Consider the following 72089-nt stretch of genomic DNA (forward strand, 5'->3'; position numbering starts at 1 on the left):
CACGGGCCATATACCCAGGTCGATGTTCGAGGCCCACTACGGGTCATGATGTGGGGGCCGTACATATATATATATATATATAAAGAGTAAAAAGAAATTACAATGAGATACAATACAACAAGCTCCATCTCTCTCCTGGTTCTCGAGACAAAAATTAGGGATGGAGCATAGTTGTTGCACATTTTACTTCTAGATTTCGTGAATCCAATGATCAATAATTCAATTCTATAGTTTTAGTGTTTTGTTGTTAACTATCTTTCATCTATGTATTCATAAGGGTAAATTATATATTTGATCTCTATACTTTATACCATTTTTTTTATTTGGTCTCTAACCTTTCAGTTGTGTCAATTTGGTTCTAACTTTCCATTGTCATATCAATTTAGTCACTGCCGTTATCTCTTGAATAGAAATTGTTGATGTGACTACCAGCCAAAATAAAAAATTACTTTCCATTGATATGACAATAAATTAATTTTTTATTTTGGCCATTTGTCATGTCATCAATTTCCATCCAAGAGATAATGGTAGAGACTAAATTGACACACTTGAAAGGTTAAGAATCAAATTGAAATATGGTGTAAATGATAGTGACTAAATACGTAGTTTATACTATTCATAATTTAAGTCAAACTACTGTGATATCAATAGTATTATCAATTATGCAACAGTTTCGTAAAAATGAATAAATAAATATGATATTTACATTAGACATAATACATGTTCCAATAGTGCCTTACACTCACTTGAAAAATAAAAATAAAAATTGTAACAACTAATCATCTATTTTTACTACATAATTAAGAGTAATGCTACATTCATAAACTATTTAAAAATATTTTTACAAACTGTTAATATGACTAATTCTTACAAGTTCTTGTTTGAATCTACCACTAACATTGCTTCTTCACTTACTAATAAACACTAACTACATTAGTAATTTGCTAATGACTTTTAGACCGAATGGCATTTCATAGTGTTTTTAATAGAGACGTTTGCAAAGTTATAAAAAAAAATAAAAAAAATAATTGAGACGTCCATGATTGGAATCTCTTTCCTCCATTTAAAAATATATTTAAAAAAATAATAAAAAAAATTCAGCGACCAAATGCATGCTATCTGCCACTTTAGATTTTGGCCGTGGCACTTTATAATTATATTCCTTTCCCACCATAAATAAATAAATAAAAATAAAAATAAAAATAAAAACTCTTTTTTTTTTAATACAAGATAGAATTCATACTCTAATCTAATCTAAGTGTATATGTGTGTGAAACTCCCTTCTAGAGACTTAAACTCCGGTCCTTACCCTCCACACCCCACAAACACTTATACTTGTGGAGTAACCACCACACCAAGGGTGCGCAGTGATAAAATAAAAACTCATTTAATTAGCACCAATATGATTTTGTTTTTTGCTAAATAATTAGGAGAAAGTATACCATGTTTCGGTAATACCAACTCAGCATCTGTTTTGGTATTTCTTACCCAATAAATGAGTGAAACATGTTTCAAAAAACCTAAGGTTTAATTAATTTTCCTACGTTCATTCAAGTCCCTGTGAGTTCAACCTTGTTCTTGTCAAACTATACTTCGGTATGGTTCGTACACATGCAACTACTTTAAAATTTCACAACACCTTTCACTAAACATTGGCAATTTTCAGAGTTACTAGAACTAATCCACTTAGTTATTTGTGGACCTTTGAGAACCAAAACACACAAAGGAATGAAATGGTTTATTACCTTTATTAACGATTATTCTCGATATGGATATGTATATCTACTCAAACATAAATCTGAAGCACTCGAAAAATTTAAAAATTATAAAACTGTAGTAGAAAAACAATTAGGATGATCCATTAAAAGTATAAATAATGATAGAGGTGGTGAATATGAAGCTTTTGATGAGTTCTATAAGAGGGAAGGAATTAGGCGTATTTAGCCTCATAAACCTCAACAAAATGGTATTGTTGAAAGATACAATAAAACTCTAATGGAGATGTCAAGATCAATGATGACACATTCACAACTTTCGCGCACTTTTTGGGGAAGCTTACCACTGCCAATTATTTAATAAACAGAATTCTTACACCTTATGAATATTGGACTAGTCACAAACTAGATTTATCAAACTTAAGGGATGCAAAGCCCATCTATTAATACCAAAACCATTAAGAGATACATTAAAAGGGACGACATAGCAGTGCAGATTTATTAGATATGTTCATAAGGGTAGTGGGTATAGATTTTATAATTAAGAAAAGGGATTAATAGAAAGCAGAGATGCTATTTTCCTTGAAAGCACCAATCAAACTACCCTACTTGAAGATAACGATACAAGAAGACCTTGATAATGAAAATCAAGATCACTACAGGGATGCTTCTAAAAGTGGGAGCAAAAGAAAATGAAAATCAAGATCACTATAGGGATGCTTCTGAAAGTGGGAGCAAAAGAAAATCAGCTAAATTGGCACTTGATCAACAAACCTTTGATCTTGAGAACAGTGGGGGTAAAAGGATTAGATGGATGCCAACAATGCTTAAAGATTATCATTTGTTTAACATATGGGAAAATTTAAGTGAGGACCCAACTAATTATAGACAAGCAATGGCACGCAATGATTCAAAACAATGGCAAGATGATATGATAGATGAATTAAAATCCATCAAGAAAAATGATGTTTGGGAATTAACATCTTCACCAAATGAAAGAAAGGTCATTTGGCTGTAAATGGGTTCTAAGAAAGAAATTTAAGGTTGACGGTAGTTCAGATAAATATAAGGCAAGATTGGTGGTTAAAGGGTTTACTCAAAAACTTGGTGTAGATTTGGTTGATACATATTCACCAGTAGCTAAATTTACTTCAAATAGAATAAATATGTCTGTTGTGGCAAGAATGGATTTAGAGTTGTATCAATTGGATGTCAAGACAACTTTTTTTAATGGTGAATTAAAAGAAGACATAGTCATGCTACAACTAGAAGGTTTTGAAATAAAAGGACATGAAGATAAAGTTTACAAACTAAAAGATCCCCGTATGGACTCAAACAATCTTCTAGACTATGGTATTTAAAGTTCCACCAAGCAATATTAGAGATTGGTTTTGAGATGAGTCCACTAGATCACTGTGTTTACATATGGAGATGCTACGATGAGTTAACAATATTATCGTTATATGTTGATGATATATTATTAGCTGGAAATAGTCTAGATATGATGTCAAAGACAAAATCTTTCCTATCATCAAGATTTGAAATGAAAGATATGGGTCCTGCTACATATGTATTAGGAATTAAAATAACTAGAGATAGAAATACAAAATTATTATATCTAGATCAAGAGAACTATTTGGAGAAAGTACTTAAGAAATTTAATATGACAGAATCTAAAGCCTTGAGTACGCCTATAAGTAAAGGAACTATATTAAGTGAGAATATGCACCCTAAGGATAAAGAAGAACAAGAATTTATGAAAAATGTCCCCTATGCCTAAGCTGTGGGCAGTTTAATGTATGCAATGACAAGCACAAGGCTAGACATTTGTCATCCAGTAAGATTAGTAAGTAGATATCAATCTAATCCTGGAAAGGCACATTGGCAAGCAGTTAAAAGAATTTTTAGATATCTCCAAGGCAACAAGGTATGAAATTAGGTTTTGGAAATAGTGATCTAGAAGTAATAGAATATACAGATGCTAATTTTGCAGGAGATGTAGATGGTAGAAAATCTATTAGTGGTCATGTATTCCTATTTGTTGGACCAGCTGTCTTTTGGTTAAATAAGAAGCAAAGTTGTGTTGCAAAATATACCATGGAGGCAGAATACATATCATGTAGCACAGTGGTAAGTGAAGCTGTCTGGATTAAGCGGTTTATCGATAGTTTAAAATTAGGTATATCATATAGACCAGTCAATGTGTTTTGTGACAATAAGTTCGCTATCTCGTTAATAAAAAGTGGAGCAAATAGCTCTAAAAGCAAACACATCGAAACAAATTTTCACTATATTCAATATATAGTGGAAATGGGTGAAATACGAGTCTGATTTATCTCCTTAAGCAAGATGGTGGCCAATCCTATGACCAAAGGATTGACTCTAGATAAATTTAGCGTACATGTAGGAAATATGGGACTCGTGAATCCAAAAACCTAGGTGAGATACTACATTTATTTGCATAGATGGAAGAACTGGGGACGCCCAGAGAACATGACTATGCAACTTATGCTTTGGGGACACAATTGGTTAGTATTAAGCAGAATAGCATTGTATAAGAAGTTAGTGTATGAATGTAAAATACACTAACGTGCATCATACATAACACAACTTGTACAATGAAAAGTTGTTGAAGTCGTATGAGAAAACCTTCAGGATACTAGCTTAGAGGAAGTATTAAGCGATTCGGTGTAGGTCAACATATGTTTGATATGTGTGGCTGAAGGATGTCGATCGGCAATATAGGTGTGGACTAAGATTCCCAGTTGTGTGTGGTAACAAATGTTTCACATGTTTGATGCCATTTATTTGAAATATTAATGAATGATAAGACATTCGGAGTATACTACAAGAGTGGTATATAATGAAGTATGGGGTTGGTGGTGCGTGACAAGATGTGTACACAGTTTTGCTAGAGTCAAACATTGACACCGATTTATGAAAAGCACAAATGAGAATCAACATTGGGCAATACCGCAATGACATCATAGTATATGTTGATTGTAGCTAACACCATTTATTATGGCGCGATCAAGTGGGAGATGTTAGTATACTATAGTGATAGACACCATAATATGGTACACCCTCACCTATATAATAACACCCACTTAGTGGATGGTGTTGCTTCACCAACCTTAATTAAGCGTTAAAGTTAGTTATTTACAGAAGTAATGTGTCTTTTAGATAAGATACAACTCTTAGTAAATAGACATATATCTTCTCAAGAGACATGAGTAGTCTATAAATATTGGGACCCCTCATTCATTGTCACGTTACATAATTTTATTCTCTCTGTTTATGTTGGTGATTCCCAGTCTAACAACATCACCATACAAAATAAAGGACTAACAAGCTCACCATCACTAGTGCAAAGAGATATGAACATTTATGCCAAGTTGCTAATAAGTGATGCAAACATATAGTAATAGGAAACTCACTTGTGATGCTTCTAATGACATTTCAAAAATCTCATGGACCAATAGTATAGTAGATTGGGATGCACGGACGCGACTTTATAGGAGCCGCACCTGCGTTCGACGCGACGCCACACAACGATGCGCGAGGGACGCTGCTGCCCGTGCGTCAGTGCCTCGTCGGGCCGCGTCCTGCCATGTGTTTTTTTTTCCCCGACTCACACCAACGCGGCTCAGACTCGGGCTAATTTGAGCTGAATTGGGCTGATTCGCGCCGACTCGAGCTGTATCGGGTGAAACCAGTGAAATCGCCGAAACGGTCGATTCTGGCCGAAATTCAAAAAAAAAAAAAAAAGGGTGCAAAACGCACCGTTTGAACTTAATAACAAACCCTAAAACTCTCTCATGCATTCTCACTTCATCCAATTACCAAACTTTAGCTCTCTCTCACTCGTCTCTCTGTGCTCTCTGCAGTGTGCTCGGCTTTTCTTTGCCTTCATTGAATTACTCTCTACCTTTCTGTCTCTGCTCTCCATCTCCCCTGTGAGACACTTAGCCATTCGACACTTCATTCAAACTTTAGGTCTCTCTCACGCATTCTCAACTCAGGTATTGATATAAAGCTTTCAATCTTAATGCACTTAGATATAGTTCATTCAAGATTTTATAGCAAAAGTTTAAACTTGTAGTTGAAAAATAGCCAATCATAGATATCTTAAGCTTTGCTTTATTCAGATAAGCATAAAAATATTCAACTAATGGTAAAGCTCAGCTAAATATAAAGATAATGGTGAAGTAGTACTGAAATTCTTAGTTTGATTTGTGATTTGTGATTTGTGAATCTGTGATTTGTGAATCTTAGTTTCTTTTCAATCTTAATTTTATTTAGTTAATAGTTATTACTTATTACTCATTGTGATTTGTGAAACTATGAACTTGAGTTTGATTTATTATTAATTAATTTAGTTAATAGTTATTATTTGTAGGTTAAATTGAGTCTATTGAATTTGTAATGGACGAAGTTGCTAGCATAGAAACTTCACCTTCATCTAATCAAGAAGTGCCAAATGATGAATCTCTTCTTTGGCAGTATGTGAATAAAATAGAAAAACCACATGCTTCTGTTAAATCAGGTGGAAACACATACTTTAAGTGCAACTATTGTGGTGTAGTTTATATGGGATCCTATTATAGGGTTAAGGCTCATTTATTAAAAATTCCTAGCAAAGGTATTAAAGCATGTCCTAAGGTGACACCGAGCCATAGGCTGGAAATGCAGCAAATGCATGATCAAGTTGAGAATGATAAGTTAGAGAGAGAATGGAGAAGTCAAATTCCCTTACCCCCACCTCCCCCAAGCCGTGGGCCTATACCTATTTCTCCATTTCGGAGACAGGAAGGGAGTGATAGTACAATCCGGTTGATGGTAAGAGGAGGAAGGTGACTATGAATTCTCCTTTGGAGAAAGCATTCCAGAATAATGCTAGACATAATTTGGATAGCAGAATTGCTAAGATGTTTTGCACCAGTGAGCTTCCGTTTAACTTTGCAAGGAACCCATATTATCGTAGTTCCTATGCATATGCTGCTACCCATAGCATTCTAGGTTATCTTTCTCCTGGATATAATGCATTGAGAACAATACTTTTGCAAAAAGAAAGAGCTCATGTTGAAAGACTTTTGAAACCAATTAAGGACTCTTGGCTTGAAAATGGTGTAAATATAGTTTCTGATGGATGGTCAGATCCACAAAGGAGGCCTCTTATTAATATTATGGTTGTATCAGATGGGGGTTCAATGTTTATAAAGGCAATTGATGGGTCAGGTGAGTTCAAAGACAAACATTATATTGCTGGGGTGTTAAAGGATGTTATAAAAGAGATTGGACATGAAAAAGTTGTCTAAGTCATTACTAATAATGCTAGTGTGATAAAGTCTGCTGGAGCTCTTATTGAAGGTGAGTATCCTAAAATATTTTGGAAACCCTGTGTTGTCCACACTCTCAATCTAGCTTTAAAGAATATTTGTGCAATAAAAAACACTGAAAAGAATGAAGTTTCATATAAGAAATGTAGTTGGATTACATGTATTACTGATGATGCATCCTTTATACATGTTTTTATCATGAACCATTCAATGAGGTTGGCAATGTTTAATGAATTTTGTCCATTAAAACTGCTCCAAGTTGCTGATACTAGATTTGCTTCGGTTGTTGTAATGCTGAAAAGGTTGAAGTTAATAAAAAGATGCCTTCAAGCCATGGCTATTAGTGACCAATGGGCTTCTTATAGGGAGGATGATGTTGGAAAAGCTCAAAAGGTGAAAGATATGATTCTAAGTGATCATTGGTGGGATAATATTGATTATATCCTTAAATTCACAGCACCTATTTATGATATGCTACGAATAGCCGACATAGATAAGCCTTGTCTTCATCTTGTGTATGAAATGTGGGATTCAATGATAGAGAAGGTGAAGGCAGTGATATATCGACACAAAGGCTTGGAAGATGATTAGTATAGCTCATTTTGGGGTGTGGTGTATGATATACTCATTGATCGATGGACTAAAAATTGTACACTACTACATTGCTTGGCTCATTCCTTAAATCCTAAGTAAGTACATTTATTTTCTATTTTCCTTAGTTCACCCTTCTAGTAAAACACACGTTTCATCTATATTTGTTTTTTAATCTTTAATTAGGTATTACTCCATTGAATGGCTTTCGAGGAATCCAAAACGCATCCCTCCACATCGGGATCATGAAATTTCTATGGAAAGGAGCAAGTGTTTGGATCGATACTTTAAAGATGAGAATGAATTAAATGTGGTGAAGTTTGAGTTTGCTACATTTTCAAGAGGGGGGGTTTCTTTCACCAGATGCCTTGACAGATATGTGGGCTTACAACCTTTGGTTTGGTGGCAATACCATGGCTTCGCATTTTTAACTCTTCAAACCTTTGTCTTTTAACTTCTTGGACAACCTTGTTCATCCTCATGCGCTAAGAGGAATTGGAGCATATACAAATTCATTCATTTCTTAAAAAGAAACAAAATGGCTCCTTCACGCTCTGAGAATTTGGTATATGTGCATTCTAATCTTCGACTCTTGTCAAGGTGCAGTGAGGAGTACGTACATACAGCAACAAAGGTGTGGGATATTGCAGGAGACTCTTGGAATGAGAGCGACATACATGGAGGAGTTGGAATTCTTGAGAATGCAGCCTTTACACTTGATGAGCCAAAGTTTGAGGCCATGGTTATTGGGAATACTAGCACTAGTGCTACTACTAGTGAAAGTGAAGTTCGAAGTGAAGCTATTGATCTTGAGGATGATGATGTTGGTGTTTGATTGTCTTGTTGATTATTTTTTTTTTATTTTGTTTTAGTTTCAAACTTGTGAGTTGTATTCTATTTTCCGAACATCATGGAATGTTTTAGTTTCAATCTTGTGGGTTGTATTTTAATTTATGAACATAATGTTTTAGTTATTATCTACTATTACTCTTAAATTTGGTATATGTTTATATAATGTGAAAAAGTATGCTTAGCAATATATTAAAATTTTAAATAAAAATATTTTTAATAATTTTTTAATTGCCAAGTCCCGCTGCACCCGCACTTGCCTTTTTCAAAAATTGCCGAGTCTCACACCCGCACCCGCACCCGAGTCTCAGAACGCACCCGTGCTTCATAGATAATAGATTGAACTTAGAGTTTCTGTATTTATGTTACATCTAGATCAATAAACCCATTACCTAAGTCCTAGTACCATTTTTTTTTATTCCAAAAGAATATAACCATTTTTTTTGGAGAAGGAAGTATATAACCAATTTAATTTGTTAAGGACATATTTTATGTAATTGGCTAATCATTTAACAAAATGCACTTTACTTGTAATTTGGTAGATCTAAGATGAGTTTAGTATCTCAAGAAACAAGAGTTCAAGTCAAGTATTAAAGCCATAAAGATTGGACCAAGAAACAAGTGAAGAAAAGCTGTTCATTAAAACTCAACATATACCTCGATAGAAATAGTATCTACTGAGATTTAAGAAAAAAGCTCGATAGAAGCTCGACAGAAGCTGAATTTGTCGAGACTTATGAAATCATAATTTATAGATCTGATTTTCGGCCTATGCTTGTATATTTGTGTAGGGTTTCTTTTCTCACAACCCTTGACATATATAAGGCTTATTTCAAAGGCCATCACATATAAAGAACACATGCAAAAAGTGACCTAGTGCCATATTCTCTTTGCAAGAAGTTACTACATCTTTTACGCTTTAGGGTTTTGTAACCAAGTACTTCTTGATCTTCATTACTAATGAAGCGAAGAACTTTGTAGCCAACAACATCTTCAAGTTGCTGAAATTAGTCACCTACTGGGATTCATGCAAAGGAGTTAGTCACGTACTGGGATCTATACATTATTGTTTAGTCACGTATTGGGATCCGTGCAAAGGAGTGGCATTCATATATTGAAGAGTTCAAAGGTTCTGAAGCAGTAAAAGGTTTCTGCTATAAGTTCATTTACGGGATTGTAAAGTCTAGGGAAAAAAGTTTTGTACTAAATCTGAAACTTCTTTTTACTATAGTGAATTGCTTTTCGGGAAGGTTTCTCCTCAAGTTTTTTACTGTGAAATAAGTTTGTTTCATTGAATTTCCTGGATCATTATATCTTGTCTTATTTACTTTTCTGCTTTGCATAATATTGACATGATATTAATGCTTGTGTGTTTGAACAAGGTTTATTTATAATAAATCTAATTAACAACTTGGATTTAAAACTTGTTAATTCTGTCAACCGGGATCTAAATTTCCCAATATAATTCTCTAATGCACTCTTAAAAAAATAATAATCATCTAATGTTTGAACCTACGTTTGTGTTAATGATATATGTGTGTCATGTCAATGATATATCAATACAAAAGTGATGTTACTATACTCATAATTTATCAGTATTCATAAAAAAAAAAAAAAAATTATGAGTAGAAAGTAGAAACGAAAGGATTTTTTTTTTTTTTTTTGAAAATAACACTAAAACTCAAACTATTTTGTTAGTTAGCAAGTTTTCAAAACTATCTAGCTATCTAACAACTCGAGACCAAGAGACTCGATTATGGAGTTATAAATCAATTTTCCTACTACAGAAGCAGCTGAGGTGGACATTTGGTCCACGTAGGCACAGAACTCGAGTTCTTTGGACTCAATTTAGTTTAAATGGAAACCAAGTCTTCTGAACTCGATTTCACTTCAACCCTCCAAGTGTAATGTGGGTCCCAAATCACTCAAAACACTCATAGATCACTCAAACACTCAAACTTCACCGTCTCTCCCTCTCGCTTTTCAAACTGGGTTTTCCCTCTCATTCTTACTCTTCAAACTGGGTTTTCCCTCTCACTCTTCAAACTTCACGGTCTATCTTAGTCTTATTCACTCACCCACACTTCAAACTTCATTCTCACTCTTCAAACTTCAAAGACTCTTCGCTCTGAGGCCTCTCTCTATCACTCTGCCTTGCTTTGTCGCTCCGCCTCTCACCATCACTCCATCGCTTTCTCCCTCAGACACTTTACACTGTCATCTCTCTATTTTGGGTGGCTCTGCTAGTAGGGACTCCATGTCTATCAGAAGTAAGGACTCTCTTTCTCTCTCTCCATAGTGTTGCTTGGTGTTTAGGTTCTAAGAAAATATGGCAAAACCGACAAATTTTTATTATACTATTGTCCCATATTGATTATTTGTGATAATGTTTATTAATAGCATTTTAAAGGTTGCGCCTTTTTCCTGTTTCTCTGCTTATTTGTGATACTTGAGCTAATATGGTTTATGGGGTTTCTTCCTTTTATTATTATTATCATTGTCATTTGAGACAATGGAGCATGTATTTGTGCTACCAAAACTAAGCAATAAATCATTGGGAATTTTTTCATGACAAAAAAAGAAAAGAAAAAAACATTGAGTACATTTAATCACCAACCCCTCATCAACCAGAAGATTCAACAGCCTATGATCAAAACCAAGTCATAAATTTGAAAGGTGCTCACGTGAATTGTAAACACGAAAATCAGTTTTTTTTTTTTTTTTTAAATTGATTTTGTTGTTTTTCATTGTTAGCCTCAATCTAAACCTCAAAATCAGTTTTTTAATGTTTGTTTCTTGTTTGGTTGCTAAAAAACTTAATCTTCTTCTTCTTCTTCTTTTTTTTTTTTTTTTTTTTTTTTTTTTTTTTTTTGTATTTGATTGCTTTGGTCATTGGTTGTTTAAAGTAAAGACTTTGAGTTATAATCTCACTGAACAAACAAAAAAAAAAAAGAGTACAAAATGTCAATATTTGAATTATTTCATTATTCGTTATTTCCGGGTCTTTTCGTTGCACTTACAACAAGAATCAATCACCAGTGTTTGGAGAAGCACCTGCATTGGGGAATAGAATGTGAAACAAAATTTTTGAGTTTAAAGTTAGTTTGCTTTCCCGAAATCAATGAATGGCTCTCAAGTACTAAATATTCCCAATAATTAATCACAATATTAATTTTTTTTAAAACCTAGCAAATAATTAATCACAATATTTACACCAACAAAAAAGATAAACAAATATTTCCAATATGTTGTAATAACATTAATCGAATTAGCCTTAGTACTACATATTCCCAATACTTAATCACAATATTATTATTTTTTTTAAAACCTAGCAAATAATTAATCACAATATTCACACTAACAAAAATAAAAATAAAAATTCCCAATATGTTGTAATAACATTAATCGAATTAGCATTAGCACTAAATATTCCCAATAATTAATCACAATATTAATTTTTTTAAACCTAGCAAATAATCATAAACTAACAAAAAAAAATTCCCAATATATAACATAACACAATAAATATATAACATAACTCAAGTACAAATTTATATAAAATATTACCTGTGAGAGAGTGTTGTGAGATTGGATTAATTTTGTTGAAGTGATTGTTGTGTGAGAGAGTGTGAGAGATGAGGAGAGTTGTGAAGGAGAGTGTGAGAGCTGTTGAAGCTGAAGGAGAGAGTGTGTGAGTGTGATTGAGTGAGAGGGACAGCTAAGGGGGGGGGGGGAGAGGCACCGCTAGGACCCACATGTTACACGTAGAGGGGTTGGTCACCATTCATAGAAATCGAGTTCTTTAGACTCGGTTTCCATTAAATAGAAATTGAGTCTAAAGGGCTCGAGTTCAGTATGCATGTGGCCAAAAAGCATGAAAAAGGCACCAGTGGGACCCACATATAAATCAAGTTTGTTAGGCTCGGATTTCATTTAATCAAACTCGAGTCCAAAAGACTCGATTTCAGTAAACCAGAAATCAAAGCTAAAGGGCTCGATTTGCATGCCGACGTGGACGATTTGTCCATCTCAGTTGCTTCTGCGATGGAAAAATCGAGACTCTCTCTCTCTCTCGTTGTTAGATAGCTAAATAGTTTTAAAAGTGTGCTAACTAACAAAATAGTTTGAGTTTTAGTATTATTTTCTTAAAAAAAAAAACCCGAAACGAAACGTTCCAAACGGCTCATTTTTAAAACGTTCCATATGCAATTTGTAAGAATTTATGTTCATTTTGTCTCGTTGCACACAACAGTACGACATTACTGTAGTCACTCCAAAGTCCAAAGTCCAAAGTCCAAAGTATATAATGTCTTTTTTTGGGTACACGCCCACTACTACTGAATAGAATACTCTGTGTCTAATCAGAGACAGTCAGCACAGTTCGCAGATTTTATACAATCCTACCATTCCAACCATCTCCGATCGCAGGTTTCACTCCTAAAAAACTTAAAATTTATGCTCTACACGTTTGCTTTCTTTCTCTAATCTTTGCTCCATTTCTGAAAGCTTAGTTTAGTTTTATCGTTGTTATTATTATCACTGTTATTTGTGGATATATATTTCCGAACATTCACTGCTCAAATTTACACAAGGGTTCATTGAAGAAGAACAACAACAAACAAAAAGGGGTTCTGGGTTTTGTTTTGATTGATCAATGGCATCTCATGTGCCTCCTGGGGCACCTAGACCTGCCAGCAATGCCAATAATCCTCCATCATCACAACCACCCCTAATTTTCGGGCTAATCCCAATTCATTAGCCGATAATATGCACAATTTGAATTTCAATTCTGCTGCCCCTAGAGCTCCCTCCCCTTTGCCCGGGACGCCATTTCCTAGACAGGCCACCCAACCACGACCTCCATCAGGACCCCCAGTTCCACTTACTTTTAGTCACCCTACGCCTAGAGCTCCCTCCCCTTCGATTGTTCCACCACCGGGTGCACGCCCACCTCCTTTTGTTTCGAGTGCATCAGGTGGTTTGGCGAGTAACGGGCAGCCGGTGTTTGCCTCAGGGGCATTGCCGGGTGGACAGTGGTTTCCTCCACTTGGCAGTGCACCACAACCCCCTGTCAGGCCTCCACCAACAATGGCAATGGCAATGGCAATGGCTCGAGCTCAGCCTCAGCCTCCAGCCACAACTTCTCGTCCCCTTATGGGCAGTTCACGGATCAGAGCTCCTCCAGTGCACCCAGCATCACCATTTTCAGCAGCACCACAAGCCAGACAGCCACCTACTGCTGGTTATCCTTATGGCCAGCCCACATGGCCCTTGCAACCTGGGCAGGTGAGCTTAGAAGTTTATTATTGTTGATGTCTTATAGTTTTTTTTTTTTTTGGATTGGTAATAAGAATTTTATTAAAAGAAAAGAAGGGCAAAGCCCAAGAAGGCATGCAATGCCAAAATTGATTTTTTAATTTTCATTGATGGAGAAATTTTTTATGGCTAGGATTTCATTTTCAGGTGCTATTTTACTGCTTATTATTAATTAGGGAAGCAGGAGTTCGTTTTTCATGTAAGATTGAACTTAAATGTACATTCAAGATAGTGCTATCTACTTAAAAGGCCTGCAATGCTAAAATTGTTAACTTTTGCTTATATTTGCTCTGTCAGGTGATTTGTGAGTTGGGTATATGGCTTGAGGCCCTTTTTCCTTGGCATAGGTAGTAAAAGGCTTAGGGTTCAATTTTGTAGGCTTTAGGTTCAAAAATTATGGTTCTATTGAAGTAATATTTCATGAGATTCTATGCTTCTCAATAAACCTAATGATCTCGATTTAATTTTTTTTTTTAATTGCTTTAGGGGGCTCCACCTCAACCAATTACTGGTTCTCCACAACCACCTAGAATGTTTGGAATGCCCCCACCACTACCAAATTGGTCTATGACCTCTGTATCACCTGCTGTGGGTCAAACTGGATCACCTGTGGCGGGGGCTTCAAAGATTGATCCCAACCAAATTCCTCGGCCCATTCCAGGTTCCTCAGTGATCTTGCATGAAACTCGTCAAGGCAATCAGGCCAATCCTCCTCCGGTAATATTTTTGTTGGAGCATGAACTCTATTTCCTTCTTGCTTTTTGTATTTCATAGTTTTTTTTGTTCCCGTTATTTAACTTGTGTTGCTTCTATACATTCATCTTATAAGGTCATTTAAACTGACATCTATAGGACTATACATTGTTGATTTTTTCTTTTCTTCTGACTTTTTGTTTCTATTCTAATTTCATGTTTTTCTTTTTGCCTTTTTGTAAAGCCTGCTACAAGTGATTACATTGTTAGAGACACTGGGAATTGCAGTCCACGATACATGAGGTGTACCATCAATCAGGTTGTTATCAATCAATTAACGAGATAGATTGGCAATTGTGTTTTTTTTCATGAATAAATATTTTAGCAGACTATAGGATGTCTATCTCATGGGCATTATCATTATTTTGTACTATTATTGATTTTTTTCTTGACATTTCAGATTCCATGCACTGATGATCTTTTGACAACATCAGGGATGCAGTTGGCTCTGATGGTCCAACCATTGGCCATTCCTCATCCATCTGAGGAGACTGTCCAAGTAATGAATGATTATTTCTATGTTAAACTTTCTGTACTTTTATCTTCTTCTTCTTCTTCGATAGGTACTTTTTTAACTAAGTAATACAAATAAAATGGTGTATCCCTAGTAGACAGTAAGTATACAAGAAATTTCTTGGTAAGTACTTTTGTTGTATTTTTATGCATTTACTTTAGGTTTAATTGTTTGTGGAAAGCAGTTACTAAGGGACAAAGGAAGCCTGACTTGTTTGATGAAGCTTGTGAATATTTTATACATTCTGTTGATGTAATCTCTTGCACAAATTAATTATCAGGTGGTTCTTGTAGGTTTGTGATGTCCATTGCTGTAGAGAAAATGTTGACCTGGTTCACTGTTTGCCATCATGTTTTGAAATGTAGATCTGAGAACTTTGATGTAGGATAAAAGTGGACCTGACTACTTTACACAAATGTGTGTGCGCGCTAAGTGTTTCATATTTTCTTTCTATTCCACTAAATTATTCTGTTTTCATACAAGGGAAATGAACATCATAATATTTTTCAAGTATCTGGAATCTCTCATATCTATGTAGTAGCGTTTGTAAACTATGCCACACTTCTATCTAATTTGGGTATCATTAAATTCCAGCAAATAAAAGTCTAAACATTTATCTAGTTTTCAATAACATGAAACTTTTATAGGTTGTGGATTTTGGGGAAAGTGGTCCTGTTCGATGTTCTCGTTGCAAAGGCTATATAAATCCTTTCATGAAGTTCATTGATCAGGGAAGGCGGTTCATCTGCAATTTTTGTGGTCAGTATAAATTATTACTGTATTGTTTTGTTTTTCGTAGAATGATAATTATTATTCTGTTTGCTTGTTTATATCTTATATAATCTAGAATCTATCCTCAACACTGGGGAACATCTTCACCTTCTCCCCCTATTACCAGCTTCTGGAAAAGGAAAATGAGAACTCTTATGTTTTGTTTTTCTTTTTTTAGTCAGTTTTTTTTCTTCCTGACATAGCTCACATTCTTCCATGGAGAAACTGTCCTTTGCTTGTTTTATTCTCTGTTAAAACTATGTGGAAGTTATTGGAATTGATAGACATTATTTATATTATGAGTTATCAAAATGTAACAGAGTCTTAGTTATGGTCTATGCTAACCATGATAGCCTCATGGGTGTTCAGCAATTTGACATTGATTTAGTCTTTGATTTATTGAAAAAAAAAAAACATTGATGTAGTCTTTAGCATCCAGAAAGACCCTATATAATCAAGTCAATCTCATTATTCATTGCTGTCAATGTCGTATGATTTTGGCTGTAGTTTGCCTTTATCACATGATCAACAGTCAATATGGTCATATCTTTATGGCATGTCACATGTGCCCTTTCTTTTGTAGGATTTACTGATGAAACTCCCCGTGAGTACCACTGCAATCTAGGTCCAGATGGTAGGCGTAGAGATGCTGATGAAAGGCCTGAACTGTGTAGAGGAACAGTTGAGTTTGTTGCTTCAAGGGAATACATGGTTAGTTAATATTTATGATCTGCTGAATTAACATGAAGAAGTAGCTGATTTTAACTTTCTCTATCCAGTTTATTTTTCTTCTTGTTGAACATTCTGATCAGCATGTCAGGTGCTTGTAACTTGTAAGTGTGCCTTTTTTATGTTTCAATTGCACACCACCTTAGTTTATAGTAAAAGGAAGATTTTATAAAAGTTGATCTATCATGGTTCTCTTCTCTTCCCTTTATATATTGTTTTTCTTGGTATTGCACAATTTTTATCCACTGAGTCTTTTGTACATGCAAAAAGAACACTGGTTTATGTGTTCAAAACATCATATTAAAGAACACATGTAACAGATGTCAAATAATATGTGTAACAGTGCCTGTGTCTAGACCTTGGGGAATTTACATTATAACTTTTTTTTTTTTTTTAATTACAAGTAATTTCCATTAGAACTTTATTTTTCCTTTTATTTGATTCCAGGTGCGTGATCCAATGCCAGCTGTGTATTTTTTCCTCATCGATGTATCCATGAATGCCATTCAAACTGGTGCAACTGCTGCCGCTTGTGGTGCAATCAATCAAGTTATTGCTGACCTTCCTGTGAGTTTTATGTCTATTTTATTTTTCAAAGGAAAAAAAATCTGGGTTAAAAGTTTTTTGTCTGTTTTCTGAATGTGCATTTGATTATAATAATGCAATCAACCAATTCATTTTTAACATAATATCCTTTCACATACACCTTACGTTTAGCGCAGACCACTCTGGAACCACTTCAATATATTTTTTTGATAAGTAAATATTTCATTAATTAAATGCAAAAGGGACGGCACCTATGTACACAGGATGTATACAAAAGTGACACCAACATTAAGAACTAAAAGTAAAACTCCCAAGCATCTCAGGAAGAATAGCAAAAAAGAACAAACCCGAAGCATTTTTCCACTCAAATAAAGTATTGAGGAATAAAAGCTTCAGATCATGTACACATATTTCACATCCTTCATATTCCTGGAATTCCTCTGCTGCCACATACCCCACATGAAACAATTGGGATCTAGCTCCAAATCACTACATTTCTTTATCTACCAAACTTATCTTGCTAACTTGCTAAGAAATCCACTTCAATTTATTCAAAGCATGTTCACAATGGCACTGTTGAAGCGAAGATAATGCTATCAAATTGTGATTTCGTATGCCAGGTCCTGTTTGAACTCCAATTCCCTAAAGCAATTGGGTCGTGAAAGCAGTGAATGTTCTCTTTTATAGACTTTTGAACTTCTTTTAACTCCCATTGTGCATGGTTGTCCAACATATAGTTTCCAAATCTCTATTTTGTAGTGGTACTTTGGGTTAAGTAATGTGTTTGAGCTTGGTGAACGAGTGTAATTAAAGTGTGTGTGTTTAGCAATTAGTTTGTTTCTCCCCCCACCCCCCCCCCCCCCCAAAAAAAAGAAAAGAAAACTTGATACAAAACATTGGCGTAAAATTAATTGACAACAATAAGTCTTGATGATTGACACTTATTATAAAATGAACCAACAGATTTTGCAGTTCTTTTATTTTTTACTTCAGATCTTCAATTATATGTTCGATAAATTTTCAATGTTAACAGTTATTTCATTTTAATTTCTCCAGCTGCAAAAAGTTGGCAAACCTACAAGCGTAAATTATAGAACAACTTTTGGAATTGACATGAAAGACAGAAAAACTTGGTTCATAGATAAAGTATGAAAAATGAAGTAAAGTATATCATATACTTTACAAAGTCAATCTAGAAAATAACAAGGCAGTATATAGTGGTACTGTGGTACCAAACCATAAGTTTTAAAGATAAACATATAAACAAGGAAAGAATGCTTCTGAGATTGAAAGTTTTAGGGCATTGGTTATTTTGGTTTGCATAGGGAAAGGATGCTATTTGCTAACATCCTCCTCCATTACCATCAGCTGCAACCACAGTCTTGTGATTGGGAGCAGCATCAAGTTGATCCTTTAGTGCATGGGCACATGATTAATGCACACGAGCTGATTAAATCTGAGACAGGTCTATAATGTGAGAGAAAGGGAGAGAACCAAATGTAGGAATTTTTTTTTATTTGTAATTTGTAAAAGAAATGGCTCCTACTGGGTCTGCATTCACTGCCAACGGGTTCCTACTGGCTACAAAATGGGAAACTAAAATGGAAGAAGCACATGTCATGAACAATGAAGTATAATATATAATTGAGAATCCCAAACAATGAAGGGAAGTATATAGCTGGGAATTTTAAATGATGCAAATAAAAAGTGTTTAATTCAATATAAAATAGTTTAAAAGTATTTGAAAATTAAGATGTTAACATGGAGAAGCTAGTTATTCGAAAGCTTCTGTGGTGGTAGTCATATAAAGAAAGTCCAAAATAAGCCTATTGCTGGAGAAATTATAAGATACACATGGTGGACAAGTGATGTGGTCCACCATTCCACTAAAAAACTTTCACTTGTTTAGAATTGTTAGTTAGAAAATTTTTTTAAACAGAAATTAATTACTGACTCAGCAATTTTAAACAAGTGAAAGTTTTTTAGCGGAATGGTGGACCACATCACTTGTCCACTAGAGGACTCTATAATTTCTCCTATTGCTGCCATTTTACCATTTCCAATAGGTCATTCTTGTCTTTCCAGACATTATAAGAATACGAGTACTTCTATCTTTTTTCTTGAGCTGAATACTTACCCTGCTTAAACTCAATAAAATCATTGCTTGCTTTTAGCCTTAAAATAATGTAATGTGGAATTTCTCTATGAATTTTCACTTGCTAAAATTAGATCAGACTGTATATATCTTTTCTTAGTTGTCTTAGAGGTCCAAAATGATTTTAGAGGTGTATCAAGTCATTATTGTGGTGCTTCCATGTAGTGAGGGTCCAGATGGATTGTGATGGTGTTTGAGAGGCATTTGGGTGTTTGATGTTCTGTCTTCTATGGTTTGTTGTGAGGCGGCCCAAGGGAGATTTCTTTTCCCTGAATAGGAATTTGGTGTACCAAAACACTATAGCGAGTAGCTCCTTTTTTTTTTTTTTTTTTTTTTTTTTTTTTTTTTTTTTTTGTGTGTGTGTGTGTGGACTGTAGCACAGGGGACAATTCTAACCAATGATAACCTCAAAAAAAAGTGTATCACTTTGGTTGATTGGTGCTACATGTGTAGATGTAGTGGAGAGTTGGTGGATTTCTGTTACTGCACTGTGATTTTGCTTATGTACTGTGGGGCTATGTTTTTGGCATCTTTGGAGAAAACTGGGTGATGTTGCATAGAGTGATTGATCTGCAAGTTCGTTGGTGGAATTGGTTTGAGAAGCATTCTTCTGTTGTGTGGAATTTAGCTCCTTTGTGTCTGATGTGGCTTTTGTGAAGGGGGAAAAACTTTTGCCCTTATGAAGATGTGGAAATCTCAGAAGTGCAGTTGTAGCTTTCTTTTCTCAGATTACCCTGTTGATGGTCCACTGTCATGGGTCTCAATGACAGTGGTATCCTAATAGAATTTGCTAATTCAATTTCATTCTGCTTGTAATTCTTTGATAGCAATTCTTTTGGCTATTTTGTGCTTTGTGTTGATCATGATGGGTTTCATTGCAATGAAGTCTGTTTCTTATAAAAACAAAAGTCTTGGGGGAAGATTTTGACTAATGATATTCTTAGAAAGAGAGGAATCACACTAGTAGATTGATGCTGTTTATGTGTAATGTGTAATGGGCAGTCGGTGGATCATTCGTTGCTTCCTTGTAATTTTGCCTGTGTTGTGGGCTGTGTATTTTGTTTTTTTGGAGTTAATTGGGTGTTGCAACATAGAGTATTTGATTTACCGGTTGGGAGAATGAATTGTTTTGGTAAACAGTTGTCTGCCCTGTGGAAATTAGCTCTTTTGTGCCTGATGTAGCTTTTGTGGCGTGAGAGGAATTCTTGCACCTTCAAAGATGTGGAATGTTTAGAAGCACAGTTGAGGCTTTCATTTCTTAGATTACTTAGTGAATCGTAGGTTGTTCTGGGTTTTAGCAACAATGGTTCCACACTGAGTTCACTAATTCAGTATCCCTTAATTGTAATTCTTAGGATATAATTCTTTAGACTATCTTGTGCTTTGTATGGTTCATGAGATAATTTTTTTGAAATAAAACCATTTTACTTATATATATATATATTTGTTGAAGGGTCGTCTTTGCCTTAGTTGTATGTCTGTCGACTTTTTTTTATGTTCAATCAATTCTTGCACCACATTTTGATTGTCTGATTGATACAGTCAATAAGGAAAATAATGGGAGCTTATCCCTCTAGCTTGTAATGTTCTCATGTTACTATATAATATCATATACTATTGAAAATGTATCTTCTTGCTTGTGAGACTTTTCTACCCCTTATTGGTGAAGTCTTGGCAGATATCGTTGAGTGTTATTTGTAGTCGTTCCAAGAATCTATCATTCTCTTTTGGTTTGCTTTAATTGAAGTTTATTCATACAATTGTAAAATAGAAGAAAATTTTTCTGACTACTGTATTTGTTCATTTATTTATTGATTGATAATTGGTGTATTGATGATTTTGTTGTTGCAGGAAGGTCCTCGAACAATGGTGGGAATTGCAACATTTGACTCAACAATCCATTTTTACAATTTGAAGCGTGCATTACAGCAGGTTAATAATGTAGTTGCAAGCCTTCCAAAACTTCAGTTAATGGGTTGCAAATTAATATTTTTGTTTCATTTTTGTGATAAAAAATTATTTCTTTTGTACTTATAAAAAAGGCTTTATCTTTGTATTGAACTTAAATGATTTTATGAAGAGAAGACGGCACACCCATTATATCTGCTTGGTATATTAAAAAAAAAAAAATTGTGGTTGCAATCAACTATATATCCATGCATACTGCAATGAATAATTATTTTGCACCATAATCTGTATGCATTTATTTTGATTTTTGGGACTGCATTAGGGGGGGGGGGGATGATACAAGATAGAAGCTTTAATGGGCTCTAATACCAATTTTGATATAGGATCTTTAGAAATTCAGCGCTAAATTAGGATTCTTGATGACATGTTGAAGGGTTCTCAAATGGGGTTTGATTTTTAAGGGGGTTAGGTTGGTATAGGCAATAAAGGGATTGGATTTTGATTGAATTTGATGGCTGTTGGTGTCAAACAGTAAATAGAATGAAAAGCAAAGAAAGATAAACCCTAGGCAATCACACCTAGTTTCCCTAGGCAATCACATTAAGGAAGTAGAAGGCAGTTGAATGTGGATGTGGTTCCAAATATAGGGGAGTTGGTTGATGTTCTAGGGTGTAAGCAAGGTTTGCTCCCAATCAAATATTTAGGTTTCCCTTTGGGTGCTAAATTCAAAGAGAAGACGATTTAGAATCCAATTCTTGAGAAGGTAGAGAGGAGGTTAGCTGGATGGAATCATTTATATCTCTCTCTAAATTAGAGAGAGATATAAATGATTACACTCTATACAATTTACTGACTTATTGCTTGTCATTATTTCCTATCCCTGTTAGGGCTTCAACAGAGCTTTCTTTGGAGTGGTTTGGGGATGAGTCCAAATTTCATTTGGTCAAGTGGTCTAAATATTTGTGCTCCTTTACAGTATGGGGGTTTGGCTATTAGGAGTTTGTGATGTTTTAATGAAGTTTTGTTGGGAAAATGGTTGTGGAGATTTGGAATTGAGAAAGAGGCATTGTGGACGAGGGTGATAGGGGTTAAGTATGGCTGTGAGGGAGCTGGCTGGTGCTCTAATTCTGTTACAGGTCCACATGGAGTGAGTCTGTGGAAGACTATAAGATGTGGTTGGCCTAATTTTTCACAATACATTTAGTTTGAGGTTAGGGATGGGTCTGGACTGAAGTTTTGGCATGACCTGTGGTGTAGGGAGAGCCCCTTAAAGATGTATTTTCTAGAGTTATTCAGAATCAATCGTGATAAGAAGGCTTATGTGGCAACTGTTATGAAGTTTCCAAAGGTCCCATCTAGAGTTGCTTTCTTGTCTGGACTGCAACTTTGGGGAAAATTCTGACGGTGGATAATTTACGAAAAGGAATGTTTGGATTTGGAGCTAGTGTTTTAGGTGCAAAGGAAGTGGGGAAGTCAGTAGACCATCCGTCACTTCATTGTCCTATGGCTATTGAGTTATGATATATGGTTTTTGTCATATTTGATATCCATTGGGTGATGTTGAGGACTATAGTTGATCTATTAGCTTGTTGGCAAGGAAAGTTTAGGCATCATTGTAATGGATATTTGGAAGTTTGGGCATCATTGTAAGGGTGATATTTGGAAGGCAGACCCTCATCATTTGATGTGGTGTATTTGGCAAGCGAGGAATAATTGGAGTTTTGAGGACTTAGAGAGGACTTTACCGGATCAGAATTTTTTTTTATTTAGAACTTGATTGGATTGGATGTCAGCTGTCAGAAGTCACTCTTTATTTTCAGTTTGTGATTTGATAGATGATTGTAATTTTTAAATGCTTGACTGTTTTTGGTCCCCAATTGTATACATCCTATATACTTAGGTGACTATATTTTGGTTCAATACAATTTCATTATTTATCAAAAAAAAAATTCATTAAATTCAATCTCTCCATCTATTTTATTGACTATACAAAAGCCTTTATACAGGTTATTGCCAATCCCTTTCCTAGAAAGACTAGCACTCCTAATAATGCAGCCATCGAAGATTAACTTGCTACCATTTCACAAATTTGTCTAGTCAAGGTTTCTTTTGTGGGGCCCACATTTGAAGTCCAATTAAAGTATAATTTGTATGGTTTTAAAGGTCTAGTTATTTGTGTTTTAGAGATAAAACGGTTTTTTATTTGGGTTTTAAATTTATTAGTTATGGTTAATTTTGTATATAGGAGGAAGATTTGTAATTTCAGCAATCCCCGTGAATTAAGGGTATTTAGTAATTAAGTTGAGTCTTGAATTTTATAGGAAATCGTAAATATCTTAGGTTTATTTTCTTTGAGTCTAAGTCAATCTTCTATCAGGTTTTTTAAAATAGGGTTGTTTATAAAAGATATACCTAGAAAAGTGAAGTTTTAAAAGTGGTATTTTGAAAAACTGTGGTTTGATATCATATTACCAAACAAACATCTAATACTACTAATACAAGAAAGAGCACTGATATATATTTGTGTTCAATGTACTCAAAGAAGAGATGGAATTGATTAATAAAAATATTGAGTTTTTTGAGCATTGAGGTATGTTAACCTTCCTGTGATATTTTCTCCTTTTCTCTTCTCTTTCTTATGGTACTGTTCATAGATAATATACATTCAGTCTACAAACACCATAAAGCCATCTATTTCCTTCTTCCTTACAACCCCATTACCCTTGGCAAAGCTTACTTTGTTTAGTCGATTTGCTTTTGACAATCTTAAGTTTGGAACAACATGAGGACTTTCTAACATTGTAAAGTGCATTTGAGTTTCAATGATGGATTTTGACAAATATCTAGTTATATTATTTGAATGTTGAGGAAATGATGTAAATGTTACTTATCCAAAAAAGAAGGATGTATGTCTTTTTTTTTAAACGCAGCCAATGGGTCTTGAACCTACAACTTTATTCTCCTCCTTACTCTTACAAGTAGAAGAGGTTCCATTTGAGTTAGAGCTCATTGGTTTCTTTTTATAACTTTATAGGGGATAGTTCTATCCCTAAAAAGCACGAACATGACAAGATTGCCAATGTGTCACCACATGTCGAGGACGCAGCTGCATGCATTTCTATATAGTGCTGAAAAGTTAACATTAATTTTTTATTTCAAACATGGTCAAGACACAATGCAGACCCATGGTCAAGATGCAGCAGAAACATGTTCATGACATAGTCTCAACATGGCAACTAATGAATTTTTTTTTTTCTGAGAGAGAGAGAGAGAGAGAGTCAAGTCTCCCAACGTACTTTTTATCTCTTTTTACTATTCCTAAAGCTATGGCTGCTAGATTGGAAAATATTCAAATGAATTTTCTTTGGGGGTCTTATGAAGGGAGTTTCAAATATCCTTAGGTGACTTGGGAAAATGTGTGTTTACCCGTTGAGATGGGTGGTTTGGGGATAAGAAGTGTGGTATCATTTAATCAAGCTTTATTAGGAAAATGGCTGTGGAGATATGGTCATGAAGTTACCCATCGCTAGCGTCAAGTTATCTCCACAAAATATGGTGAGGGTCAAGGGGGGTGGAGTACTAAAGTTTGCAGGAGGACTCATGGGTGTGGCCTATGGAGAAGCATTAATGAAGGGTGGGAGAGCTTTTCTAAGCATCTTTCTTTTGTAGTGGGTGAAGGCACTTGTATCCGCTTTTGGCCTGATAGGTGGATTGGTGATAGTACTCTAAAAGATCTCTATCCTGAGCTCTATGTGTGTTTAGCGGTCAAGGATGCTTGTATCTCTAAGGTTTTGTGGATTTCGGAAGGGGGTATTGGTAGAGTGTGGGATTTAAGGTTTTCTAGAGCTTTTGAAGATTGGGAGCTAGCTGCATTTTATTCTCTACTTCAGCTTATCCAAACTCGTATTCCTCAGGGTGATAGGAGAGATACTCTTTGTTGGCGGTTGAAAGGTGATGGTAAGTTTGACGACTGGTCTTACTATCATGTGATTCGGGGTACTTCGAATTCTTTGTTTCCTTGGAAGGGTGTTTGGAAACCAAAGATTCCTAAGCGCGTGGCATTCTTTTTGTGGACAGCTTCACATGGTCGGATACTCAGTTTGGATAATCTAATGCTTAAGGGTCACCCTTTGGCTAATTGGTGTTGTATGTGTTGTTGTGATGGGGAGTTAGTAGACCACCTTCTTCTTCATCTTCCTGTTACTCATTCCTTATGGACTTTTATGCTTCAGGCTTTTGGTATTCATTGGGTTATGCCAAGATTGGTGGCGGGTTTGTTATCTTGTTGGCATTAGTGGCTTGGGAAGCATAATTCGAACATTTGGAATTTGGTTCCAGGGCGCTTAATGTGGATTGTGTTGTTGGAACGAAATTGTCGTTCCTTTGAGGACAATGAGAAGACATTGGATGAGTTAAAGGTTTTATGCCAACGTAGTCTTTTGGAGTGGTCTTGTTGTTGGGGTTTTACTGATTGTTTTTCTCTCTTTGAGTTTATGTCTTTTTGTTGTTCATCATCATGAACAACTTGTACTTTTCCTTATTTACTCTTTAATAATAGTTTTCTGATTACCTATCGAGAGAGAGAGAGAGAGAGAGAGAGAGTGAGTGAGTGAACGGAAAATGGGTCAAAACTGATGATCAAGCAGTACGATGATTGCTCAAAGCTCATTGGTGCTCTCTCTCTCTGGCGATCTCTTGCTTCTCTGTGTTTTATGCGCTTGAGGTCCATAAGCGTTAGTTATGTACACCGTCACAGTCAACCACTTCAGTAATTGTGAAATTTGTTGTAAAAAAAGTTGTGTCCAAGGCATTACCAATTTTACCAGCCCTCCCTAATGGCTACTTAATTTTTTTCTTTTATATTTTGAAACGTTATTATCCTTATCCTTTTGACTAGGATAATTTGTTCTAATTTCTTTTTTCTTTCTTCTTTTATTTTCAATACTGTCATTAAAATGTCATTGCTCTTTACTTTTTCTTTATTTTAATTTCTCTTTATTAAAACAAGGTTATTATTGTTTTTAAATTAATTTCTGTTTTAAAACATTTTGATGGTTGTTACTTACTTATTCTAGAACCTAAATTAAATTTAGATATGCATAAAAATATATTCAATATACATAAAAATAGATATTAAGTAATTAATATATATGTCCCTTGTCAGTGTTGGTGTCCTTGTTTGTACTTCTTTTTGTTATCCTTTATTTAAATTTGTTGTGGCATAAATTAATGTTGTTCAACATGTGCGTCGCTAGGGCCTAGGTGAATCATTTTGAGATGTATTTGTTTGTTTGTTTTCTTTTTTTCTTTTTTTTTTTTTCACCAGTGGAGAGAGAAATAATTACACATTAAAGGGGAGGAGAGGAAGCCAGATAGTGACACTCTGAATGTTCTCTCAAATTGTAAAAGAATGACTGGCAAGTTAGAAAAAAGGTTCCAAAGTAGAATGGGCATGAAAGGAGGTGAAGCTGCTTAGTGACTCTATTGAACTATTGTTGCCTGTGAAGAGATTGGTTTGCAGTCTTTGAACTTAGACATCCTTCTGAACCTTTTTCTGCCCCACACCCCTCCTCCCCCCTCCCCCTTCCCGGCCTTCCTGTCTCTGCTGCTAGCTAGATGAATCATTTAAGAAGCATTTTTTTTGTTTTTTATTTTTCATGGGTAGAGAGAGAAATAATCACACATTTTAGGGGAGGTGAAGCTGCATAGTGACTAAAAACCTTCCCTCAAATTGTAAAAGAATGACTGGTAAGTTAGAGAAATGTTCTTACACACTTATTATTACCTTATTTACCTATCAAAAAAAGTTAGAAAATGGTTCTAAAGTAGAATGGGCACAAAACGAAGTGAAGCTGCATAGTGACACTATTGTACTATTGTTGCTCGTGAAGAAATTGGTTTGCAGTCTTTGAAATTAGAAAGCCTTCTGTTATATTGTATATTGGCAAGTGGCTAAGATTGAAAGAATGCTGATGCATTGATGAGGCATTTCAGGGTGTTGTTTGTGTCTGTTGGTTGGGCATCTTTTCTGCCTTTTGGATTATTATAATTGTAGTACCATGAGGGAGATTGATGGGCTTGAAGTAGGGGACCTAGGCTTTATTTCAGTTTTTTTATATATATATAGTTAGTCCATATCATTATTTGCCATTATGACAAAATGTAGCAAACTTTTTATTTATTATCTCAAATGTATTTTGATTGGACTTCTGTTTCTTATATGGTATATTTACTAAATTTTTGTAGTTATGGGTAGCTCTGACTGAAAAAGTTTGAGACAGATTTTTATGTTCAATATGTGTTTGCAGCCACTGATGCTTGTTGTTCCTGATGTACAAGATGTTTATACTCCTTTGCAAACTGATGTTGTTGTTCAGCTTTCTGAGGTTAGCCTTTTATCTGTTAAGTTTATTTATTTTTTTTAAATGCACTATGTTGATGTGAGGCAAGCTATTTACAATTACTGGTATGTCATTTTATTTCACGTTTTTACTAAGTTTGTTTGTTTATCTTGTGAATTCAGTGCCGTCAACATTTAGAGCTACTTTTGGAGAGCATTCCAACCATGTTTCTGGAAAATAGAACTGCTGAATCAGCCTTTGGTGCTGCCACCAAGGTATGTCAATTTATATGAGGCAAGTTTATATACAAATGAAGCATGGAGTATGCCATTCCCATTCAAACCATAATAAAGTCAGATATGAATATGCTACGGTGAAGCCTATTTTGGCTTTGAATAGCAATGAACAAGTATCCAAACATGCTCATCCAAGCCTCCTTTTGGCTCTTTTTGGGTCCATGATCCATTTATAGATACTAATCTTCTTGTAAAGCATATGTGGCAAACAGTTGTACTCAAACACTGAGATATTGCAATATGCTAGTTTCTTAGCCTATGACAGGAAATCAGTGTATTCTGACTTTTATGTTTGCAAGTTTTAGTTGATTTATATTTGGAAAAAATAAATAAAGTAAAGATAATAAAATAATGAAATTGCAAATGATATAATAGAAAAATGGACAAGAATTTGAAAATGTTACATTGCAACCGTCAGTGCATCTTAAGTTTTAAGAAAATATATACTTTATACAAATAACTAATTTAAAATATTGTAAATATAACAGTTAGCTCTATAGTTGATGCAAGCTTCAGTAACTGTTTTTCTTTCATTCTGGTCAACTTGGATTTAGAATAGTGTGCTTGCTATGTTAAACGGACATGCTACAGGTGCTAGTGTTAGACTCAAATATGGTGTTTAGGAAGGAAATCTTAGAAGTGAATGAGAAGAGATCTGGATGATAGTAATGAAACAGTGTCTGACCCAGTAATTCAAGTGTTTTGTTACATTCTATGCTTGCTGCTTTCTGTTCTTATTTTATAAACACAATGTGCTGAATGAAATGTGCATTTTTTGACTGGTACACATTTATACACAAGGAAAATGTCGTAACAAACATTTATTTTCAAGTAATAAGGGGCCACTTGGCAATGGTGTTCTAGTAACGTTGTTTGTATTTTTTAAAAATACGTGTGGGTGAAAAAGTGTAAGAAAATACGTGTAATATTGTTTAAAAACTGAAAACATGTGTTTAAACACATGTACCAAACGGGCCCTAAAACTTTTATTGAAATGAAAAAGAGGATGCTCCCCATGTACACAGGCAGTGTACTGGAGGAAAGCGTTATGCTGATTTTGATGGCAAACATTGTAACTATTTTGATATTTATACCAATTTCTTGCTCCTTTAGGCTGCTTTCATGGCAATGAAGAGTACTGGAGGAAGGCTTTTGGTATTTCAGTCAGGCAAGCTCAGAAACTCTTTTTTACACATAAATTTTATTAAAAAGCGCAAACTGGTGCAATACTGGTACACGGGAAGTATACAATAGGTACACCTACAATTAAGCACAGAAATTACAATGATCAATTAAATGTGAAAAAAAAAAAAATAGTCCTGACATTGTCATCCACTCAAAATTTTTATTTGAGGAATGAAATTTTCAGGTATAAATGGATCTTTCACACCTCCATTCAAAGCTTATTGTGTTCTCCCCCCAAATGCACCACTTGACATTGAGGAATTCCCTTCCAGATTTCTACATTCTGATGTCATCCAATCCAGCGTTGTCAACAATCTAACTGCTCCATTACACCTTTAAGTATGACTTATTGGAACCCCAGAAGAGGCTCAGAATCATAGTCCATAACTCTCTAGCTATAGAACAATTAAGAAGCAAATGATCAATAGTGTCCCCTCTCATTTTTACACATACAACACCAATCTACGACCATGATATGGTGTTTCCTCAAATCATCTATTGCTAAAAGTTTCCTCATACCCCCTATGATTAGATGGAGTAGACAGAGCTTATCCTCTCCACTACCACCCACCCTAGATTAAATCTATGAATGAAGATAGAGACTTCAGCTCCAAATCTTGCATTGTTCTAATGAAATTTAGATCCTAGTGGATAGTGCCATTACGATATTGCAAATGATCTGCCACTGAAGCTTCCCAATAACATGCAATACGAAATAGTTCGGGCAAAGTCTCCTTCAAAGATTGATCTCCATACCATATATCATGCCAAAATTTGACGCAAGTACTTTCACCTACCTGAAAACTAATAAATTGAGAAAAATCACTCCTCTCTCCTTATATTTCTCCATAGGCAAACACCGTAAGGCCCATTAACTGTGTTAGAGAACCATTCTCCCCACATACTACTATACTTTCTCTACCACTCTCCACAGACAATCTTATTAAGAGGGGATTCTCATTTGTTAATTGGTGGTGCATGTGTCGGCAAGTGGGGAAACAGTAAATCACCTATTGCTACATTGCAATGCTGCTTATGCTTTATGGAGTGAAGTCTTTAAGGCATTTCAGGTTCATTTGGTAATGCCATTGACAGTAGAATCTCTTTTATTGGTTGGAGAAATTGGTTTGGGAGACACTCCTCAGACGTGTGGAATCTTGTACTAGCATGCATCATGTGGATAGTGTGGGAGTAAAGGAATCACCGCACCTTTGAGGATGTCGAGATATTGCTTGAGTATTTGCAGTCACTATTGATTTGCACCCTGTTGGATTGGTACCGGGCACGGGGTTTCACACAGTACACTTCTATTATTGAGTTTCTATATTCTTGTAGACCTACTATATGATTTATTGTAATGTTATTTTTAGATACTTTGTGTTCATCATCATTGACATAAAGTCTGTCTTTTCTTTAATACAAATCATTACTTATATAAAAAATAATAATAATAATAATAATAACAATAATAAAGCCTCTCTCTCTCTCCATAACAAACCTCAATAATCATTTCCCCAAGAGCCATGGGCTTTGTTGTTGGGTGGTGTGTGGTTTGAGTCTACTCCCTTTGATCCCTGATTGTTCATTCCCACACTACTCCCCTATGACTTGGCGAATAGTCAAGATATAGCCCATGGAGGTAGGCAAACCTGCGATGGATGAGAGTGACTTCCTTGCTGACTGGTGCTTTGCTGTTTAACCTCCACTATATCATTTATCACCTAGCTGAAATCTTTCAACCCCCATCCTGAATCTCGAACTTCTGGTTCTATCACCAAACCACAGTTGATCTTACCTCAATACTCCGCTACATATAAGAGTTGGCCGCATTTGTATTTTTGGATCTGGTAAACCTTGCCTGATTCCATAAGGTTTCCAAGGAAGCTCTGTTTTAAAGGTGTAGTGACTAAATCTGATAGCTGTTGAACAAAGCCAGGTTGCTTCTTCTCTACCTAGGAGCATGTTATGCATAAATCTTTTCTTCTCTTCAATAATCTGAATTCCATAAGTCTGACCTCCTCCTCCTAAGACTATTTCAAAGGATTTGGATTCAATATGAAAAATCTTTCAGCCTTCCTTAGGTTCTGATCAACTGCCACTCCCACCATTTGGCCTCCCTGTTTTGCCATTGGAGAAATAGCAGAGCAGGTATGGTGAGGTTCTGGTGTTCCCCAACGTAGGGGAAACTTTTCACTGGTTAAGAACCCAAGGCGTGATGAATAACTTGAGTATATCAGCTTGTTTGCAACAAACAGTTCATTACTAGGCAAGCTCAGAGACTTGAACACGATTTCATATTATTAACCTTTTAAAATATAATTGGTGTTACGTAATTGAAGCTGAAAAGTGTAATTAATTATGCTGTACCCCATAGATATATTGCAGGTATTAATGTTGTATTATAATTATTAGAATTCATGTGTCAGTTATTTTGATGATTTTTATTTGTTGGGTACAGTCTTGCCATCAATTGGCATTGGTGCCCTTTCTGCAAGAGAAGCTGAAGGAAGAACTCACCTCTCTGCAGGGGAGAAGGTATTGATTTCTTTTTAGTTTTCTCCTCTTGTTTGCATGTTACTGTTGTTATTGTTTTTGTTTTTTTAAGGCAAAAATGTAAAACACACCCTCTAACTTTGACTATAATTTATTTCTAGCCTAACCTTTTTTTTTTTGTTCAATTGAGTCCTCCAAGTTTCAAATTTATTCAGTTAAATTCTTCCATTAGTAATGCTCTGTTAAACACCCAAAAACGGCGCCATTTTTGCATTTAAGTTGATTTTCTGAATCGATAATTAATATTTTATTATTAGTTCAAAATAATAATAAAAATGGTTAATTAAGGGAAGAACACAGCTTTTTCCCCAGCACTTTCCCATCAACCAAACAGGATAAGTTAATTTTCTTCTCACAATCTTGGCATCATCATCTTGAACACAATCACTACAACCCAAACTCAAACCCATCTTTTTTCCCAAACACCCAGCAAAAATGGATGAAAACCCAAATAGAATGATGCTTTTGTATTCTCTTCCTAATCAGCTCAGATTCAAAACAGAATACACTTCTTCCTCTTCGTCACTGATACAGCCGACCAGTCCTCTTCCTCTTCTCTCGTGCCTTTGCAGCTTGAACTGCCACTTGGGGCTGAACTTTGGATTTGGTGGAGGCTTGCTGTTGACCAGACAGAATGACAACTCATTGTTAAAGACGTCGAAGAGAGAATCCAATGGGTTCTTTGGGTGGGTCCAGTTGAGGGAGAGATGGGTCTGGTGCTCTCGAAACCAATCTATCTAGTGTAATCCCATCACTGAGTTCAGCAGAGGCGGGTTTCAACATCGATCTATTGTTTTTCTTTTTGGGTTATTAACTTCTCTTGCTACTTTTGCTATTGTTCTTGTTGTTATGTGGTATTTCTGAAATTGTTACTGGGCTTTAGAAGAGAATCAAATCAAATCTTTATGCATAGAAAATCAAATTGGCATGACTTAGCCCAAACCAATGAGGCACAGCCAATGCTCTAAGAACAAACTTAAAATTCTAAGTTTGTTTTTCTTGCTCTGTTTTTCTTTGTTTTCAATTTCTTCATCTCTTTCCTTTTTTGTATCTTAAATAATAAATTCTATTTTGTTATATTCTGTATTTTCATGAAAATATTTTTTAATTAATTTTATGGACATTTAATGGCAATCACTTAACAGGAAGTGACAGGAAGCCTTAATTGAATACATTTGAAAGTAAGAGGACTGAAATAAATTCTGGTCAAACTTAGAGGGTTTGTTTTGCATTTCTGTTATTTATTTATTTATTATTATAATAAACAGCATTGTCCTTGATTTTCAGGAGGCCCATAAATTACTTCAACCTACTGACGAAACATTAAAGGCAATGGCAATTGAATTTGCTGAGTATCAGGTGAACTTTAAGTAATTACCTTTGAACTGGTGATGAATTAGCTGTAATTCTAAGTTCTGCCTGTATTGCTGAAAGAGATATAACAAATGTTGTAGCTTTCAGATGTGCTAATTGCTCTTATCCTGATAGGTCTGCGTTGATGTATTTATCACTACCCAGACTTATGTAGACATTGCTTCTATTGCTGTCATCCCAAGAACCACTGGAGGGCAGGTATAAATAAATCTCTGGTTCCTAAATGCTGTTTTCCAACTTCTTGTTAACTGATATTTCTTGAAGCTTCAAAAAGTAAATGAGATATCTTTATTGATTTACCATTCAAGATACCACTAAGAATCCGTTAAAACCCCCCTTTCCATCGCCTTTGATATTAGACGGCTTAGTGCTTCCATCATGAACAAATAGAAGTGGAGAGAGATGATCTCCCTGTCATAAACCTCCTGAGCTTCCAAAAAAGCCAATTGCCATTCCATTGACTAGAATCGAGAATCAAACTGTGGAAATATAATATGAAATCCAGGTTTCTTTATTTTTCCCCTAAACCTCATCTCTCCCACATGTATAGCAAGAAAACCCAATTTACTTGATCATATGTCTTTTTCAAATCCAACTTACCTATTAGACCTGGTATATCAGCTTTCAATCTACAATCCAAACATTCATTTGCTATTAAGGCGGAATCCAGAATTTTCCTTTCACATATAAGAATATTTTGTGTATCTGAAATCAATGCTCCCAATACCATCTTCAGTCTACTGGCCAAAACTTTTGCCACACTCTTGTTGACACCACTGATGAGGCTAATAGGTCTAAAATCTTTGAGACTTTGATGTCTACAGCCCCTTATTTTTTACTAATGAGTGAGATGAAAGTGGCATTTGGGCTTCTTTCAAACATACCTCTGTCTCCCTTACCGAATAAGTGTATTTCCCGACACAATAGACCTATTAATGGGTTTTTTTTTTTCTTCTTCTTCTTCGGTGGATAATCTAGGCAGGCAGGCTAAGCCCCCAACTTAAGATTCCATTCATAATTTTTCACTACATTCATTACACAAGTTAACATTAGCACACACATTTTTTTTTTTTTTTAAAATTTTACTTCCATAAATCTAACTAGACCATGATATTCCATTCTACATGTGAGATCGAAAATTTGCTAAGCTCAGAATCATCTCCCACTACGTAAATTAAAATAACACATCTAATTGATTTTAAATAAAATTTTGTAAGGAAAAAACATCTCATCATCCACATTTCAAATCATACATATAACATGTGTCCATACATCTTTGTGCACAACACATTATGCATGGGCTCCACTTCAAGCTCTATTGGTAATTCGATACAACATGCTAAGACAAAATTTGAGACTTATTGGTAACTATGAAACAAGTCCCCTTACATGGCTTCCAAAATTAAATTACACAGCCTTAAAATTACATTGCCAAAAACAATGGCCCAAAGATATATTGCCAAAAACATTGGCCCAAAAATTATATTACATTTTCAAGAACCCTACTACAAAGATATCATTTTTAGTTGAAAATTGGGGATACTACATTACCAAATAATTTAAAGAATTGTCTTGTCCATCCACGATAATAATAAATAAAAATATACATGTTGCATAACAAATTACCGATGCAACTCTATTCAAATTCTTTAGAAAAAAAAAAAAAAATACTTGCATCAAATAGAATATATGGTGGCTTTGGATAGAGATACGCCATAGTCTCTAACTATAGAGACGGGCAAAAGAGTCTCACCAACCCTAGGACACATATTCATCACATAATGCATTCATATAATATCAATTCAATCATATCACAATATGTTTAAAGACATCATAAGTTAATTCAAAGATTAAATTTCATGCATGATTATACACCAACAACCATGGGACTCCTTTTTAATTTTATAGATAACCAATCATGCACATAGTGAATGGGTTGCACACAGTACACTACTACAAACCAATCTTACATGCGTGGAAAACGTTTATTTTTTCTTATTTTTATTGTTCATCGTCTTCAACCTTAGACATCAATTTTTCCAGATTTTATCAAATACAACCATACTTTAAAAGGCTACAACTTTCTCATTTTAATTCTAAATTAAGCCTGTTGGATAAGAGAGAGAGAGTGGCTGACTTCAGCCTTCACACATTAGCAAGGCTTTATGTCTTGTCAATCATCATTAAAAATCAGCTTGCTAAGGACGGGGTTTAAGCTCAGCTTAACATGTGTCCCCCTCTGACCTGTCTTGACAAGCTAAAAGTGATTGTAGTGGGTCCTAGCTGTTAATCTAGTTGTGCTGAAATTTGAATTGTGATCAGCCTAACAATTTTAGTCACCCACATGAGCTTTAGTTGCTGAGATTTGGCACATGGGCTGGATTGTTTTGGCTGGGCCTTGCCATCGAGCTTCTTAAGCTTGCATGTTCCTAAATAAATAGTCTTGCCATGGGTTTGTACTATACATGGGCTTTGTAGTTGTAATTTCTTATGAAAAAATAAGTATAATTCTCATAGATTTTGTAAAATAAATAGTTTTATGAGATGGGTAACATGTCATAAATATTTTTATTTTCCCATGAGTTAGCATATTTGTTAGGGGATTTAGCATGTCAAAATATGTTGTTCCAAAGATTATTATCTTTGGGCTTTGAGCATAATATAATATTTTTACCAAATAATACTTGAGCTTTGATAGAATAATTGTTTACCCAAAAATTAATAGTTTTGGTTTTTGATAAAATGTTGCCAAAGTAGTATTGGGCTTTTTGTAAAATGTTGCCAAAATAGTATTTGTTTTTTTTTTTTTGGTAAAATGTTGCTAAAATAGTATTTGGACTTTTTGTTAAGTGTTGCTAAAATAGTATTGGACTTTTATAAGGTAATTTAAACTTTTTAAAATATTATCTTGTAGTAACAGGCATTGTAATAGGGTGTTGTGTAGCAACAAACTTTGTAGAGAGTGTCGTATAGCAACGAGTTTTGTGAAGAGTGCCATGTAGCAATAAGCTTTGTAAAGAGTACTGTGCAACAACGGGCTTTGTAATAGGGTGCCGTGTAGCAACGGGCGTTGTAAAGAGTTTATATAGCAACGTGCTTTATAATAGAGTGTCGTGTAGTAACAAGCTTTGTAAAGAGTGCCATGTAACAATGAACTTTGTAATAGGGTGCTGTGTAGCATCCGACTTTGTAAAGAGTTTTGTTAAGCTTTTTGTGTTTTGCCCACAAGATAAATGAGTTTGGGCTTTTATAGAGACAGTATAATTTTGTAGCCCAATTTTGGTAATGGTATGAGAAGTATTTGTGTAGGCCCAAGTTGGGTAATAATATGAGAAATATTTGTGACACCCAAGTTGGGTAATATGAAAAATATTTGTGAGGGCTCAAAATAATTTATGGGACTTGTATGGATATTTTTGGTGAGTGAGCAAATAAAATTAGGACATGAAAAATGTACTCAACATTAGCCCCCGAGTCATGTGTGAGCAATTTGTCTCGGGACACAAGTGCAAGTTTCAATTTGTTGGTACCAGTTATGTGTAGTGGGTTTCTGTAACTTCCTTCAATAAATAATAGTCTTTTTCCTTGTCTTTTCACTTGCAAATTTCTTGTGTTTCAATAAAAAATGTGCTGGCCTTGATTGTTTCCCTTTTCTTGTTTGCTTACACCGAAAATAGGGTGAGAGTAAGTCAGAGAGAGACTTTTCTTCTTCTTCTTCTTCTTCTTCTTATTTTTGATTAGGGGTAAGACGGCAAGGCAGAGAGAGAAACAGAGCCTTTTCTCCTTCCTTTTCTTGTCTTCGCCAAGGGTGAGAGAGAAACATAGAGCTTCTTTCTTTTCTTCTTGTTTTGGTCAAGGTAAGAGAGAAACACATATTTTCTTCCTCTTTATTTCTGGCAGCATTAGGTCTTCTTCGTTATGGTATTTTGGTAGAGCAAGACTTAATCTACAGTATCTAGATGCTATTTTTTTGATTTTCATTTTAAGATTCTACTATATAGATTTTTTCTCATAGAATGAAATTGTATTTTTTAATTAAGTAATTATATGCCTGAATCTTAAGAGTGATCCTAATGAACAATACCTAAAGTATAGTACCTAAATTTTGTCATTTTGCTAAAATGGTATATATATATATATATATAGAAATAGAAGGACACATGATAGGTCCGTTTAGATACAGCTGAAAACTGAAAATATTGTAGCAAACTAATTTTTAAATGTGTAAATAGTACCATAGGATCCATTTTTAATTTTTTTTTTTAATAAAGTGGATGTGGATCTCGTGAACAGTATTGCTACAGTGCCACTACAGTACTGCTATAGTGTTGCACAGTGTCTTGTCGGTAAAAGTTTAACCTGTGCGACCAAAAAAAAAAAGGAGGAAAATGCCAGAATCATCACAATCCAAACGCTCACGATATATCACATTGTCAAATATAAAGTGAAACACAAAAAGTGAGATAGATGATCTGTATTTTTAGATGGATATGATTATGAATAAATCATCTAGTTTCCTTTTATATGTAGCTATTTTCATGAGATTGAATTATACATGTGTGGTTAGAGTAGAATTGAAGTATGTTTGACATGCATGCATGATGTATATATAATAAATGGAATTGCAAGTCTTTTTTTCTTTTTTCTTTTTCTTTTTTTTTTTTTTTTTTTTTAAGAAAGGGAATTGCAAGAGTCTTGATATTGATTACATATAGATTGTGGGTTCAAAGTATGGTACATAGATCTACTTGTACTAGCTTGAGTTATATTAATTTGGTCTTATTTGAATACGTACGGCTTTGCATGCTAGCTCTTTGGCTATTGCAAATCCCATCAATAAGGCTTTAGGTTTGATTCAAAGGCAACTTTCCAAATGGTTTTTAAAATCTATTTTTTAAAAGGAAAATTGATTTCAATTTGGAGTTTGTTTTTAAAAGTACCTTTCAAAATATCTCTAAATCTTCCAAGTCTTAAAGCTAGTTTTATGAACATGTTTTTGAGTAAAAATTACTAATAAGATCCCTTGGACTTTTTTGTTGCTCACTAAGAATGGACAGAAGGGATGATGTACCAAATTGGGTTCAGCTAGCTTTGAACACAAATGAGGATCAAATTAACATTGAACTCTATTTATTTTCAAGAATTAAATTGAAGCAATAGATGGTTAAGATACATTATTAAAATTTCATATATAATTTTAGGACAAGAAATGATAGGTTAACTAATACAAATGACTACATAAAATTCAGAATCAGCGTATACATTTCATGCTGTTTGCTCCAAGGCAAAGAAATGTTAGAAAAAATTCTAAGAATATAATAATTTCTTAGAATTCATTTGCTTTTAGGTATTTCAATATAACAACATTCTCTTTCTTGTAAATAGACACACTTAGTGATATTATAAACTAGTAAATTAGTCTCATCACATGTATGTACTTTGCGTATGTCATAAGTTTTTTTTTTTTGATAAGTTTCTTTTGAAGACATGGATTACTAGGAAAGTATCATATTTTGTAGACATTTTAAGTGGAGTTGGAAATATATTTTTTCCGGGTTGTCTCTTTAAGTTTTTTCCTTGTTAAACCTAAAGTTTAAGGGTACTTTTGAACTACAAATGTTCAGTCCAAATAGGGGAATTTTCTTAAAGATAGTATAGATATTTAGACTTAGCCTTACTTTATTCATCTTTTTAATATGAAATTTGAAAAGATAAAAAATAATTCCTTTAAATTATCATGCTAATGTCTGTATATAGAAATTCAGCACAATAGTTTTTGTTCGCTCTTGCTACATATTTGATTGAGTCCTTGGCCAAAAGGTAAAAAAAAAATCAAGTCCGTTAAAAAATTTGCTACTTTGCTAGAGTCAGGGGAAGCAAGCCTAAATACTTAAGCCTTCATAACCATATATATAGAAAGAACTTAAAGGAGCCTTAGAATTTATGGACTAACATATTTAATTATTTACTGCTTATCAATCAAAATTCTTACATGCACATGATGCTCTATATAAGCATACCCATAGTGACAACTTAAAGAAGACGTAGATTTATATTCGGAAAAATAAAATAAAAAAAAAAGCCATATCTTGAGACCAGAATTGCAATCATCTATCTTGAGACCATTCGACTTCTGGACATAGTTCCCAGTGGATCTCAAGGCATATGTTGAACTCGTGTTGCCCGTATCCTTAGGCATGTCCCACACGGCTAACTGTGACTTGATCCTTTTTTAATTTTAAAACTTTTTTTTTTTGTTAAATATAATAAATTAAGACATTATTAGTTTAATTGTTTTTTGTGAGCCTTACAGTGCATAACTCAAACTCAATTTGACAAATATAATGCATGTTTTTATTTTATTTTTTATATAAAATCAATCATAATTTGAACATTATTTTGGATAACGCCATTTAAATACAATGCCTCAAGAAAACAATTGAGACTTTTATCTAACTACACGCAAATAAATGAAAGATGAATATTGAGACATTTTCTCACTTGAATAACTAGATAAGTAAAGATTTTTAGAGATCAAATAACAAAATACATGATAAGAGTTAAAAACATATATTTGAAATTATAAACATGTATGAGAAAAGATTTATAAGTGTGAAAAGAGAAAAAAAAAATGAATATATCAATGAAATTGGCATNGCCCCCAACTGAAGATTCCATTCATAAGGGTAATTTTTTGTTGTCGTGACGGTTCTCATAGAAATTTTGAAAAACCTTCATAATATCCTCTTTTACCACCCCCAACATTTTTGAAAAAGGCAATAGTAACACCATCTGCCCTTGGCAATGTATCCTGATCCATATTTCTTTTAACTCTTGCATGACTTCCTCTTCATCAAATGGTCTTTCCCATTTTTTTGCATCCACTAATGTAATTGTATAATACCCATAAAGTTAAAGGGAAAATCTCTTAGAATTGATTTAAAAAAAAAAAAAAATTATAAGGACATTTTATTGGAAAAAGAAAAGACTACTTCATCTGAAGAACACAAAGAAGTCTAAAGAATTACAAAGAATACATAATCATGTACAGAAGTAATCATGTCGTGTCCATGCTTGGTGCCAAAAGTTGGGTGCTTCCCTTGGCAAGGTTGTGCTTTTAAGATATGTTTATGATGAATTTGTTTTACTTATTTTTTATGGAGAACATTGTGGCATTGTTGTTATAAAATGGATATGAAGCAGAAGCCAGATATAATGGTTACTATTTTACAGAACACATTTTTTTCCCCTCATACTTTCTCCACCATCCAAATGATTGCTGAAAGATGCAAAACAATTGTGTATTATCATAGTTTTCAGGCTGTTTATGCATCTTATATGTTGTTCTAGTAGACATTATGCATTTAAGTTTTATTCCTTGTATTTTGGGCTGGCTTCAGGTTTATCTGCCTTTCACTTTTTCAGGTATATTATTATTACCCTTCTCGCTGTTTCTGATCCTGCAAAACTTTACAATGATCTTAGATGGAACGTGACAAGGCCTCAAGGTTTTGAGGCAGTGATGCGCGTGAGATGCAGCCAGGTACTCTCTTTTGGGGTACTTATATTTTTGTGGCCTCTTCTCTTGCCTGTAATATGATGATTGCTTTTACAGTCTTATAATTTCCTCTATGCTAGTACATTAATTTTGTTTTCATCTTTTATAGGGTATCCAGGTTCTAGAATACGATGGAAACTTCTGCAAACGCATGCCAACTGATGTTGACCTTCCTGGGGTTTGTATATCCTCTACATAAATATTTGTTATGTAACACACATACACACTTATCTTCCATGAATGTTGTCACTGACTGCAGTTTATGTGACTTAGACTGACACTGAATTATTGATTGAAGTTTTAATCTCGATTAGGAATAGCCAAGAGCCTTCTACCTCAAGTAGTCGGTCTTTCCTGATATTTCCAATGGAGACATCCAGGGTTCAATTCCTCCCTCCCCCGTTGTAACTATATAAAAAAGAGTGATTCCCATTGCATGTATAGGCTATTATACTGAGATTAGTTCTCTGTTGTTGACTCTTCAATTTTTTTTTGTAATCTAAATTCGAGCAATGGACTTGAGTCGAATAACCATCACTTGGTAATATGTTACTGCCAATAGAAGAGAGCCCAAAAAAAACTCTTTCCTATCACAAGCAACTAGGCATGCTTTTATTTTTATCTTAATTTTTATTTATTGTGTTTCTTTATTTTGGTATTACTCTTGCTAAAACCGATTTTGATTGTTGCTATTTTACCTTTCCTTTTACTAGTTTTCTCTCTCTTATTGTGTTTTTTTTTTTTTTTTTTTTTTTTTTTTGGGACTGAACATATTTGGTTGCTATGATTCATTTGTGCAAACTTCAACTGATCATCATTTTTGTTGTGCAGATTGACTGTGACAAAACCATTATGGTTAATTTAAAACATGATGATAAATTGAAGGATGGCTCAGAATGTGCTTTTCAGGTACTAACTAATTTTACATTGTCTTCCAGGGAGTTTTTAATTTGCATATTGCTTCACTATATGTGAACATTTTTGTATTCTAACAATTGGAAAATATAACTGTTCCTTTCCGTTTTGTTATGCTGTTCTTTTCCTTATCCAGTGTGCCCTTCTTTACACCACCGTCAATGGACAAAGACGAATTCGAGTTACTACATTATCTCTGCATGCACAAGTATACTAAGTAATCTTTTCCGCTCGGCCGACTTGGATACTCAATTTGCATGTTTCTTGAAGCAAGGTATTTTGATTGCATATGTACCAACTGTTTTGTATTCAGAAATCAGTTATGTGCTTTTGCCCATATTACAACATCCAATTTTCTCATTCTTAATCAATGGATTTCAACTTCGAATGTATTTGCTATATTTGTTCTGCCTTGCCTCCCATGGCATTGTCATTAATGATTCGTTTGGATAAATGAATTTAAAGAGAAGGATTTGGATTTCAATCTTTAGTTTTATTAACTTGAATAGTGTATTAAACAATAATTTTTATTTATTGATGAAATTTTTGGATGAATTTAAGTTTTATTAATATGTGGATTTCAAATTATTTGGTGTAAGAAAATTAGGGATGCTTAGGCTTGGAGTATGTGTTTTTTTTTTTTTTTTTTTTTTTAACAATGATATGATATTCATAAAAGAGACTACATATAAATAAGTAAACAATCAAACTTTGATCTATATTCTCAAATTGAAATAGAGTGCTAATCACAATTGATATTAAATTATGAAATTAGTTTTCAAGATTGTAAATTTCTTATATGTTTTTATTCTTTTTCAAATTAGCTATATCCAATAGGGTATTTGTAATTTCATTATATGTTTTGGGAAGTTGATATTGTGTAGAAGTGAAACTTGTGTATTAATTTTAATTAGATTTTCAAAGGGTAGACTAGACCCCTTTGTGTTTGTGCTATTTGTTTTGGTTAGCAATGTTGGGATTTGTATAGTTTTATGATTATTGAATAAGTATTAATTTGTTGAGCTAGACTCATTCTTGATATGAGTGGTGAATTCAAAGTAATGTATTTTATTCTAAGTAATTTCATGCATGACTTACTAAATGGCAAATACATTAACAAAGAAAAAGAAAAAAATTCATGTGAAAAAATACACTTGCAATTTGATTGACTCGACATGTTTCTAACCTGCTTAAATGGCCCATTTTTTTTACCCAAACTTGTTTTCGACTAAAACCCAATTGATAATATGAAAACTAATAAGGAACTATTTCGTATTGATTCCAAAATATGAAAACTCATAAAATGGAACTGAAAAACTTCATGTATTTGTGTGTGTGTGTGTGTGTGTGTTTTTGTTGATAATTGGATATATTAGAGTTCTATTTTTATTAATTTTTTTTTTTAAAATTTTAGTTTCTTAATGACCTTCTGAAAAAAAATTCTTGGGGTCGTCACTGAGTATAAAGTGGAACATAAAAGGTGGCACAGATGATTTGTATTTTTGGTTGGGTATTGTTATGACTAAATTATTTGACTCCTTTTACATGTAGCTATTTTCATGAGCTTGAATTTATACATGTATGGTTAAAGTTGAATTGAAGTAAATTTGACATCCATGCATGATGTATATATAGTAAATGGAATTGCTAGAGTCTTAATATTGATTACAAAGATTGTGGGTTCAAAGCTTGGTTTATAATCTACATGTACAAGCTTGAGTTCATATGAATTTTCTCTTGTTTGAACACGGCTTTGCATGCTAGCTCTTTAGCTAGTATTGCAAATCCCATCAATCTTTAGGCTTGATTCAAAGGCAACTTTCCAAATAGTTTTTCAAATCTATTTTCTAAAAGGAAAATTGATTTCAAATTGGAGTTTGTTTTCAAACGTAAATTTCAAAATGTCTTTAAATCTTCCAAGTCCTAAAAGCTAGTTTTATAAACATGTTTTTCGAGTAAAAACTACTAAAACCCCTTAACCGTTTTTGTTGTTCACTAAGAATGGACAGAAGGGATCAAAACCAATTGATCAATTTTGATTGATGTGCCAAATAGGGTTCAGCTATGAACACAAATGAGGATCAAATTAACAATGAACTCTATTTTATTTTCTAGAATTAAACTGAAGCAATATATGGTCAAGATACATTATTAAAATTTCATATATAATATTAGAACAAACAATGATAGGTTAACTAATACAAATGACTACATAAAATTCAAAATTAGTTGTATACATTTTCATGCTGTCATCAAGGAAAAGAAATGTTGGAAAAAAATTCTAAGAATATAATAACTTCTTAGAGAAGCCATTTGCTTTCAGGTATTTCAATATAACAAATTACCCTTTTTGCAAATAGACTCACTTAGTGTTATTATAGATATTAGACTTATCCATACTTTGATTATTCATCTTTTTAATATAAGACCAAAAAGAAAAGAAAAATAATTCCTTCAAATTATCATGCTACAATCTGTATATAGAAAATCCTGCAAAATAGCTTTTGTTCTCTCTCTACAAATTTCAAACCCGTTTGAGTAAAATGTTAACAAGCTCTTACTCAATTTTCCTCTAAAATAATTGAATTACAACCTTGAAATAAAAATTGAATGTACAGAATTGCAACCAAAAAAAAAAATNAAGAAGAAGAAGAACTTATGATATACCACAATTTTGAAGTATAAACAGGGGAATTCAACATGATATACCACAATTTTGAAATATATATAAAATATTTTTTTACTAGTTTAATTTACCCTTTAAAATATTTTAGCACAACCTAAAACCAAACAACAACACAGATCTCTCTTTCTCTCTCTCTCCTCATTCTTATGAATCTCATCTCATCTCATCTCATCTCTCTTTTCTTTATGTCTATCTCAATATTTCTAATTCTAAAAGTAAAGAGTGAGTGTTTTTGAGCTGTGAGTGTTATTCTTTTTATTAAAAATTTCTATTACATGTGTGTGAGTGTGTGTCTAACTGTCTAATACTAATTGTATGCATTTTTTTTTTATAATGTTATTTGTGTTAATTGTGATGTGTTCATGTATAGTATAAATATAGTATAATTTTATATATTTTAATAATTAGGAAATACAGATTATTTTTTACATGTGTGTATTGTTATCATATTATAATAACCTTTTGTTATAAAGTTAGTGTTTTAAGGGGGAAAAAAAAAAGTAAAGTTGGTGATTGTTCAAGTATTTGATTGGTTAAGTAGATATTTAATGTATTATTTACGTACGGATGAATGTGATTGTGTTAGTCAATAATTAATACAATACCAGTGAGCTAAGTTTATTCATTTAGTTTAAAATATTTTTATAAAAGCAATGACAAATAGATAAGAATAATTGCAAATAAAAATGTTATAAAAACTTAGCAAAATAAAATGGTTGCACCAAACCACATTAATAATAGGTAATAAAACTAATAAGGAACTATTTTGTATTGATTCAAAAATATACTAAAGTTCTATTTTTATTAAATTTTGTTTGATCTTAGCTTCTTAATGAGCTTCTGAAAAAAATTCTTGGAGTCTTCACTGAGTATAAAATGGAACACAAAATGTGGTACAGATGATTTATATTTTTGGATGAGTATGGTTATGAATAAATCATTTGATTCCTTTTACATGTAGCTATTTTCATGAGCTTGAATTTATACATGTATGGTTAGAGTTGAATGGAAGTAAATTTGATATCCATGCATGATGTATATATAGTAAATGTAATTGCTAGTCTTAATATTGATTACAAAGATTGTGGGTTCAAAGTTTGGTTTATAATCTACATGTACAAGCTTGCGTTTATATGAATTTTTTCTTATTTGAATACGGCTTTGCATGCTAGCTCTTTAGCTAGTATTGCAAATCCCATCAATCTTTAGGCTTGATTCAAAGCAACTTTCCAATAGTTTTTCAAATCTATTTTCTAAAAGGAAAATTGATTTCAAATTGGAGTTTGTTTTCAAACGTAAATTTCAAAATGTCTTTAAACTTCAAGTCCTAAAAGCTAGTTTTTATAAACATGTTTTTCGAGTAAAAACTACTAAAACCTTAACCGTTTTTGTTGTTCACTAAGAATGGACAGAAGGGATCAAAACCAATTGATCAATTTTGATGATGTGCCAAATAGGGTTCAGCTATGAACACAAATGAGGATCAAATTAACAATGAACTCTATTTTATTTTCTAGAATTAAACTGAAGCAATATATGGTCAAGATACATTATTAAAATTTCATATAATAATTAGAACAAACAATGATAGGTTAACTAATACAAATGACTACATAAAATTCAAAATTAGTTGTATACATTTTCATGCTGTCATCAAGGAAAAGAAATGTTGGAAAAAAATTCTAAGAATATAATAACTTCTTAGAGAAGCCATTTGCTTTCAGGTATTTCAATATAACAAATTACCCTTTTTGCAAATAGACTCACTTAGTGTTATTATAGATATTAGACTTATCCATACTTTGATTATTCATCTTTTAATATAAGACCAAAAAGAAAAGAAAAATAATTCCTTCAAATTATCATGCTACAATCTGTAGTTGGAGTTACTAATGATGTGGATTATTCATTGGTAAGATATTATTACTATTATTATTGTTGAATAAATGAAAGTGAAAGAAAGAAGAGGAAATTCATAATTTTTAGGGTCATTACAATTACAATACTTTTTTTTTTTGGTGTGTAAATTAGTAGTACACATCCAAATATATCAATTTCATATTTTATAGGGTATCCAGAATAGGATGGAAACATGAACTGCAAATGCATTCCAACTGATTTTGACATTCCTGGGGTATGTATATCCTCTACAATAATATTTGTTATGTAACATACACATTCACATACACGCATATATTTGTTAGACTGACGCTGAATTATTGATTAAAGTACGATTAGGAATAGGTAAGAGCCTTGTAATTCAACTAGTTGGTATTTTTTGGTATTTCAAATGGAGATATTCAGGATTCAAATCCTCCCTCCCCATTGTAATTATCAAATTATCAAAAAAAAAAAAAGTGATCCCAATTGCATCTATTGGCTATTATACTGAGATTAGTTCTCTGTTGTTGATTCTTCAATTGTTTTTGTAATCTAAATTCTAGCAATGGACTTGAGTCAAAGTATTATCACGTGGTAATACGTTACTGCCAACAAAAGAGAGCCCAAAAAACCTATTTCCTATCACACGCAACTGGGCATGCTTTTTATTTTTATCTTAATTTTTATTTATTGTGTTTTTTCCTTTGGCATTACTCTTGCCAAAACTGATTGACTTCATTGTTGCTATTTTACCTTTCATTTTACTAGTTTTCTTTGTCTTATTTTGGTTGTTTTCTGTTTAATTGGGACTGAACATATTTGGTTGATAGTTTGTGCAAACTTTAACTGATCATCATTTTTATTGTGCAGATTGACTGCTTTTCAGGTACCAACTAGTTTTACACAGTCTGCCAGGGAGTTTTTAATCTGCATATTGCTTTATTATATGTGAACTTTTTTGTATTCTATCAATTGGAAAAGATAACTGTTCCTTTCCGTTTTGTTATGCCGTTCTTTTCCTTGTCCAGTGTGTCCTCTTTATACCAGCATCTATGGACAAAGGCGAATTTGAGTTACTACATTATCTCTGCCATGCACAAGGACACTCAATTTGCGTGTTTCTTGAAGCAAGTTATTTTGATTCCATATGTACCAACTGTTTTGTTTTCAGAAATCTGTTATCTGCGTTTGCCCATATTGCAACATCCAATTTTCTCATTCTTAATTAATGGATTTCAATTTCGAATGTATTTGTTATATTTGTTCTGCACTGCCTCCCATGGCAATGTCATTAATGATTATATTGGATAAACGAATTTAAAGAGAAGGATTTGAATTTCAATCTTTAGTTTAAATGACTTGAATAGTGTATTACACAACAATTTTTATCTATTGATGAAATTTATCCAATGGAACCATTAATTTTATTTTAAAATTTTCAAGGCTAGTTCCAACATATAATTTTGATGTGTCCTTAGAAATCAGTGGGCTGAAAGGTCTTCGGATGTTGATGATCTTGAAGAGTGAGTCCTGTAAAACCAAAGAAGATCAGAGAAGACCGGTGGAGGCCAGTCTTGAATCCTCCGATGGTAAAGTTAGTGGATTGAAGTAGAAAAGAAAGCACTTCAACGACTTCACCAATTTTTCTCTAGAATCCAAAAAAGTGTCCATACCTCTGCGTAGAAGGGTCTTTATATAGTGTTAGCTTGACAGTTATTTCTCCTATCGTCGTAGAGTTTGGAGGATTCAGAGGGTAACTTCCATAATTGCCATGGGAGTTACCTTATCGGGACTTGTGTTTTGATTCAAATAACATGACTCTTGGCTTTTGAAAGAGTGTCATGACTCTTGGTGAACCTCACTCGTCCATCACTAAGGACGGACGAGGTTCGCTGCTAGTATGTCCTTCATTGGACGAGTGAATGAAGGACGAGTGTAAGAGAACGATAAGAGAGAGACGAGCGTAACAGCCACTCATTCTCCACTTTGTATGTTGTTATGGACGGTCATATGGACGAGTGATCAACTTGGCGTTTTTCTTACACCATCAGTTGCCCCCTCGTCCATGTGTCGTCCAAGAAAATATAGTAATTTACTTCTCTGGACGGACGAGCTTCTTTCAACAATCATAGACGCCACGTGTTACAATCTAATTGGTGGTTCATTTCGTCGATTCATTTTTTCGAGACGAAGACCACGTGTCATCATCTGGTTGGTTATGTCGTTTCATGTGCTTAGGTCAGCCATCTATAAATAGTGGAATGCCCCCACTACCCTCCTCACTTCTGAGATTTTCCTTCCTTGACATTCATCGTTTAGAGCCTCGTCTAAGAGTTTCCTTGCGTCCATAGTTTCAGTTCGTCCTAGAGCCAAGTACTCCCTCTCTCCTCGTCTTTTAGGTTTTCAAAATTTTCTTTTCAGAAAATGTCAGAAATAACCATTTCCTCGTCTAGCGATAGTACAGAAAAAGCTATAGACGAGTATTACGACGAGAGTAGTGATAACTCTAGTAATACCAGTAGTACTAGTAGGGTAAATACCGCTGACAAGGAGTACGTCTCAGGTGTCCCTGGGCTTCCTTTAGAAGAAGTACAGAAACAACTTCGAAAAGCTTTAGGGTCCCAGGTAGGTACCTCGTCTTCCATCCCTCCGTCCAGTCCTTTGGACGAGACGGATGTAACTGTATATAGTTGTGTTGTAGATATTCCTTCCAAGATGGACGAGGAAAGATTAAATAACCTTAGAGAGTGGTACCATATCCCAGACGAGTTTAATCCTAGATTACCTGTCAGTGGAGAGTGGTGCTGTAATCCCCATTTTGGGATAGGTGTATATGAGGACTACCTTCTTGGAGGTCTTAGGTTTCCTTTAAATTCTTTTATCAGAAAGCTGTTAGTTAGGTTAGGTTTAGGAGTGTGCCAATTTAACCCAAATGCATGGAGATTAATTATCTCTATGCAAATTTTGTGGAGGGAAGTGTTTGGAGAGGACCGTCCTATTACTGTGGACGAGTTCCTCTACTGCTATAGACCCTTAGAGATTCATCAATCTCCTGGCTTTTATCAATTCACAGCCAGAAGTAAAGATTGTAGATTGGTGAAATCCTTAGCCTCGTCTGACAGAAAATGGAAGACAGAGTTTTTCTTCGTCTCTGGATTCTGGGCTGAAAATCCTGTAGACGTTGGCCGGGATACCTTTGGTCGTTTTACCGGGGACCTAGGGAACCTTCGTCCTAAGGGTAAGTCCCTTAGCTTTCCCCCTCTTCTCCCTCTTTCCTTTTATTTATTATTACCTCATTTAACTTCAATTTATTCCATTACAGCCGTTGGACGACCTGCTTTGAGCAAGTTGCACCATGACCGCGTTCATAGGGCTCGTCTACACACGGATAGGGATTTCCATTCCTTGGTCAATCTTAGACGACTAGCCAAGTGAGGGTTAGGCCCTAATCCATCTAACATTGCTCTTGCACACAAGATTACAGTAAGAAAAAGTAAGTATTAAATTTCTGCCTTCCTTGTATCTTTTATTTTCATTTTCCTGTCTAAGGGAATTCTTTTCATCTTTTTATAGGAATGGCAACCATGACAGGCAATAAGGGAAAGGAGGTAAGTGTTGAGGGGACCCGTCCTGAGCTTGATCGCCAAGCTCGTCCTGTAGCTGGAGATAAGAGGAAGACCATATCCAAACACTTGGATTTGGAAAACCTTCCTAGCAGATGTGGCAAGAAGGTCAAGCATGGCTCGTTTCAAGTAGTCAAACCTACTCCGTCGTCCCATCAGCCAACCAAAGTCTACAATATCGACTCGTCCACTCCTGTTGAGTCCACCTCGTCCAAGACTCCGCCGTCAAAAACTGTGCCCACCTCGTCTCAACCTTCCCCAGGGCCCCTTCAAAGATTATTGAAAACGAGGATCTGACCTGGCAGCGTTTTAAGAACGCGGTTTCGGACGAGGATATCAACGTCTGCTACGACATGTCCCTCAAGGACTTTGAACACTCAGGTGTCCATGACCTTTTCAAGGTAACATTTTTCTTCGTCTTGACCAAATGTAACATTTTTTTTTTTTTTTAACTTACATTTGTTGACTTTTATAGGGCATGTCCAAGTTTATAGCAGCGTCCAGACAGGCCACCGGGTTGGTCAAGACGAGGATCTTGCTAGAGACGAGGATACAGGTGTTAAAAGAAGAAGCTAAACAATGGGCTGAGGTGGCCGCTAAGACGACGGACGAGGTGAGGGACCTGAAAGCTTTGGTTGAGGATTTGAAGGCTAGTGCTGAAGAAAAAGATGCTCGTCTTGAAGACTTGCAGAAAAAGAGCGATGAGCACAGCATTCTCCTCTCCAAAGCTAAGGAAGATGCAGTGGCTGAATTCAAAGCATCTAAACAATATACTGATGCTTTGGATACCAACTATGATTTCTTCTTGAGTTCCATTACCCAAAATAACGTACTGTCTGCTTATTAGTATCTTTTTTGTAACTCATATACCTAACTCTATCTCTGGCTATATGTTTGATTGCTCCTGAATCTCCAATCCACCCAGGAATAGTATGAGCAACAAAAACATGTATGCAAACATAAGTAATAGCAGAGTTGTTGAGAATGGATACATTCTTCAGCTCAATGCACTCATGAAGTGATCCTTCTTACCATAGCCATAACACTTGAACTTTGCCTTGTCCTTTTTAGCACGCTTGCCCTTTTAGTGCTTTGCAATCTTGTCTTCTTTAGGCCCAAGGTCACCAACTCCTTTGGCATTCCTCCCTTGTCCTTTGCATTTAGGCTTGATTGCCTTCCGCTGCCTAGATTGGGCGACAAGTAAGGTGTTTTGGTGCATCCCTATGCGTTCCGCCAAAAGCTTATGATGATAAGAAATATTAGCAAATGTCTTGATATTCTCACTATGTTTCAAAATAAGCTTCATTTTCCCCTAAGTAGGTTCAGATAGTGAGTATCACTATTGTAACCAGCCGTTCATCAGAGAGATTATTACTAGTAGCCTTTAGGTCATGGATCAATGTAGACATCGTCCTTAGATGTGCAACCATGCTATGCTTTGTATCCATAACATATTGCACAAACTTCAAAGTAAGAGCTTGCATCCTAGTTGCTAAAGTCCCTTTGTAAGCAATCTTTAGCTGGTTCCATATCTCTTAGGCATTTAGGTAGGCCTTAAACTCCCCAATAAGATCATTATGCATGCTACACAGCATAGTGAAGTGTGCACATCAATCTTTCCTAACCCAAGACTCATAGGTCTCTAAGTCATGACGATGTTAGGTAATATTCCCATTTTCAGGTTGCATCATCTCATTGGTTAGGGTTTCAAGGACCTCTTGTTCATTAAGTAAATATTGAATTTTTCTATGCCTCATATCATAGTTGGTTCCATCTAGTTTCTCTCCCTTAGTTAGATCAACAACTATATTCTTAGTAGACATTTTCACTACATTCATTACACAAGTTAACATTAGCACACACATTGTTTTTTTAAAATTTTATTTCCTTAAATCCAACTAGATCATGATATTCCTTTCTACATAGTGAGATCGAAAATTTGCTAAGCTCATAATCATCTCCCACTATGTAAATCAAAATAACACATCTAATAGATTTTAAATAAAATTTTATAAGGAATAAAACGTCTCACCATCCACATATCAAATCATACATATAACATGTGTCCATACATCTTTGTGCACAACACATTATGCATGGGCTCCACTTCAAGTCCTATTGGTAATTTGATACAACAAGCTAAGACAAAATTTGAGACTTATTGGTAACTGTGAAACACGTCCCCTTACGTAGCTTCCAAAATTAAATTACACAGCCCAAAAATTTCATTGCCAAAAACAATGGCCCAAAGATACATTGCCAAAAAACATTGGCCCAAAAATTACATTACATTTTCAAGAACCCTACTACAAAGATTCTATTTTTAACTGAAAATTGGGGATACTATGTTACCAAATAATTTCAAGAATTGTCTTATCCATCCACAATAATAATAAATAGAAATATACATGTTGCATAACAAATTACCAATACAACTCTATTCAAATTCTCTAGAAAAAAAATACTTGCATCAAATAGAATATATGGTGGCTTTTGGATAAAGATATGCCACAATCTCTAACTATAGAGACGAGCAAAAGAGTCTCATAAACCCTAGGACACATTCATCACATAATGCATTCATATAATATCAATTCAATCATATCACAATATGTTTAAAAGACATCATAAGTTAATTCAAATATTAAATTCCACGCATGATTATACACCAACAACCATGGGACTCCTTTTTAATTTTATATATAACCACTCGTGCATATAGCTAATGGGACGCACACAGTACACTATTACAAACCAATCTTACATGTGTGGAATTTTTTTAATTTTTTTAAAATTATTTTTATTGTTCATCGTCTTCAACCTTAGACATCAATTTTTCCATAGTTTATCAAATTCAACCATACTTTAAAAGGCCACAACTTTCTCATTTTAATTCTAAACTAAGCCTGTTGGATAAGGGAGGGAGAGTGGCTGACTTCAGCCTTCACACATCAACAAGGCTTTATGTCTTGTCAATCAACATTAAAAATCAGCTTGCTAAGGACGGGGTTTAAGCTCAGCTTGACACGTGCCCCCCCTCTGACCTAACTTGACAAGCTGAAAGTGATTGTAATGGGTCCTAACTGTCAGTCTAGTTGTGCTAAAACTTGAATTGTGATTGGCCTAACCATTTTAGTCACCCAATGAGCTTTAGATGCCGAGATTTGGCATATGGGCTGGATTGTTTTGGCTGGGCCTTGCTATCGAGCTTCTTGGGCTTGCATGTCCCTACAAAATAAATAGTCTTGCCATGGGTTTATACTATACATGGACTTTTGTAGTTGTAATTTCTTATGGAAAAATAAGTATAATTCTCATAGATTTTGTAGAATGAATTGTTTTATAAGATGAGTAACATGTCAAAAATATTTTTTTATTTTCCCATGAGTTAGCATATTTGTTAGGGGATTTAGCATGTCAAAATATGTTGTTGCCAAAGATAATTAACTTTGGGCTTTGAGCATAATATAATATTTTTTTTTCCAAATAATACTTGAGCTTTGATAGAATAATTGTTTACCCAAAAATTAATAGTTTTGGGTTTTTGATAAAATGTTGCTAAAGTAGTATTGGGCTTTTTGTAAAATGTTGCCAAAATAGTATTTAGGTTTTTTTTTTTTTTTTTTCTTTTGTGTGTGTGTGTGTGTGTGTGTGTGTAAAATGTTACTAAAATAGTATTTGGGATTTTTTTTAAGTGTTGCTAAAATAGTATTGGGCTTTTAATAAGGTAATTTAAACTTTTTAAAAGTATTGTCTTATAGTAACAAGCATTGTAATAGGGTGCCATGTAGCAACGGACTTTTTGCAAAAGGCTTTGTAATAGGGTACCGTGTAGCAACGGGCTTTGTAAGGAGTGCCGTATAGCAACGGACTTTGTAATAGGGTGCAGTTGAGCTTTTTGTGTTTTGCCCACAAGATAAATGAGTTTGGGCTTTTATATAGATGGTATAATTTTGTGGTCTAATTTTGATAATGGTATGAGAAGTATTTGTGTGGGTCTAAGTTGGGTAATAATATGAGAAATATTTGTGAGGCCCAAGTTGGGTAATATGGGAGATATTTGTGAGGGCCCAAAATAATTTATGGGGCTTGTATGGGTATTTTTGGTGAGTGGGAGAATAAAATTAGGACATGAAAAATTGTACATCAACATTTAGTCCCCCGGAGTCACGTGTGAGCAGTTTGTCTTGGGTCCCATGTGCGAGTTTCAATTTTTGGTAGCAGTTATTTGTAGTGGGTTTCCGTAACTTCCCTTGTCCAGCACATTGATGGGTCTTTAGTTATTCCAACAAGCTTCCTTATTTCCTCCTTGTCTTTTCACTTGCAACTTTCACGTGTTTCAGTAAAAAAAGAGCCGGCCTTGATTGTTTCCCTTTTCTTGTTTGCTTACCGAAGATAGGGAGAGAGTAAGTCAGAGAGAGACTTTTCTTCTTCTTCTTCTTCTTATTTTCGATTAGGGGTGAGAGAGAAATAGAGCTTTTCAGCAAGGCAAAGAGAGAAACAGAGCCTTTTCTCCTTCCTTTTCTTGTCTTCGGCCAAGGGTGAGAGAGAAACATAGAGCTTCTTTCTTTTCTTCTTGTTTTCAGTCAAGGGTAAGAGAAAAACACTATTTTCTTCTTCTTTATTTCTGGCAGCATCAGTAGGTCTTCTTCTTTATGGTATTTTTGCTAGAGCAAGACTTATGTACAGTATTTAGGTGTTGTTCTTTAGGTTCTTCTTTTAAGATTCTACCATGTCAATTTTTTTCAAATGGGATGGAAGTATATTTTTTAATTAAGTAGCTATATGGCTAAATCTTAAAAGGAGAACATAAGGAACAATACCTAAAGTACTGTACCTAAGTTTTGTCATTTTTGCTAAAATGATATATATATATTGATGATGTCGAAAATATCACCAGTGAGTCACACAGTTCTCGCCATCTTTCGCCCTCTGTCTTGTCGCGTATCCTCCTGCCTTTCTCTCTTCTCTCGAGTCAGAAGCGCGTCTTCAGCATTCATGTACTTTATGGCCCTATAGAGTACTTCCGACATGGTCTTGGGGTCATTTTTGTATAGTGAGAACAAAAACTTACCCTTTCACAACCCATTCGTGAAGGCTGCTACAAGTATTTTGTCGTCGGCTTCGTCGATCGATAGCGCTTCCTTATTGAAGCGCGTTATGTAGGATCTTAGCATCTCATCCTCTCGTTGTTTGATACTCATCAAGCATGTTGTGAACTTCTTATACCTATGTCCCCCAATAAAGTGTGTAGTGAACTGAACGCTTAGCTCTTTGAAAGTGCTAATGGAGTTCGGCGTCAGTCAGCTGAACCATACCCCTGCAGGGCCCTTCAGCATTGTAGGGAAGACCCTACACATGATTTTGTCTGCTACCCCTTGAAGGTGCATCAAGGTCTTGAAGGTCTCTAGGTGATCCAGAAGGTCCTTCACTCCGTCGTAACTGTCTATATGCGGCATGCGAAATTTATATGGTAGGGGGAAGGAATTGACAGCTACAGTGAACGGTGAGTCGGTGCGATTTACCAGATCGTCAAGGTCACTGGATACCCGTCCTTTGAGGGCATTCATCATGACCTTCATTTGTTCCTTTGTTGCCTGTATCTCCATGGCAATGTGTGGTTGAGTTGCATCCAAGAGGGATGGCATGCTCAGATTTTGACGCTCCAGTCTACTAGGAGCATTACTGCCCTCTGGCCTTTCTCGTTCTCTTCTATCGGCACCAGTGCCTTCTTGGTCCTGCTCTTGAGTGTCGTGACCTACATTTTTGTGGTGTAACTATTCCTCCAAATCGTTGTTTTGCTTAGTGAGGCGTTCCACGGCCGCAGTGAGAGTCTGCACCTGTCTCTCGAGTGCAGTTGGGCATGGTTCATCTCTTTGAACATTGTTGGGGGTTGCCATCGAGCGAGTAAGTACCATGCAACTCTTTGTCCGGGAAGCGATAATATTGCTTACAAGTCGTAAAAATCTTTCCCACAGACGGCGCCAACTGATGATGCCAAAAATATCACCAGTGAGTCACACAGTTCTCGCACGCTCGAAACAGCACCTGCATAACGCAAAAGCTGAAAACCTTAAGAGGAGTACCGGTGTAGTACCAGCCAAATACCCTCCGAAGGTCAAGTTAGAACTTCTCACAACCTTAAAGCTGACGGCTCCAATGTATTCTTGACTTGATCACCACGTATGAGTATGTAAGGAAATGTCTTGTATCCCACACTTAGTGTTAGTCTCCTACAAGGAAAGGATTTTGCAATATACGCTCATGAGGATTCCTATAAGGAAAAGACTTCTAGCCCAAGGAAGAGAGATCAACCCTCTACTACTATAAAAACCCCAATACTCTCACAAACCAAGGTACGCATAATTGACACCGCTCTAGCACTTTAGAGTTGTGAGAAGTTCTAACTTGACCTTCGGAGGGTATTTGGCCGGTACCATACCGGTACTCCTCTTAAGGTCTTCAGCTTTTGTGTTATGCAGGTACTGTTTCGAGTGTGTGAGAACTATGTGACTCACTAGTGATATTTTTGGCATCATTATATATATATATATATATATATATATAGAAGGACACATGGTATATCACAATTGTCAAGTATAAAGTGGAACACAAAAGGTGGTATAAATGATCTGTATTTTTAGATGGGTCTGAGTATGAATAACTCATTTGATTTCCTTTTATATGTAGCTATTTTCATGAGATTGAATTTATACATGTATGGTTAGAGTAGAATTGAAGTATGTTTGACATGCATGCTTGATGTATATATAATAAATGGAATTGCAAGGGTTTTTTTTTTTTTTTTTTTTTTTTTTTTTTTTTTTTTTTGAGGAAGGGAATTGCAAGAGTCTTGATATTGATTAGATAGATTGTGGGTTCAAAGTTTGGTACATAGATCTACATGTACAAGCTTGAGGTTATATTGATTCAAAGGCAACTTTCCAAATGGTTTTTAAAATCAAATTTTTTATAAGGAAAATTGATTTCAATTTGGAGTTTGTTTTTATAAGTACCTTTCAAAATATCTTTAAATCTTCCAAGTCTTAAAGCTAGTTTTATGAACTTGTTTTTCGAGTAAAAATTACTAATAAGATCCCTTGGACTTTTTTGTTGCTCACTAAGAATGGACAGAAGGGATGATGTACCAAATTGTATTCAGCTTTGAACACAAATGAGGACCAAATTAACATTGAACTCTATTTTATTTTCAAGAATTAAATTGAAGCAATAGATGGTTAAGATGCATTATTAAAATTTCATATATAATTTTAGGACAAGAAATGATAGGTTAACTAATACAAATAACTACATAAAATTCAGAATCAGCGTATACATTTTCATGCTGTTTGCTCCAAGGAAAAGAAATGTTAGAAAAAATTCTAAGAATTTAATAATTTCTTAGAATTCATTTGCATTTAGGTATTTCAATATAACAACATACTCTTTCTTGTAAGTAGACTTACTTAGTGATATTATAAACTAGCCTCATCACATGCGCTTTGCGTATGTGATAAGGTTTTTTTTTTTTTTGGTTTAGTGTCATAATTTTTTTTTTGGATAAGTTTCTTTTGAGGACATAGATTAGTAGAAGAGTATCTTATTTTGTAGGCATTTTAAGTGGAGTAGGAGACATATTTTTACTGGGTTGTCCTCAAGTTTTTTTTTTTCTATTAAACCTAAGGTTTAGAAGTATTTCTGAACTACATAAAAGTTCAGTCCAAAGATGGGGAATTCTCTTATAGATGGTATAAATATTTAGACTTAACCTTACTTTGATTATTCATCTTTTTAATATGAAATTTGAAAAGAGAAGAAAATAATTCCTTCAAATTATCATGCTAATATCTGTAAATAGAAAATTCAGCACAATAGTTTTTGTTCGCTCTCTCTACATATTTGATTGAGTCCTTGGCCAAAAGGCGAAAAATAAAAAAAAATCAAGTCCGTTAAAAAATTTGCTAATTTGCTAAAGTCAGGAGAAGCAAGCCTAAATACTTAAGCCTTCATAACCATATATATAGAAAGAACTTAAAGGAGCCTTAGAATTTATGGACTAACATATTTAATTATTTACTGCTTATCAATCAAAACCCAAATAACTTGTTTGGAAAGTTTAAAAAATGTCAAGGATTTGGATTTGGCAAATTCACCTAGGATTTTAAACCTATGCTTGAATTTGAAATAACTCTTAAAATCAATGGATTTGAAATCACTCTATTAATTTCAAATCCAAATCCAAGTTCCCAAACGCAACCTACATGCACATGATGCTCTATATAAGCATACCCATAGTGACAACTTAAAGAAGACATAGATTTATATTCGGGAAAAAATAAATAAATAAAAGAAGCCATAATTTTAATGGTCACAGGCCTAATGGATATCTCAAACAAACTGGAGAAACACAATATACTTAACAAAAATCTAGATAAAAACCACTGCAAAATTTGAACAATAAAGCTTCATGAGATTGATTGTTCATCCTTTGCTTTCTCAACCAACACAAGCGCAAAACAGAGCCGTCCTTTGTTTGTATTAGAAGAAGCAGCATCATCACAAGCTTCTTTGTCCACTCAGAAAGACCAGAATTGCACTACATCATCTATCTTGAGACCATTTGACTTCTGGACATAGTTCCAAGTGGATCTCAAGGCATATGTTGAACTCGTGTTGCCTGTATCCTTAGGCATGTCGCACACGCCTAACCCGTGACTTGACCCTTTTTTTTTATTTTTTTTTATTTTTAATTTTAAAACTTTGTTTTTGGTAATAAATATAATAAAATTAAGACATTATTAGTTTAATTGTTTTTTGTGAATCTTACAGTACATAACTCAAAATCAATTTGATAAATATAATGCATGTTTTTATTTTATTTTTTATAAAATAAATCAATCATATTTTGAACATTATTTTGGATAATGCCATATATTTATAACGCTATTTAAATACAATGGCCTCAAGAAAACAATTGAGACCTTTATCTAACTACATGCAAATAAATTAAAAAATGAATGGTTGAGGCATTTTCTCTCTTGAATAACTCAATAAGTAAAGATTTTTAGAGATCAAATAAAAAAGTACATGGTAAGAGTTAAAAACATATATTTGAAATTATAAATGCGTATGAGAAAATATTTATAAGTGTGAAAAGAGAGAAGACGAAATATATCAATGAAATTGGCATAAATTATGGATGCTTAGGCCTGGAGTATGTGTTTTTTTAACAATGATATGATATTTATAAAAGAGACTACGTATAAATAAGTAAACAATCAAACTTTGATCTATATTCTCAAATTAAAATAGAGTGCTAACCACAATTGATATTAAATTATGAAATTAGTTTTCAAGATTATGAATTTCTTATATGTTTTTATTCTTTTTCAAATTAGCTATCCAATAGGGTATTTGTAATTTCATTATATGTGTTGGGAAATTGATATTGTGTAGAAGTGAAACTTGTGTGTTTGTTTTAATTAGATTTTCAAAGAGTAAACTAGACCCCTTTGTGTTTGTGGTTAGCAATGTTGGGATTTGTATAGTTTTATGATTATTGAATAAGTATTAATTTGTTGAGCTGGACTCGTTCTTGATATGAGTGGTGAATTCAAAGTAATGCATTTTACGTCAAATAATTTCTTGCATGACTTATCAAATGGCAAATACATTAAAAAAAGAAAAAGAAAAAAAATTCATGTGAAAAAATACACTTGCAATTTGATTGACTTTGACATGTTTCTAACCTGATTAATTAAATGACCTTTTTTTTTTTTTAAAAAAAAAAAAAAAAAAAAAAGAAGAAGAAGAAGAAGAAGAAGAAGAAGAAGAACTTATGATATACCACAATTTTGAAGTATAAACAGGGGAATTCAACATGATATACCACAATTTTGAAATATATATAAAATATTTTTTTACTAGTTTAATTTACCCTTTAAAATATTTTAGCACAACCTAAAACCAAACAACAACACAGATCTCTCTTTCTCTCTCTCTCCTCATTCTTATGAATCTCATCTCATCTCATCTCATCTCTCTTTTCTTTATGTCTATCTCAATATTTCTAATTCTAAAAGTAAAGAGTGAGTGTTTTTGAGCTGTGAGTGTTATTCTTTTTATTAAAAATTTCTATTACATGTGTGTGAGTGTGTGTCTAACTGTCTAATACTAATTGTATGCATTTTTTTTTTATAATGTTATTTGTGTTAATTGTGATGTGTTCATGTATAGTATAAATATAGTATAATTTTATATATTTTAATAATTAGGAAATACAGATTATTTTTTACATGTGTGTATTGTTATCATATTATAATAACCTTTTGTTATAAAGTTAGTGTTTTAAGGGGGAAAAAAAAAAGTAAAGTTGGTGATTGTTCAAGTATTTGATTGGTTAAGTAGATATTTAATGTATTATTTACGTACGGATGAATGTGATTGTGTTAGTCAATAATTAATACAATACCAGTGAGCTAAGTTTATTCATTTAGTTTAAAATATTTTTATAAAAGCAATGACAAATAGATAAGAATAATTGCAAATAAAAATGTTATAAAAACTTAGCAAAATAAAATGGTTGCACCAAACCACATTAATAATAGGTAATAAAACTAATAAGGAACTATTTTGTATTGATTCAAAAATATACTAAAGTTCTATTTTTATTAAATTTTGTTTGATCTTAGCTTCTTAATGAGCTTCTGAAAAAAATTCTTGGAGTCTTCACTGAGTATAAAATGGAACACAAAATGTGGTACAGATGATTTATATTTTTGGATGAGTATGGTTATGAATAAATCATTTGATTCCTTTTACATGTAGCTATTTTCATGAGCTTGAATTTATACATGTATGGTTAGAGTTGAATGGAAGTAAATTTGATATCCATGCATGATGTATATATAGTAAATGTAATTGCTAGTCTTAATATTGATTACAAAGATTGTGGGTTCAAAGTTTGGTTTATAATCTACATGTACAAGCTTGCGTTTATATGAATTTTTTCTTATTTGAATACGGCTTTGCATGCTAGCTCTTTAGCTAGTATTGCAAATCCCATCAATCTTTAGGCTTGATTCAAAGGCAACTTTCCAAATAGTTTTTCAAATCTAATTTTTAAAAGGAAAATTGATTTCAAATTGGAGTTTGTTTTCAAAAGTAATATAACCCCTTAAAAAATTTTGTTGTTCACTAAGAATGGATAGAAGGGATCAAAACCAATTGATCAATTTTGATTGATGTGCCAAATAGGGTTCAGCTTTGAACACAAATGAGGATCAAATTAACATTGAACTCAATTTTATTTTCTAGAATTAAATGAAGTAATATACATGGTTAAGATACAAATGACTGCATAAAATTAGGTTAACTAATACAAATGACTGAATAAAATTCAAAATTAGTTGTATGCATTTTTAGGCTGTTTGTATCAAGGAAAATAAATGTTAGAAAAAATTTGTTAGGACATATGTGATTCAATGTTAGGAACATATGTCACTATTTTATATAATTAGCTAATTCTTTGACAAAAAACACTTTACTTGTATTTGAGTAGATCTAGAATGTGTTTAATGTTTCAAGAAACATTGTTTCAAGTTCAACTGTTAAAACCATGCAAGTCTATCCAAGAATCAAGTAATGAAGTGCTGGATTACAAAACTCGACAGCTAGCATCTATGGAGGTTTAAAAGCTGTTGAAGCCTGTGACTTGACAGCTAGCTCGATAGATGGCTATCTATCGAGGTGTATGAAACTCAATTTTTCAAAACTATTTTTCATCCAATCCATGAGTATGTGTTTAGGCTTTCTTTTCTCACAACCCTAAACATATATAAGGATTATTTTAAGGGCCGTCAAAGGTTGCACAAGTGTGAAGCAAAGTCTTGTTCATGCAAATTATGACTGGAGATAGAATTTGCCCTAGTTCATCTTTCTTTTGAAGAAGCTACTGTGTTTGTACATCGTAGGGTTTTGTGACCAAGAAGTTTTTTGATCTTCATCGTGTGATGAACTGAAGAACTTTGCAGCCAACATTCTTCTCAAGTTGGTGATTAAGTCGCATACTGGGATCCGCGCAATTAGTTAGTCACGCATTGGGAGCCGTGCATTGAAAATGAGAGATTGTCATTATAGAACAAGTCCAATTGGGTATTGGGCTAAGGGTTCAACTGTAGGTTGGTATAAGGTACTAGGATTCTTTTACTTGTAACCACTTGTTTTGATAATAGTAGATTCTTGGGAGTGGTGACTTTAAAATCACTTGGTGGAGTTTTTGCTGTGTAGGTTTTTCTCATTCGTAAACAAATCACCATGTCAATTTATTTTCCGCTACATTTAGTTTAATTGGTGATTTGTTTGTGCTGCCACATGTTTTGTATGTTAATTTGATTAATTAATAAACTTGGCTAATTAATCAATTAATTCATCATAAGGGGTCAATACATTCTTGGCCTATCAAGTGGTATCAAAGCAGGCACACTCTAATTAGGGTTAATCCTTACTATATGATCCATTGACCCCCGTTTGTCATGAATAAAGGACAATATCTTATTATACCTCCTTTATTTGATGGCACTAACTATGCATACTGGAAAGTACACATAAGAGCTTTCTTGCGGTCTTTAGATGAGAAATTGTGGCAAGCTGTGGAAATAGGTTGGACCAAGCCTACGGAAGCACCAGCCGATTGGGATGATGCTAAGATCAAGGCGGTAAACTTCAACAGCAGGACATTGAATACTCTATTCAGTGCAGTCACGAATGAGGAATTCAAGAAGATATCCTCTACTAAAACTGCTAAGGAAGCATGGACCATTCTCCAGATAAACTATGAATGAACCAAGGCTGTCAAGGATTCGAAACTTCAAAGGCTTACTACAAGCTTTAAAGAGATCAAGATGGAGGAGGATGAGTCATTTGATGAGTTCTATGTCAAGCTCAAGGACATAGTAAACTCAGCATTTAATCTTAAGAAACCATTCCTGAACTCAAGATTGTGAGAAATGTGCTCAAGTCTCTACCCAAGAGATTTCATGCCAAGATCACCGCAATTGAGGAATCAAAGGATATTGACAAGATTCCTTTGACAGAGTTGGTAGGCAATCTGCAGACCTATGAGTTGGGTTTGACAAGGATCGAGAAATCGAGCAAGAGCAAGAGCATGGCTTTGAAAGCCAAGAGCAATGACACTGATGAGTATTCAGACAATGAAGATTCTAAGATAAAATCCTACATCACAAGACAATTCAAAAAGTTTATGAAGAAAGCCAACGCGAAAGGATTTGACAAGGACTGAAAGCAATCTAGTTCTTCGCAATTCAAGAGTCAAGACAAAGGGAAGAAGGATGCTAAGGATAACGGTTAGTATACTGTTCCCTCAGGACTAAAGTGCTTTGGGTGTCAAGGTTTTGGTCATATGAAACAAGAGTGCCCTACTTATCTCAAGACCATCGAAAAAAGCAAGTCACTTGCTGTTACCTTGAGCTACACTAAACCTGAGGATGACTTCGATAATGAGGGTGATGGAATCCTAAATGCCTTCACTGCCACTGTAAATCCTACTGAGGGGATTGTTGAAGATGTGGATGAAAAGGGGGAATTAATGAAATCTAAGTTTGAGAAGATGGATAAATAAGATGACATCCACACAGCCTATCCAAAGTTATACAAGGTCTCAAAAAAGTATGAGAAGTTGTATAGGTTGGCCACCAAGAAGCTCAGTGATGTGGAACTTGAGTGAAAAGAAATCTCTATAAAGTTTGATGAAGCCAATCAAACTATTGGAACACTGAGATTTAAGAATAATTTCTTAGCTAAGAAGACCAAGAAGCTTGTGGCAGAACTATTCCAAGTCAGAGTTCAATTGGAAAGGACTTCAAGTGTTAAGCTTGATGAGATGCTCAGTCTTTATAAATCTACTTCCGATCCAACTGGTTGAGGGTATGATTTCTCTTCTCCTAGTATTGCTTCTACTAGTACTACTGTTTTTATTCCTCCTGCTAATAATGTTGAAACTGAGAATAATGATATTAAGAATGAATTAGCCAGTGAGAACGTAGACAAGAGTAAATCTATCTTAGGAGCATCCCATAAGCTTGATAAGAAAGAGATTAAAAACTCTAGGGCTAAGAAGGGAAATATTCAAAAGCCCAAACAAAAAAAGCAGCATTTTTGTCATCACTGTGGCGTAGCTGGACATACTCGACCTAATTGCTACAAGTGGTTAGCTACTCAAAAGAGCAATAGCATGATCGCGTCAGGAGACTAGAATCAGTTTTCATCCTCTTTTACTCCTCTTGAAGATCTTCTCAAAGCCTTCATATTCCTTTCAAACTTAAACGGTTTTAACTCTTTCCCCTTACCGCCAGATCAAGGGTTTACTAAACAGAAAGGTTCTTCTAAGGTGTGGAAGGAAAAGGGCACCAAGTGATTCTATCACTTATTCTCTCTCTCTATCTCCTTCGTGTTTTTGTTTTTGCATTACTTGTGTGTTTTTCTTTCATACTTTGAGTCAGTCTAGTTTTATGCATTACTTTGTCTTGTTTGACATGTTTTTGTTTGGTTACTTTTCAGTTTTGTTTTATTTTGTTTTTCATATAAAAATTTTTAAAAAAAATTGAAAAATACAAAAACATTGTGTGTTTGTGTACATTGGTACTTGTGTACCTTGGATGGCCATTGAAACAAAGTTTTCTAAATTTTGTATCTTTTGTAGCTTAGATAAGCATCTCTATGCACAATTAAGCAAGTGAGTTTTGTGACTCGTGTTTGTAATGAGTAAGGTTAAGTGATCTCTTATACTTAACACTCGTATCACTTTTTTTTACGGGAAGAACTAGACAATCCTAAAAGAAATGCATAAATAATCATCTCACCACGGTTGCCCACCAATTATGAAATGACATTTGTATGCTTTGGCATAGTAAAAGTGGAATGTCAAATGCTTAACATCATTGGGTATTTCTTTTTACTCTCTTATATGTCCATGCATGGTTTGCTTAAAAGAAAAAAAATGCAAAGAAAAATAAAAAGTAAAAAGAATCAAATGCTTTATATATGATTGCAAATGTATATTCTAGGAGATGTGGGAGTTATAGAATGTACCTCAAAGGTGATAGTCCCCATCAAACCATTATGATTATGTGTGAGTTAAAGTGATTTTCTCATATCTCAAATTGTCATAACATGAAGACACTTATGCAATTTTGCGATGTTTTTCACACACAACACGCAATATTCTTTGCTACTTCTGATACATGTGCAGGTACAATGTGATTTGGCCATCACAAGGAATACTTGTATTAATGTATGCTCACTAAACTGTCCTAATTTGTTTTTGAAATATAAAATTGGTTAGACTTGTTTAGTGTGTGTGTGTGTGTGTGTGTGTGTTTTGGGATCTATGTGCTTAAAATTTTTCGTGTTGAGAGATGTTTTTGAGAGCTTAAAATGTTGTTTGGATCTTTGGTTGAGTAGTATGCTTGATTGCATTCATATCTGTGTTTTTCTTTTCGTTGAAAAACTATTTTTAAGCAATCTCGATAACTCCTTGATAGTTCTTGATAGATAAGCTATCTATCGAGACCCTTCAACTGCTTTTTATCGCATTCTCGATAGCTAATTCAATCCATCGAGAAACTTTCTATCTTCTCGATAGCTACCTCGATCCATCGAGCTTCTTTGTTAAGAAAACCTCTCGTTAGATCCTTGATAGCTGGTTCGATAGCTAAAAGATGCATTTTTAAACCTCGATAGCTTTCGATAGATCGAGGTTTATGAAATTCCTATATATACGCGCCTCGCAATTTCATACCTATTCTCTTTGATCTCTCTCGACTAATTCGAGTCTTTTCACCTCCCAAACACCTCTCACTCATTCAAAACTTCATTCCGAAGTGTTCTTCGACCTTAATCTTGCTTTTCTTCACTGGTAAGGTCCTTAATCCCTCTCTTCATCATGCATTTCATGTTTTTGACCTAACTTTTGGGATTTTTGATTAACTTTGGGGTTTTTTCAAAATTAATGAAATTTTTGTGCAATTTTTGGGTTGGGTGTTGCTTCTTTGAGTTTTAAACTTCATGCATTGCATCACATGTGCATTATAACAATGTTTCATGCATTTTAGATGTGTGTTTACTTTGTTGCTATGTTGTGTGCTAGTAGGTTTGGATTGGGCTAAGCCCATGATGCATTTAAATTTGCATGTCATATGTTCATGCATTTTCATGTATATGTATCTTCAACTTTCTATATTTGTTATATTGTATCTTGTTGGTGCTTTTCTGATTGTCTCCCTCTCTCTCTCTCTCTCTCTCTCTCTCTCTCTCTCACACGTTAGTTGCATCATGGCACCTAAACGTAAGTCTACTCCGTCCCAGAACCCTCTTCGTTTCGGGGTATCTTCTTCTTCTCCTCCATCTAACCCCACTCCCTCTCTTATCTGATTCCGTGATGAGAATGCCAAATCAGACTTCTTGGAAAACTTTTCACGACGCGGCATTCATTCGGAACACCAAGTCGTTTTGTCAGACTTTTCTAACACTGACCTACCCACTGTCCAAAGGCGAACTCGCATCTCTATTCTATGAGACGCCATCTTCTTAGGGTGAGCGTCAAAACACCCCTTACTCGGCCTTTGCTAAAGGACCAAGATTCCTTAACATGGTGATGACATTTATTCTTCATCTGTTGTCTCACTATAACACTATCATAGAGCCTCGTGCTCACTTTTTGTTATCCCTCATTGAGGATCTTTCTATTGACTTTCCTTCATATTTCATACTCTCCCTTATAGATGTCTATAAGGATATGGCAACTCGTGATAAGCTCATTTTTTCTTCCGCTATCATAAGGCTCCTTCGCCATTTTTTCGTCTTCTATTCTAAGTCTCCCCACTTCACGTATATGTGTGTCATAGATGCAGCTATCGTTCGACGGGGCGCAACACAGTTAAGACCGAGGTAGCCCCAGACACAGATGGCAGCTCCTCTGGCATCTACCGCTCCATCCACCTATGCTCCTTCCTCTTCAGCAAGTGGAGTAACACTTGAGGCCATCATGGCATAGCTTGTGTGCATGGATGCTCGCCTTGACACTCTCAGCGATGAGTTGTGTCAGGTGAACACCCGTGTAGGTAGTATCGCATGACGACAAGCTGTCATGGGTGGTTTCACTGTCGCTTCCTCTCCATCTCCGCCAGCCTCTGAGGATGAGAGTGACGATGGCCGAGGCAGTGATGATGCTGATGAGGATGATGATGATGGCTCACCTAGTGATGATGAGATGTCTACTTGATTTACTTGCCCTTTGTCACTCGTGACAAAAATGGAGAGTAATTTTGAGATGAGAGTAGTCATATTGATAAGGGAAGGGTTAGTATAAGAGATAGGGGGAGTGTTTATATGACGGATGTAGTGAGGATTCTTGTATCTTTTCTTTTCTTTCTATTTTAAATACATTATCTTTCGTACATTGGTCGTGTGACCATTTGACATACATTGTACTTATATTTGGTTTATATATATATATATATATTGATGTATGTTATTTCACCTATCTCTTCATGTGTTCTCTCTTTTCTCTCTTTATACACATGTTTCTTATTTATTGTATGCAATCTATTATTTCTATTCACACTAAAATGCCGTGATGAATTTTGTTTAAAGTGTTTCAGAAATACAAGTTGTCAAAGTCTTCTTGCCATAAACTCTCTTTTTGCAAAGTTTTTCAAGAGTTTGTGTTAGGATAGATTTTATTGTATTCAACAAGTGAGTATGAGTTGAGTGATTTATGACTTCTCTCATATGTTTATTTGTTTGTTGTGGTTTTGTCACGGATTGCCAAAGGGGGAGATTGTTAGGACATATGTGATTCAATGTTAAGAACATATGTTACTATTTTATGTAATTGGCTAATCCTTTGATAAAACGCACTTTACTTGTATTTGAGTAGATCTATGATGTATTTAATGTTTCAAGAAACAAGGTTTCAAATTATCATGCTATAGTCTGTATATAGAAAATCCTGCAAAATAGCTTTTGTTCTCTCTCTACAAATTTCAAACCCGTTTGAGTAAAATGTTAACAAGCTCTTACTCAATTTTCCACTAAAAGAATTGAATTACAACCTTGAAACAAAAATTGAATTTACAGAATCACAAAAAAATAAACAAATAAATAAACAAATAAATTCCCTAAACCCATAACATCGTTGGTACAACAATAGATAAACTGATAAAAACAAGTTGACTTGTCATATTTGATTGAATCCTTGGCCAAAAGGAGGGGAAAAAAAAAATCAAGTCAGTTAAAAGATTTGCTACTTTGCTGGAATAGGAAGAAGCAAGCCTAAATCCTAAATAGAAAGAACTTGAAGGAGCCTTAGAATAAAATATTAACATATTTACTGCTCATCAGACAAAAATTGTTACATGCATATGATGCTATATAAGCATACCCATAGTGACAACTTAAAGAAAACGGATTTATATTCAGTAAAAATAAAATAAAAGAAGACAGTTTTAATTAATGATCACAATTTATGAGCCACCATATCTGACAGACACAACCTTTTCATAAACACCACCCTAGAGGATGGATCAAACAAACAAGAGAAACACAATATACTTAACAAAAATCTAGAGAAAAACCACTTCAAACTTTGAACACTAAAGCTTGACATTGACTGTTCATCCTTTGCTTTCTCAACCAACACAAGCGCAAAACAAAGCCGTCCTTTGTTTGTATTAGAAGAAGAAGCATCATCGCAAGCTTCTTTGTGGCCACGCGGAAAGACCAGAGTTGCACGACATCATCTATCTTGAGACCATTCGACTCCCGGACTTTGTTCCAAGTGGATCTCAATGCATACGTTGAACTCGTGTTGCCCGTATCCTTAGGCATGTCCCATTGAACCAAAACAACACGACCACTCTCAAGCATGGGATCGATGAATTGCACTCGTATTTCTTGCCCTGCTCTAAACTTCTCTTTCTCTTCCTCAGTCAAGAAATCTGTCCTCACTATTTGCCTCAATGGTATTGAAAACCGATTATTACCCTTAGTTATGTCAGTCTCGAAAAGCTTTTTCTGTATCACCAACAATTTGTCACGCCCACCCATTGCTTCGATCGCGTCCTGGAACTTTATGGCAGATCAGATGGTGGGTTTGGACCCGGTGGAATTGCAGTCTTGATTGGCAATCTTGATTTCCAAGATTGTTTCTTTTTCTTGGTTTCCAAACACCATTCATCTTGATCTCCCAATCTTACACTCTTTGAAACGGGCACAGCAGTGGTTGTGATCATGAAGGCTTTTTCTTGCTCCACAAGGATTGGCTTGTTTTTCTTGGTTTCCAACTCAAAACAACAGTCTTGATCATCATCATCATCACCCTGGTTTCCAAATCTTGATCGCTTGTTTCGAACAGGCACAGTCACAACAATAGGGGTTTCTTCTTCCACAGAGAGTGGCTTCTTGAGAGACTTTTCTTGGAAGAGCCTATGAAACTTGTGAAGTTTGTTTCTGGCTACGATTGTTGCCTCAACCAAGGCGTCAAATGGAGTGATCCAATTGGGAGCAATAGTATGGCCCTCCATAATCCATATCATGAATACCCATGCTCTCTAGCAAAGAAATATCTGTTTTCATCATTTTCTTCTTCTTCATCTCACAACTTTCCCTTCTTCTTTTAGTTGAACCCATAACTATAAAGAATAGTAAATACTAGAAAACACAGAGAGATTAAAAGAAAACAGTGATGGCTTTTTTGTTTTCTCAGGAACGAGAGAGCAATGTTTTGTTATGAGAATCAAGAGTTAACAACTAGCAATATATATAGAGGAAGAGAGCAATATTGGGTTGTAGCTACGAAGTATTTCCTAGTGAAACTCTGAATACAAAATTTCCTAATCCTTTTTGGCGAAGGAAAAGGATTTAAACTAAAACTCTACTAGTCTCGTGACCGTTGTTTTTCTAGGGTCGGTTGGATGGGATGTCAGATGTGATCCTTAGAGGACGACCGGCCGTTTTTATTAAAATTATTATTTTAAAGGGACAACAAAACACCGTTTTATAAATAGACTGCATGGTTAAGCTGAAATTGTTTAAGCAGTAAAAACGACAGGTCGTATAGAAACAACTTTAGTGCTCGCTGTATTGAAGATGAATGATGTGGGTACACACCATCTCTTTGTTGTTGAGTGGTAAGTGTTGTTGTTTGAGTTGGAGTTACTAATGATGTGGATTGTTCATTGGTAAGTGAAAGTGAAATAAAGAAGAGGAAATTCAAAATTATTTAGGGTCATTACAATTACAATTACAATACCATTTTTTTTTTTTTTTTGTGTATGTAAATTAATAGAACACATCCAAATATATCAATTTCATCTTTTATAAGGTATCCTGAATACGATGGAAACTTGATCTGCAAACGCATTCCAACTGATGTTGACATTCCTGGGGTTTATTTATCCTCCACAACAATAATTGTTATGTAAAATACATATACACGCATATATTTGTTTAACTGACACAGAATTATTGATTGAAGTATGATTAAGAATAGCCAAGAGCCTTGCAGCTCAACTGGTTAGTATCTCCTGGTATTTTAAATAAAAACATTCAAAGTTCAAATCCTCTCTCCCCATTTGTAATTATCAAATTATAATTAAAAAAAATAGAGTGATCCCAGTTGCATCTATTGAATATTATACAGAGATTAGTTCTCTGTTGTTGATTCTTCAATTGTTTTTGTAATCTAAATTCTAGCAATGGACTTGAGTCAAAATAACCATCACTTGGTAATATCTTAATTTTTGTTTATTGTGTTTCTCTCCTTTGGTATTACTCTTGCCAAAACTGATTGACTTCATTGTTGCTATTTTACCATTCATTTCACTAGTTTTCTCTCTCTTATTTTTGTTGTTTTTTGTTTAATTGGGACTGGACATATTTGGTTGCTATGATAGTTTGTGCAAACTTCAACTGATCATCATTTTTATTGTGCAGATTGAGACTGCTTTTCAGGTACCAACTAGTTTTACGCAGTCGGCCAGGGAGTTTTTAATCTACATATTGCTTTATTATATGTGAAATTTTTTGTATTCTATCAATTGGAAAAGATAACTGTTCCTTTCCGTTTTGTTATGCTGTTCTTTTCCTTGTCCAGTGTGCCCTCTTTATACCACCATCTATGGACAAAGGCGAATTTGAGTTACTACATTTGCGTGTTTCTTGAAGTAAGGTATTTTGATTCCATATGTACCAACTGTTTTGTTTTCAGAAATCTGTTATCTGCATTTGCCCATATTGCAACATCCAATTTTCTCATTCTTAATTAATGGATTTCAATTTCGAATGTATTTGTTATATTTGTTTTGCACTGCCTCCCATGGCAATGTCATTAATGATTATATTGGATAAACGAATTTAAAGAGAAGGATTTGTATTTCAATCTTTAGTTTAAATGACTTGAATAGTGTATTAGACAACAATTTTTATCTATGTATGAAATTTATCCAATTGAACCATTAATTTTATTTTAAAATTTTCAAGGCTAGTTCCAACATATAATTTTACTTTTAAATTTCCACATTTCAATAATGTAAACAGTAATCGTATTTGCAGTACAAAATATGAAATATGTTTATATTATGAAGGAAAAATTGATTAGTAGAAATAAGGCTTAAAATTTTTTTAAATCCCAATGGATGGAAAGAATGCTTAAACGAGGGATTGAGGTCTACATGTTTTCAGAAAAAGGGTCATTGAAGTTTGTAAGTCACAGTGATTGGGGCAAAATTTTAGGCCTAGAAGTTAGGAAAATTCATATTCAAGTTTCCAAAAATGAGCTTCACACGCACATATTTATTTTAAATTAGATTAGGATAGAATTTCTATCTTGTAAAATAAATAAAAAGCTAAGAAGTATTTGTTGCTAGCGATTATAAATTTGAGGGCTACTCACTTAGGCATTTTTCTTTCCCTCATTTTGACCGGTTTATTTTTCTAAACTTTGCACTACCTTTTGCTTTGAATTTAATTATTGTAAGTTTTTTCAGCTAAGCATATGCCCCAACTCAGGAGGCACCAAAAGTGAAAAGAGCGTGCCTAACATGGTCCCTTGTTTTACGTACATGGCGCACACCTAATTTTTTTTCTTTTTTCTTTTTGAGAAACAGGCCAAACCGGCCAGGCTATTTTATTGCTAGAAAATCATAAATAAAATGCTCATGAATGTCAGGAGGATCAGATTCCAACCAAACTAAAACAAGAAAAAAAAAAATCTCCCTCTCTGAGCTAGAGTATGAGCCAAACTATTGCCTTGCCGACGTGTGTGAGAGACAGAAAAAAATTTTAGAGAACTAGCTGAAAACATAATGTCTTTATTCAAATGACCCACTAAAAGGTGGCGGAAAAACTTATTTTTAATTGCCAAGATCGAAGTTTCAGAATCTCCTTCAAAGATAGAACTGCCCCAAAACAAGC

General features: G+C 34.3%; 2 protein-coding genes across 2 annotated transcripts; one reads left to right on the plus strand and one right to left on the minus strand.

The window, feature by feature from the left end:
* Positions 1-12809: 12809 nt before the first annotated feature.
* Positions 12810-41954, plus strand: LOC112026174 (protein transport protein SEC24 C). The gene is given in 21 exon segments (XM_065772134.1): positions 12810-13217; positions 13220-13780; positions 14297-14527; positions 14748-14822; positions 14964-15062; positions 15725-15836; positions 16432-16559; positions 17025-17144; positions 21130-21210; positions 27495-27572; positions 27710-27802; positions 28937-28991; positions 31467-31543; positions 32849-32920; positions 33050-33133; positions 40361-40377; positions 40379-40478; positions 40603-40671; positions 41325-41402; positions 41545-41605; positions 41608-41954. Coding segments are annotated over 21 exon segments (2514 nt in total). The 5' UTR covers positions 12810-13148; the 3' UTR covers positions 41862-41954.
* Positions 41955-68255: 26301 nt separating this feature from the next.
* LOC112010812 (B3 domain-containing protein At3g25182) lies at positions 68256-68723 on the minus strand. Its single transcript, XM_024043181.1, has one exon. The coding sequence runs from the start codon at positions 68721-68723 to the stop codon at positions 68256-68258; it is 468 nt and encodes a 155-aa protein (XP_023898949.1).
* Between the last annotated feature and the right edge of the window lie 3366 nt (positions 68724-72089).

Source organism: Quercus suber, unplaced genomic scaffold (assembly GCF_002906115.3).
Source record: "Quercus suber isolate HL8 unplaced genomic scaffold, Cork oak 2.0 scaffold_54, whole genome shotgun sequence".
Classification (NCBI taxonomy): domain Eukaryota; kingdom Viridiplantae; phylum Streptophyta; class Magnoliopsida; order Fagales; family Fagaceae; genus Quercus; species Quercus suber.

Bases quoted from the DNA above. Each gene is read 5' to 3' on its own strand.
- LOC112010812 (XM_024043181.1), bottom strand. From the start codon at position 68,723: ATGGGTGGGCGTGACAAATTGTTGGTGATACAGAAAAAGCTTTTCGAG.